General features: G+C 28.7%; 4 protein-coding genes across 4 annotated transcripts; all 4 read left to right on the forward strand.

Moving 5' to 3' along the window:
* The first annotated feature begins 4,841 nt into the window (after positions 1-4,841).
* On the forward strand, positions 4,842-5,958 carry LOC135131354 (microfibril-associated glycoprotein 4-like). Its single transcript, XM_064059030.1, has 3 exons — positions 4,842-4,951; positions 4,997-5,432; positions 5,483-5,958. Exons 1-3 carry the CDS (start codon positions 4,883-4,885, stop codon positions 5,899-5,901), a joined length of 924 nt encoding a protein of 307 aa, XP_063915100.1. The 5' UTR covers positions 4,842-4,882; the 3' UTR covers positions 5,902-5,958.
* Positions 5,959-19,148: 13,190 nt separating this feature from the next.
* LOC135131342 (ficolin-1-like) lies at positions 19,149-20,107 on the forward strand. The gene is made up of 2 exons (XM_064059019.1): positions 19,149-19,563; positions 19,611-20,107. The coding sequence occupies exons 1-2, from the start codon at positions 19,158-19,160 to the stop codon at positions 20,009-20,011; spliced, it is 807 nt and encodes a 268-aa protein (XP_063915089.1). The 5' UTR covers positions 19,149-19,157; the 3' UTR covers positions 20,012-20,107.
* A 12-nt stretch (positions 20,108-20,119) lies between these two features.
* On the forward strand, positions 20,120-21,039 carry LOC135131343 (angiopoietin-1-like). Its single transcript, XM_064059020.1, has 2 exons — positions 20,120-20,552; positions 20,602-21,039. The coding sequence occupies exons 1-2, from the start codon at positions 20,210-20,212 to the stop codon at positions 20,997-20,999; spliced, it is 741 nt and encodes a 246-aa protein (XP_063915090.1). The 5' UTR covers positions 20,120-20,209; the 3' UTR covers positions 21,000-21,039.
* Positions 21,040-28,501: 7,462 nt separating this feature from the next.
* On the forward strand, positions 28,502-29,622 carry LOC135131347 (microfibril-associated glycoprotein 4-like). Its single transcript, XM_064059023.1, has 3 exons — positions 28,502-28,622; positions 28,671-29,127; positions 29,174-29,622. The coding sequence occupies exons 1-3, from the start codon at positions 28,548-28,550 to the stop codon at positions 29,569-29,571; spliced, it is 930 nt and encodes a 309-aa protein (XP_063915093.1). The 5' UTR covers positions 28,502-28,547; the 3' UTR covers positions 29,572-29,622.
* The last annotated feature ends 42,467 nt before the right edge of the window (positions 29,623-72,089 follow it).

The raw sequence follows: 72,089 nt of genomic DNA on the forward strand, positions 1-72,089 counted from the left end.
TTTTCAGTTTTTCGATTTCTCGATTCATCCTTTTTTAATTTTAAATTTTTCAATTTTTTACTATTCTATTTTTCAATTTTGGTCGATTTCGAGCTCTCCATTATCCGATTTTTTGATGTTCGAATTTTTTTAATTATCTTTTTTTAAATTTTTAGATTTTTCGGCTTTTCTATTTTTCAGTTTTTCAATTTTCCTATTTTCAATTTTCCGTTTAGTCAATTTTTCGATATTTCAGTATTGGGATTTTTCGATTTTGCAATTCTTTAATTTTTCTCCTATTTTTCAATTTTTTGATTTTCAGTTTAGGGATTTTTCAACATCTCGAATTTTCAATTTTTCGATTTTTTGATTTTTGAATTCTTCGATTTTTGAATTTTGGATTTGTAACTTTTTCGATTTTTTGATGTCTCAGTTCCCCTATTTTTTAATTTTTCGATATTTCAATTCTTCAATTTTTATAATTTTTAGATTTTTCGATTATTCTGTTCTTCGATGTTTCTATTTTTCAATTTTTCGAATTTTTAAGTTTTTGGGTTTTTCAATTTTTCAGTTTTAAAATTTCTCAATTTTTCAATATTTCAATGTTTAGATTTTTTATTGCACAATTTTTGGATTTTTCGAGTTTTTAATTTTTCGATTTTTCAATTCTAGCCGATTCCGATTTCTTAATTTTTCAATTTCTCGACTTTCCATCACTCGATTTCTCAATCTTTTGATGTATCTATTTTTTTATTTCTCTTTTTTCTTCAGTATCTGAATTCTTCAAATTTTCGATTTCTAGAATTCTTCAGTTTTTTGAGTCAGTTTTTTGATTCCTCAATTTCTGAATTAATCGATTTTTTGATTTTGCTATTTCTCGATTTCTCGACTTTTCAATGTTCAGATTTTTCAGTTTTTCAATTCTTCCATCATTGGATTTTTCAATTTTTCGACTTTGTAAATTTTCAGTTTTTCTATTTTGGGTTTTCAATTTTTCGATTCTTCAAGTTCTCTATTAACCGATTTTTTGATTTTGCTATTTCTCGATTTCTCGACTTTTCAATATTTCGAGTTAAAACGTAAAGATTGAAGAATTGAAAAACCGGAAAATCGAAAAGTCGAAATATCGAAACTGAAAAAACCTTGAGAAATCGAAAAATTGAAAGCTCAAAAAATTGAAAAATTAAAACATCCAGAAATCGAAAGATGAAAAGATCGAGAAATCGAGAAATTGAAGAAAATGTGGAAAATAACAAAACCAAAAAAAATCGTTAAACGGAAAAATTGAAAAATTGGAAAATTGAATCATCAAATAATCGAAACGTCGAAATCTCGATGAACCGAGAAATCAAAAAATTGTAAAACTGAAGAACGAAGAATTTAAAAACCAAAAACATTGAAAAACCGAAAAGTCAAACTGAAAATTGAAATACCGAAAAATATAAAACCGAGAAATCGCAAAAACCAACACACCTGAAAATCAACACATTAAAAAATTGAAAAACCTAAAATTTAAAAATTCGAAAAATTGAAAAATAGAAAAATCGAAAAATAAAAATATTGCAAACGGAAAAATAGAAAAATCGAGAAATCGAAAAATCGAAAAACCGTTTAATCGAGAGATTGAAAATTCGAAAAACCGAAAATTTAGAAATGCCAAACATTAGAAAAGTAAAAAATCGAAATATTGAAGAATCTAAAATTTAAGAATCGAAAAATTGGTTTAGGATGATTTGAGGGATCCCTTGTGTCTGGTTTTTGAGTAGTTTGAAAGAAAATTCCAAAATTGAAACGTGGAAAAATTGAAAAATGGAAAAACTGAAAAACTGGGAAATCTAAAAGTCGATAAATCAAAACTTCAATAATGATGTTTTCAGTTCTTCAGTTTTTGACGTTTCTAAATTTTTGTCTTAATTTCTCGATTAATCGATTTTTAATTTTTCCATTTCTCGATTTCTCGAATTCTCAATGTTTCGATTTTTCAGTTTATAAAATTTTCAAATTTTCCCTTTTGGGATTTTTCGATTTTTCAGTTCTTCTTTTCAAGTTTTCTCCCGTTTTTAATTTTTCTATTTTTCGAGTTTTCAGTTTTTCGATTTTTCGATTTATCCTTTTTTTATTTTAAATTTTTCAATTTTTTACTATTGTATTTTTCAATTTTGGTCGATTTCGAGCTCTCCATTCTCCGATTTTTTTTTTTTCAATTTTTAGATTTTCGGCTTTTCTATTTTACACTTTTTCAATTTCCCTATTTTCAATTTTCCGTTTACTAAATTTTTCGATATTTCAGTAAAGGGATTTTTCGATTTTTTAATTCTTTAATTTTTCTCCTATTTTTCAATTTTTCGATTTTCAGTTTAGGGATTTTTCAATATCTCGAATCTACAATTTTTCGATTTTTTGATTTTTGAATTCTTCGATTTTTGAATTTTGGATTTGTAACTTTTTCGATTTTTTGATGTCTCAGTTCCCCTATTTTTTAATTTTTCGATATTTCAATTCTTCAATTTTTATAATTTTTAGATTTTTCGATTATTCTGTTCTTCGATGTTTCTATTTTTCAATTTTTCGAATTTTTAAGTTTTTGGGTTTTTCAATTTTTCAGTTTTAAAATTTCTCAATTTTTCAATATTTCAATGTTTAGATTTTTTATTGCACAATTTTTGGATTTTTCGAGTTTTTAATTTTTCGATTTTTCAATTCTAGCCGATTCCGATTTCTTAATTTTTCAATTTCTCGACTTTCCATCACTCGATTTCTCAATCTTTTGATGTATCTATTTTTTTATTTCTCTTTTTTCTTCAGTATCTGAATTCTTCAAATTTTCGATTTCTAGAATTTTTCAGTTTTTTGACTCAATTTTTTGATTCCTCAATTTCTGAGTTAATCAATTCTGAGCAATTGGAAAATTAAAGAACCGAATTATACAAAAATCCTAAAACTTAAATACAGAAAAATCGAAAAATTAAAAATTAGAAGAAAAATTGAAGAATCGAAAAATTGAAAAATCCCAAAACTGAAAAATCGGGAAATTCGAAAATCAATAACTTGAAAAATCTAAAAATTGAAGAATTCAAGAACTGAACAAATCGAAAAAAGGAAAAATCAAGAAACAGAAAAATCGAGAAATCGACAAATTAAAACATCCAACAATTGAAAAATTAAAACATCAAGATATCGAAAGATGAAAAGATCGAAAAATCGAGTCATTGAAGAAACGGTGGAAAATTACAAAATAAAAAAATTGAAAAACGGAAAATTGAAAAATTGGGAATTTGAACAATCAAATAATCGAAACGTCGAAATCTCGATAAACTGAGAGACCGAAAAATTGGAAAAATGAAAAACAAAGAACTTGAAAACAAAAAAAATTGAAAAATCGAAAAGTCAAATATTTTAAAAACGGAAAATTGAAATACCTAAAAATATAAAACCGAGAAATCAAGAATGGACGCATCTGAAAAGCAACACATTAAAAAATTGAAAAACCTAAAAATTAAAAATTCTAAAAATTGAAAAATAGAAAAATAGAGGCTGAAAAATCGACAAATCGAAAAATAAAAATATCAAAAAACGGAAGGATCGAAAAATTTATACACTTAAAATTGAAAAATAAAAAATTTTAAAAATGTAATAAAAACTGAAAAATCGAAAAATTCAGAAATCAAAAAATTGAAAAGTCGAGAAATCGGAAAATTAAAGAACCAAATTATTCAAAAATCCTAAAACTTAAATATAATAAAATCGAAAAATTAAAAAATCGAAGAAAAATTGAAGAATCGATTAATTGAAAAATCCCAAAACTGAAACCTCAAAATATTGAAAAATCGAAAAACTATAAAATCGGGAAATTGAAAAGTCAATAACTTAAAAAATCTAAAAAGTGGAGAATTGAAAACTGAACAGATAGAAAGTGGAGAAATCGAAAAAAGGAAAAATCAAGAAACAGAAAAATCGAAAAGTCAAAAAGTCGAAAAATCGATTAATCTAGAAATTGAAAATTCTAATAATAATCGAAAATTTGGAAATGCCAAAAATTAGAAAATTGCAAATCGAAATATTGAAGAATCGAAAATTGAAGAATCGAAAAATTTATTTGAGAATTCTAAAACTGAAAAACAAAGAATTTAAAAACCAAAAAAATTGAGAAATCGAAGTCAAAAATTTTAAAAACGGAAAATTGAAATACCTATGAACAAGGCATTAAAAAATTGGAAAACCTAAAATTTAAAAATACAAAACATTGAAAAATAGAAACTGAAAAATCTCGAGGACCGCTTGGGCTTTTTCTTGAAGTATGTATTTTGAAAGAATCTCGGGGACCATTTGTATCTAATTTTTGAAGTATCTAGTTTGCGAGAGTCTTAGCAACCACATTTTGTTTTCTTTTTGGCAGTAGTTTGAAAGAATCGTGGGGTACCTTCTCTTGTTTGTAAAATAATTCGAAAAAATTTCAAAGACCCCTTGGGTTCTTTTCTTGAACTATGTAATTTGAAAGAAACTTGAAGATCTTTTGTGTCCTTTTTTTGAAGTACCTAATTTGAGAAAATCTCAGACACACCTTCTGTTTGGTTTTAAAGTAGTTTGCAAGAATCTCGAAGACCTCTTTTGTTTTGCTTTTGAAGTAGTTTGAAAGAATTTGAAAGATTATATTTGTTTTATTTTTGAAGTAGATTGAAAGAAACTCTAGGACCTCTTGTATTTTGTTTGAATCTTTCATAAACAAATCTATGACATAATAAAACATGTTTGTGTGTTTTGAATGTTATTTATAACCTCACTATCTCGTTAAGAAGAATTCCCCAACATTTTTATCATCTTCGTTTACAAACAAACGATAACCAGTTGACTTAAAACTGCAACAAACAGAACTTAGTGGCAGTACGACTTATCAACAGAGAACATGCGTTTAGTACTATCGTTCGGACTTCTCGTCCTAACAAAATTTTCCCATGGAGACTACAACCAAGAGGTAAGTCAATCTTTTTCACCCCTTTCACGCAAACGTCACTTCTAGTTCGTCGTCGTTTCCACCACACCATCCACTTCAAACCACGTAGTACCCGAAATCGAAAAACTTCAAAACTACATCCGCGAAAACAACAAACGCTTAGAAAAACTAGAATCCCGTTTGGAAAAAATCTACAACACGTTGTCAAAAGGTAGCCTTGCCACACAACCAAAATCTCCTAAAACGTTTCCAAGCGACTGCAAAGACGTTCAAGAACGAGGTCACAAAGCCTCTAATTTTTACTACGTTAAACCTCCTCTAGCTCCTGGTAGCATTTTAGTTTTCTGCGACATGGACACAAAGGATGGTGGTTGGATTTCCATTTTATACAGATTTAACGGCTCCCAGAAATTCGACCTTAAATGGAACGACTATAAGCACGGGTTTGGAAACATAGCAGGCGAATTTTGGCTGGGTTTGGACAACATTCATCACCTGACAGGTAGTACTTGGAAACGCCGGTACTTTTTAGCGTGACTTATTGGTATTTAGGGCACGAAATGAACGAACTACTGGTGGAACTAACCGACTGGGAGTCGAAAAAGGTCTACGCTCACTACGATTCGTTTAGTGTTGGGGGTGAAGACGAAGGGTACCTTTTGAAGCTTGTGGCGGGGTACAGTGGTGACGCGGGAGACTCCTTGAGTTACCATGGTGGTATGAAATTTAGTACTGTGGACAAAGATCAGGATATTTGGAGTCGTGGGAGTTGCGCTGCGGCTAAAGGTGCTGGATGGTGGTACCGCGATTGTAGCGAATCGCTCCTTACTGGTAAATATTTGAAAAAGGATGACCCAGCGGTGAATAGTGCTGTCGGGATTTACTGGTTCACGTTTCACGGGCATGGATACAGCTTTAAAGAAGCGAAAATGATGGTTAGGCCACGGACTAGTACCAATGGGGTACCCTAGGCGTCTAAAAATGTTGTTTTAATTCATGTGTGTAAATAAATGTTGCACCAAGTGATACTTTTGGTTGTTTTTTAATTGACGAATTGAAAAAGGTCAAAAATCTAAAAATCGAGAAATGGGAAAATTAAAAAATTGAAAATTTCGAAACGGCTAAGGTTAAACACTTCAAAAATCGAAAAATTGATGAGAAAAACAATTGACAAACCGTAAAACTGAAACAATTTAGAAATTTAAAAAATGAAAAATCGAAAAGTAGAAAAATTGAGGAATCAAAAATTTGAAAAATCTTGTAGTTAAAACATTGAGAAATTGATAAATTGAAACATTTAGAAGCTGAGGAACCGAAAAATTGAGAAAACGAAAAATTTAAAAGTTAGTAAATTGAAAAATTGAAAAAAAGAGAAATCTAGAAGTCGAGAAACCGGGAAATTGAAAAATTTGGGAATTAAAAAATTGAAAAATCGTGTGGTCAAAGAATTGAGAAATCGAAAAATTGAAAACTCCAAGAGGCGAGAAACCGAAAAATTGAGAAAACAACAAATCTAAAGTTACTAAATTGAAACACTGAAAAATAGAAAAATCGAGAAGTTGAGATATCATTTATGTCCTATGTGGGCTATTTGCCCGTTGGATGACAAATAAACTATTTATTTTTTTATTTATTTATTTATTTATATCCAAAAAATTTTAAATCGAAAAGTCGAAAAATTGGGGAACCAAAAAATTGGAAAATCGGTTGGTCGAAAAATCGAGAAATCGAAAAATCAAAAAATTGAAATGTGGAAAATCTAAAAATCGAAAAATTGACGAATTGAAAAAGGTCAAAAATCTAAAAATCGAGAAATGGGAAAATTAAAAAAATTAAAATTTCGAAACCGCTAAGGTTAGACATTTCAAAAATCGAAAAATTGAAGAGAAAAACAATTGACAAACCGTAAAACTGAAACATCGGAAAATTTAGAAATTTAAAAAATGAAAAATCGAAAAGTAGAAAAATTGAGGAATCAAAAATTTGAAAAATCTTTTAGTTAAAACATTGAGAAATTGATAAATTGAAAAATTTAGAAGCTGAGGAACCGAAAAATTGAGAAAACGAAAAATTTAAAAGTTAGTAAATTGAAAAATTGAAAAAAAGAGAAATCTAGAAGTCGAGAAACCGGGAAATTGAAAAATTTGGGAATTAAAAAATTGAAAAATCGTGTGGTCAAAGAATTGAGAAATCGAAAAATTGAAAACTCCAAGAGGCGAGAAACCGAAAAATTGAGAAAACAAAAAATCTAAAGTTACTAAATTGAAACACTGAAAAATAGAAAAATCGAGAAGTTGAGATATCCATTATGTCCTATGTGGGCGATTTGCCCGTTGGATGATCAATAAACTATTTATTTATTTATTTATTTATTTATTTATTTATTTATTTATTTATTTATATCCAAAAAATTTAAAATCGAAAAGTCGAAAAATTGAGGAACCAAAAAATTGGAAAATCGGTTGGTCGAAAAATCGAGAAATCGAAAAATCAAAAAATTGAAATGTGGAAAATCTAAAAATCGAAAAATTGACGAATTGAAAAAGGTCAAAAATCTAAAAATCGAGAAATGGGAAAATTAAAAAATTGAAAATTTCGAAACGGCTAAGGTTAAACATTTCAAAAATCGAAAAATTTAAGAGAAAAACAATTGACAAACCGTAAAACTGAAACATCGGAAAATTTAGAAATTTAAAAAATGAAAAATCGAAAAGTAGAAAAATTGAGGAATAAAAAATTTGAAAAATCTTGTAGTTAAAACATTGAGAAATTGATAAATTGAAAAATTTAGAAGCTGAGGAACCGAAAAATTGAGAAAACGAAAAATTTAAAGTTAGTAAATTGAAAAATTGAAAAAAAGAGAAATCTAGAAGTCGAGAAACCGGGAAATTGAAAAATTTGGGAATTAAAAATTGAAAAATCGTGTGGTCAAAGAATTGAGAAATCGAAAAATTGAAAACTCCAAGAGGCGAGAAACCGAAAAATTGAGAAAACGACAAATCTAAAGTTACTAAATTGAAACACTGAAAAATAGAAAAATCGAGAAGTTGAGATATCCATTATGTCCTATGTGGGCGATTTGCCCGTTGGATGATCAATAAACTATTTATTTATTTATTTATTTATTTATATCCAAAAAATTTAAAATCGAAAAGTCGAAAAATTGAGGAACCAAAAAATTGGAAAATCGGTTGGTCGAAAAATCGAGAAATCGAAAAATCAAAAAATTGAAATGTGGAAAATCTAAAAATCGAAAAATTGACGAATTGAAAAAGGTCAAAAATCTAAAAATCGAGAAATGGGAAAATTAAAAAATTGAAAATTTCGAAACGGCTAAGGTTAAACATTTCAAAAATCGAAAAATTGATGAGAAAAACAATTGACAAACCGTAAAACTGAAACATAGGAAAATTTAGAAATTTAAAAAATGAAAAATCGAAAAGAAGAAAAATTGAGGAATCAAAAATTTGAAAAATCTTGTAGTTAAAACATTGAGAAATTGATAAATTGAAAAATTTAGAAGCTGAGGAACCGAAAAATTGAGAAAACGAAAAATTTAAAAGTTAGTAAATTGAAAAATTGAAAAAAAGAGAAATCTAGAAGTCGAGAAATCGGGAAATTGAAAAATTTGGGAATTACAAAATTGAAAAATCGTGTGGTCAAAGAATTGAGAAATCGAAAAATTGAAAACTCCAAGAGGCGAGAAACCGAAAAATTGAGAAAACAACAAATCTAAAGTTACTAAATTGAAACACTGAAAAATAGAAAAATCGAGAAGTTGAGATATCCATTATGTCCTACGTGGGCGATTTGCCCGTTGGATGATCAATAAACTATTTATTTATTTATTTATTTATTTATTTATGTCCAAAAAATTTAAAATCGAAAAGTCGAAAAATTGGGGAACCAAAAAATTGGAAAATCGGTTGGTCGAAAAATCGAGAAATCGAAAAATCAAAAAATTGAAATGTGGAAAATCTAAAAATCGAAAAATTGACGAATTGAAAAAGGTCAAAAATCTAAAAATCGAGAAATGGGAAAATTAAAAAATTGAAAATTTCGAAACGGCTAAGGTTAAGCATTTCAAAAATCGAAAAATTGATGAGAAAAACAATTGACAAACCGTAAAACTGAAACATCGGAAAATTTAGAAATTTAAAAAATGAAAAATCGAAAAGTAGAAAAATTTAGGAATCAAAAATTTGAAAAATCTTGTAGTTAAAACACTGAGAAATTGATAAATTGAAAAATTTAGAAGCTGAGGAACCGAAAAATTGAGAAAACGAAAAATTTAAAAGTTAGTAAATTGAAAAATTGAAAAAAAGAGAAATCTAGAAGTCGAGAGACCGGGAAATTGAAAAATTTGGGAATTCAAAAATTGAAAAATCGTGTGGTCAAAGAATTGAGAAATCGAAAAAATGAGAAAACAACAAATCTAAAGTTACTAAATTGAAACACTGAAAAATAGAAAAATCGATAAATTGAGATATCCATTATGTCCTATGTGGGCGATTTGCCCGTTGGATGATCAATAAACTATTTATTTATTTATTTATTTATTTATTTATTTATTTATTTATTTATATCCAAAAAATTTAAAATCGAAAAGTCGAAAAATTGGGGAACCAAAAAATTGGAAAATCGGTTGGTCGAAAAATCGAGAATTCGAAAAATCAAAAAATTGAAATGTGGAAAATCTAAAAATCGAAAAATTGACGAATTGAAAAAGGTCAAAAATGTAAAAATCGAGAAATGGGAAAATTAAAAAATTGAAAATTTCGAAACGGCTAAGGTTAAACATTTCAAAAATCGAAAAATTGAAGAGAAAAACAATTGACAAACCGTAAAATTGAAACATCGGAAAATTTAGAAATTTAAAAAATGAAAAATCGAAAAGTAGAAAAATTTAGGAACCAAAAATTTGAAAAATCTTGTAGCTAAAACATTGAAAAATTGATAAATTGAAAAATTTAGAAGCAGAGGAACCGAAAAATTGAGAAAACGAAAAATTTAAAAGTTAGTAAATTGAAAAATTGAAAAAAAGAGAAATCTAGAAGTCGAGAAACCGGAAAATTGAAAAATTTGGGAATTCAAAAATTGAAAAATCGTGTGGTCAAAGAATTGAGAAATCGAAAAATTGAAAACTCCAAGAGGCGAGAAACCGAAAAATTGAGAAAACAACAAATCTAAAGTTACTAAATTGAAACACTGAAAAATAGAAAAATCGAGAAGTTGAGATATCCATTATGTCCTATGTGGGCGATTTGCCGTTGGATGATCAATAAACTATTTATTTATTTATTTATTTATTTATTTATTTATTTATATCCAAAAAATTTAAAATCGAAAAGCCGAAAAATTGAGGAACCAAAAAATTGGAAAATCGGTTGGTCGAAAAATAGATAAATCGAAAAATCAAAAAATTGAAATGTGGAAAATCTAAAAATCGAAAAATTGACGAATTGAAAAAGGTCAAAAATCTAAAAATCGAGAAATGGGAAAATTAAAAAATTGAAAATTTCGAAACGGCTAAGGTTAAACATTTTAAAAATCGAAAAATTGAAGAGAAAAACAATTGACAAACCGTAAAACTGAAACATCGGAAAATTTAGAAATTTAAAACGAAAAATCGGAAGTCGAAAACTTGAAGGATCGAGAAACTGAAGAAGAATTGCAAAAATGAAAAATTCCAATACTGAAATATCGAAAAGTTGATTCGAAAAATTGAAACATCGTAATATCAGTAATAGATAATTTGAGAAATAAAAAAAAATTTCAAAATCGAAAAACTGAAAAACTAATTAAGAAAAAAAAATCGAAAATTTGAAAAATCGAAAAATGTAATAATCGGAATGTCGAAAAATATTTGAAATCGATAAACTGCGATGTCGCAGTCAGAAATCGTAAATTAAAAAACGTAAAATCGAAAAACGTGTTATTTAAAAAGTCGGATAAAACGGAAAAATCAAAAATTTTTAAATTCTGAATTTAAAAAATAGAAATATCGCAGAATTGAGATATTGAAAAATTAAAAAATCTAAAATCGATAAATCGAAAAATTGTAAAATCGAAAAATTGAAAAATGGGAAAAAAATCCAAAAGTGTAACACCGAAAAACTGAGAGTTTCAAAAATTGAAAAATCAAGAAATCGAAGTCAAAAAATCGAAAAATTGATAAATTAAAAAAATGAAAAATCTAAACATTGAAAAGAAATCGAGAAATAAAAAAACCGAGGATTTAGAAATGTCAGATATTATTAAAAAATTGAAAAATCGAAAAATTTAAAAAGCGAAAAATTGGAGGAAAAAAAATTGTAAAATCGTAAAACTTAAACATCAGAAAATTAATAAATCGATAATTAAAAAATCGGAAAATCGGAAATTTGAAGAATTGAGAAACTGAAGAAGAATTGTAAAACTGAAAAATTCTAACTCTGAAACATCGAAAAGTTGACTAACCGAAAAATAAAAAAAAAATCAAATATCGAGAAATTTATAAATCGAAAAATTAAAACTTTTAAAAATTGAACAAATTGAAAAATCCAGAAAATGAAATATTGAAAAATTAAGAAATCTAAAATTTGAAAAATCGGTAAATGTAAAAATAGTCGAAAAATAGAAAATCAATAAAACTGAAAAATCAAAAATTTACTAGTTCTAAACTTGAGAAATAGAAATATCGCAAAACTAAAGTATTGAAAAATTCAAAAACCAAAAATCGAATTTGAAATTGAGAAATATCAAAAATCGAAAACTTCGAGAAATCAAAACATCAAAAGTCGAAACATTGACTAATCCTGAGAAATATTGAAAATTCCGAAAACTGACATCGAAAAATTGAAACGAAACATTGAAAAATTGAAAAATCGAGAAACTTAAAAATTGAGAAATTGAAGTCGAAAAGTCGGAAAGTCGAAAAATTTTAAAAATCGAAAAACCGAGATGTCAAGAAACCAAAACATCAAAAAAATTGTGAAATCGAAAAATGTCAAATTTAAAAAGCCCAAAAATTGAAAACCTGAGAAATCGAGAAATCGAAAATTCGAAAAGTCGAAAAATCGTGTAATCGAGAAATCGGGAATTCGAAAAATCCAAATTTTTAAAAAATGGAAAAATTGAAGAATTGAAAAAAATTGAAAATAGCGATATTGAAAAATCTCAAAACCGAAATGAGAAAATAAAAAAAAATCGAAAAAATTGGGAAATATTGAGCAATCAAATAATCGTAAGTCGAAAACTCTATAAACTGAGATATCGAAAAATTGTAAAACTGAAAAACAAAGAATTTAAAAATCAAAAAGATTGAAAAATTGAAAAGTCAAAAATTTTAAAAACGGAAAATTGAAGTACCTAAAAATATAAAACCGAGAAATCGAAAATTCGACTCATCGGAAAGCAACACGACGAAAAATTGAAAAACCTAAAAATTAAAAATTTGAAAAATTGAAAAATAGAAAAATAGAGACTGAAAAATCGATAAATCGAAAAATAAAAATATTGAAAAACGGAAGGATAGAAAAATTACAAAATCGAGAATTCGATACATCAAAAAGTCGAAAAATGTATGCACTTAAAATTGAAAAATCAAAATTTTAAAAATGTAATAAAAACTGAGAAATCGAGAAATTCAGAATTCAAAAAATCGAAAAGTCGGGAAATCGGAAAATTAAAGAACCAAATTATTCAAAGTATTGAAAAATTCAAAAACCAAAAATCGAATTTGAAATTGAGAAATATCAAAAATCGAAAACTTCGAGAAATCAAAACATCAAAAGTCGAAACATTGACTAATCCTGAGAAATATTGAAAATTCCGAAAACTGACATCGAAAAATTGAAACGAAACATTGAAAAATTGAAAAATCGAGAAACTTAAAAATTGAGAAATTGAAGTCGAAAAGTCGGAAAGTCGAAAAATTTTAAAAATCGAAAAACCGAGATGTCAAGAAACCAAAACATCAAAAAAATTGTGAAATCGAAAAATGTCAAATTTAAAAAGCCCAAAAATTGAAAACCTGAGAAATCGAGAAATCGAAAATTCGAAAAGTCGAAAAATCGTGTAATCGAGAAATCGGGAATTCGAAAAATCCAAATTTTTAAAAAATGGAAAAATTGAAGAATTGAAAAAAATTGAAAATAGCGATATTGAAAAATCTCAAAACCGAAATGAGAAAATAAAAAAAAATCGAAAAAATTGGGAAATATTGAGCAATCAAATAATCGTAAGTCGAAAACTCTATAAACTGAGATATCGAAAAATTGTAAAACTGAAAAACAAAGAATTTAAAAATCAAAAAGATTGAAAAATTGAAAAGTCAAAAATTTTAAAAACGGAAAATTGAAGTACCTAAAAATATAAAACCGAGAAATCGAAAATTCGACTCATCGGAAAGCAACACGAAGAAAAATTGAAAAACCTAAAAATTAAAAATTTGAAAAATTGAAAAATAGAAAAATAGAGACTGAAAAATCGATAAATCGAAAAATAAAAATATTGAAAAACGGAAGGATAGAAAAATTACAAAATCGAGAATTCGATACATCAAAAAGTCGAAAAATGTATGCACTTAAAATTGAAAAATCAAAATTTTAAAAATGTAATAAAAACTGAGAAATCGAGAAATTCAGAATTCAAAAAATCGAAAAGTCGGGAAATCGGAAAATTAAAGAACCAAATTATTCAAAGTATTGAAAAATTCAAAAACCAAAAATCGAATTTGAAATTGAGAAATATCAAAAATCGAAAACTTCGAGAAATCAAAACATCAAAAGTCGAAACATTGACTAATCCTGCGAAATATTGAAAATTCCGAAAACTGACATCGAAAAATTGAAAGGAAACATTGAAAAATTGAAAAATCGAGAAACTAAAAAATTGAGAAATTGAAGTCGAAAAGTCGGAAAGTCGAAAAATTTTAAAAATCGAAAAACCGAGATGTCAAGAAACCAAAACATCAAAAAAATTGTGAAATCGAAAAATGTCAAATTTAAAAAGCCCAAAAATTGAAAACCTGAGAAATCGAGAAATCGAAAATTCGAGAAGTCGAAAAATCGTGTAATCGGGAAATCGGGAATTCGAAAAATCCAAATTTTTAAAAAATGGAAAAATTGAAGAATTGAAAAAAATTAAAAACAGCGATATTGAAAAATCTCAAAACCGAAATGACGAAAAATTGGGAAATTGAAAAACCGAAACAACGAAAAATTGGAATATCAAAAAATTGAGAAATAGAAATACGCGAAAATCGAAAAATCGGAAAATTAAAAACTCAACAATTAAAAAAAGATGGATCGAGAAATAAAAAAAATGGTAAATAGAAAAATTAAGAAATTGAAAAAATCCAAAAGTGATACATCGGAAAATCGGGAATTTCAAAAATTGAAAAATCGGAATATCAATAAATCCACAATTAGAGAAATTCAACAAATTGAAAAATGAAAAAATTGAAAAACTGATAAATAAAAAACAAACGAAAAATCGAGAAATTCATAAATCGAAAAATTAAAAATTTAAAAAATCGAACAAATTGAAAAATCCAGAAAATGAAAAGTTTCCAAAATTGAATGGTGACAAATTAAGAAACCGAAAATTTGAAAAGTCGGTAAATGTAAAAATAGTCGAAAAATAGAAAATCAATAAAACTAATAATCAAAAATTTGAAAATTCTAAAAGTAAAAAATAGAAATTTCGCAAAACTAAAATATTGAAAAATTCAAAAACCAAAACATAAAAATCGAAAAATTGAAAACGAGAAATATCAAAAACCGAAAAATTGAGAAATTCCAAAAATCAAAATATCAAAAAATCGAAAGGTTAATAAATCTAAAATTTCAAAATCGAAAAACTGAAAAATCCTGAGAAATATTGAAAAATCTGAACACTGACATCGAAAAATTGAAAAGCCGAAGAAAAATTGAAAAATGAAGAATCGAAAAAATCTGAAAATAGAGAAATTGAAAAATTCCTAAACTGAAATGACGAAAAATTGGGAAATTGAAAAACCGCGACAACGAAAAATTGGAAAATCAAAAAATTGGGAAATAGAAATAGACGAGAATCGAAAAATCGGAAAATTAAAAATTTAAAATTTAAATAAAAAAAATCGCTAGCTCGAAAAATCAAAAAATTGAAACATGGTAAAAAATGTAAAATTGAGAAATTGAAAAAATCCGAAACTGAAACATCGAAAAATTGAGAATTTTAAAAATTGAGAAATCGAAAAATTGAAAACTCCAAGAGGCGAGAAACCGAAAAATTGAGAAAACAACAAATCTAAAGTTACTAAATTGAAACACTGAAAAATAGAAAAATCGAGAAGTTGAGATATCCATTATGTCCTATGTGGGCGATTTGCCCGTTGGATGATCAATAAACTATTTATTTATTTATTTATTTATTTATTTATTTATATCCAAAAAATTTAAAATCGAAAAGTCGAAAAATTGGGGAACCAAAAAATTGGAAAATCGGTTGGTCGAAAAATCGAGAAATCGAAAAATCAAAAAATTGAAATGTGGAAAATCTCAAAATCGAAAAATTGACGAATTGAAAAAGGTCAAAAATCTAAAAATCGAGAAATGGGAAAATTAAAAAATTGAAAATTTCGAAACGGCTAAGGTTAAACATTTCAAAAATCGAAAAATTGAAGAGAAAAACAATTGACAAACCGTAAAACTGAAACATCGGAAAATTTAGAAATTTAAAAAATGAAAAATCGAAAAGTAGAAAAATTGAGGAATCAAAAATTTGAAAAATCTTTTAGTTAAAACATTGACAAATTGATAAATTGAAAAATTTAGATGCTGAGGAACCGAAAAATTGAGAAAACGAAAAATTTAAGAGTTAGTAAATTGAAAAATTGAAAAAAAGAGAAATCTAGAAGTCGAGAAACCGGGAAATTGAAAAATTTGGGAATTAAAAAATTGAAAAATCGTGTGGTCAAAGAATTGAGAAAAATCGAAAAATTGAAAACTCCAAGAGGCGAGAAACCGAAAAAATGAGAAAACAACAAATCTAAAGTTACTAAATTGAAACACTGAAAAATAGAAAAATCGAGAAGTTGAGATATCCATTATGTCCTATGTGGGCGATTTGCCCGTTGGATGATCAATAAACTATTTATTTATTTATTTATTTATTTATTTATATCCAAAAAATTTAAAATCGAAAAGTCGAAAAATTGAGGAACCAAAAAATTGGAAAATCGGTTGGTCGAAAAATCGAGAAATCGAAAAATCAAAAAATTGAAATGTGGAAAATCTAAAAATCGAAAAATTGACGAATTGAAAAAGGTCAAAAATCTAAAAATCGAGAAATGGGAAAATTAAAAAATTGAAAATTTCGAAACGGCTAAGGTTAAACATTTCAAAAATCGAAAAATTGAAGAGAAAAACAATTGACAAACCGTAAAACTGAGACATCGGAAAATTTAGAAATTTAAAACGAAAAATCGGAAGTCGAAAACTTGAAGGATCGAGAAACTGAAGAAGAATTGTAAAATTGAAAAATTCCTATACTGAAATATCGAAAAGTTGATTCGAAAAATTGAAACATCGGAATATCAGTAATAGATAATTTGAGAAATCAAAAAATTTTCAAAATCGAAAAACTGAAAAACTAGTAAATCAAAAAGAAAAAATTTTAAAACACCGAACAATTGAAAAATCCAGAAATGGAAAAGTTCCCAGAATTAAAATTTTGAAAAATTAAGAAATCGAAAATTTGAAAAATCGAAAAATGTAATAATCGGAATGTCGAAAAATTTTTGAAATCGATAAACTGCGATGTCGCAATCAGAAATCGTAAATTAAAAAACGTAAAATCGAAAAACGTGTTATTTAAAAAGTCGAAAAATAGAAAAGCAATAGAACGGAAAAATCAAAAATTTTTTAATTCTAAAATTAAAAAATAGAAATATCGCAGAATTGAGATATTGAAAAATTAAAAAATCTAAAATCGATAAATCGAAAAATTGTAAAATCGAAAAATTGAAAAATGGGAAAAAAATCCAAAAGTGTAACACCGAAAAACTGGGAGTTTCAAAAATTGAAAAAACAAGAAATCGAAGTCAAAAAATCGAAAAATTGATGAATTAAAAAAATGAAAAATCTAAACATTGAAAAGAAATCGAGAAATAAAAAAACCGAGGATTTAAAAATGTCAGATATTATTAAAAAATTGAAAAATCGAAAAAATTAAAAAACGAAAAATTGGAGGAAAAAAAATTGTAAAGTCGTAAAACTGAAACATCAGAAAATTAATAAATCGATAATTAAAAAATCAGATAATCGGAAATTTGAAGAATTGAGAAACTGAAGAAGAATTGTAAAACTGAAAAATTCTAACTCTGAAACGTCGAAAAGTTGACTAACCGAAAAATAAAAAAAAATCAAATATCGAGAAATTTATAAATCGAAAAATTAAAAATTTTAAAAATTGAACAAATTGAAAAATCCAGAAAATGAAAATTTTCCAAAATTGAAATATTGAAAAATTAAGAAATCTAAAATTTGAAAAATCGGTAAATGTAAAAATAGTCGAAAAATAGAAAATCAATAAAACTGAAAAATCAAAAAATTACTAGTTCTAAACTTGAGAAATAGAAATATCGCAGAACTAAAGTATTGAAAAATTCAAAAACCAAAAATCGAATTTGAAATTGAGAAATATCAAAAATCGAAAACTTCGAGAAATCAAAACATCAAAAGTCGAAACATTGACTAATCCTGAGAAATATTGAAAATTCCGAAAACTGACATCGAAAAATTGAAACGAAACATTGAAAAATTGAAAAATCGAGAAACTAAAAAATTGAGAAATTGAAGTCGAAAAGTCGGAAAGTCGAAAAATTTTAAAAATCGAAAAACCGAGACGTCAAGAAACCAAAACACCAAAAAAATTGTGAAATCGAAAAATGTCAAATTTAAAAAGCCCAAAAATTGAAAACCTGAGAATTCGAGAAATCGAAAATTCGAGAAGTCGAAAAATCGTGTAATCGAGAAATCGGGAATTCGAAAAATCCAAATTTTTAAAAAATTGAAAAATTGAAGAATTGAAAAAAATTGAAAATAGCGATATTGAAAAATCTCAAAACCGAAATGACGAAAAATTGGGAAATTGAAAAACCGAAACAACGAAAAATTGGAATATCAAAAAATTGAGAAATAGAAATACGCGAAAATCGAAAAATCGGAAAATTAAAAACTCAACAATTAAAAAAAAGATGGATCGAGAAATAAAAAAAATGGTAAATAGAAAAATTAAGAAATTGAAAAAATCCAAAAGCGAAACATCGGAAAATCGGGAATTTCAAAAATTGAAAAATCGGAATATCAATAAATCCACAATTAGAGAAATCCAACAAATTGAAAAATGAAAAAATTGAAAAACTGGTAAATAAAAAACAAATGAAAAATCGAGAAATTTATAAATCGAAAAATTAAAAATTTAAAAAATCGAACAAATTGAAAAATCCAGAAAATGAAAAGTTTCCAAAATTGAATGGTGACAAATTAAGAAATCGAAAATTTGAAAAGTCGGTAAATGTAAAAATAGTCGTAAAATAGAAAATCAATAAAACAAATAATCAAAAATTTGAAAATTCTAAAAGTAAAAAATAGAAATTTCGCAAAACTAAAATATTGAAAAATTCAAAAACCAAACTATAAAAATCGAAAAATTGAAAACGAGAAATATCAAAAGCCGAAAAATTGAGAAATTCCAAAAATCAAAATATCAAAAAATCGAAAGGTTAATAAATCTAAAATTTCAAAATCGAAAAACTGAAAAATCCTGAAACCGAAGCATCTAAAAATCGAGAAATCGAGAAATCGAGAAATAGAAAAATCCAAAATTTAAAAAATGGAAAAATGAAGAATCGAAAAAATCTGAAAATAGAGAAATTGAAAAACCGTGACAACGAAAAATTCGAAAATCAAAAAATTGGGAAATAGAAATAGACGAGAATCGAAAAATCGGAAAATTAAAAATTTAAAATTTAAATAAAAAAAATCGATAGCTCGAAAAATCAAAAAATTGAAACATGGTAAAAATGTAAAATTGTGAATTTCAAAAAGTAGAAATCGAAAAATCGAAAATTTATAAATTGAAAAATTGATGACTTGAAAAACTGACAAAAATAAAGAAGTCTTTCGTCGAAGAGTGATAACCCTTTGGCCAAGTGTTATCAAACGAGAGTGATATTTGCCAGTACTTTGTAACGAACCCAATGTCTTCACACGCTCTTTTCACTCTACTTCTTCTGATCGGATTCTCTCGATCCGAAAAAATTAACCCATCTCTTCTAGATTTTACCATTGTTTCCACCACCACTAGTCCCCAACCAGACAATAACCAACTGAAGACATTCGACGATAGCGTTCCCAAAAACTGTAAGGAAGTTCAAAAGACGGGCTACAACATCTCCGGTATCTACTTCGTTCAACCCAAATCAGCCCCTGAACCTTTTTTGGTACTATGCGACATGCACACCAGAGGAGGTGGATGGGCCACCATCCTCAACAGGTTTAATGGTACCCAAAACTTCTATTTACCTTTTTCGGACTACGAACGGGGATTTGGAGGGCTGCGCAACGAATTTTGGTTGGGTTTAGACAAGATTCACTACTTAACCGGTACTCACTTAAATTTTATCAATTGTGACTTAACTATCTTGTTTTAGGGCACCAAATTAACCAACTTCTTGTAGAGTTGGTCGACTGGGACTCACAAAAGGTGTTTGGGCTTTATGACTCCTTCGTGGTTGGGGGTAAGAGTGACGACTACGTTGTCAAAGTGTTGGAAGGGTACAGTGGTACCGCTGGGAACTCTCTGGTTAATGAAGTTGATATGAAGTTCAGTACCGGAGACAACGATAATGATTTGTGGAGCGGTGGGAATTGTGCTTCGTTTTTCCAGGCTGGCTGGTGGTACCGGAGTTGCAAGAACGCCCATCCCACTGGGAAATATTTGGGGAGGAATTTTTCGGAAGAGGACGCTTATCACGGGATGAACTGGAAGACCTTTCGTGGAGAAAAATATAGTCTGAAAGAAATAAGAATGATGGTTAGACCACGAACATAAAAGTGTTTTTTATATTAATAAATCACTATTGACAATAAGTTAATCAATCAATCAAATTTCTTGTATCTTGTCAGCACTGATAAATTTTATCTGTATTATTTATAAAATAGTTTCTCTTAAATTTTATCAGCTTCATTGTTTTTCCCAGATAACTATTCGTAGAACACCTCAAAAATTCTGCCTGAAATCTGTACCAAGATGTGTAATAGTTTATTAGTACTAAAATATCTAGTAATCGCGTTCGCTTATTTCCATCTTGCTTCACCAAAGGTAGTAAGTACCGAGTACCTAAAAAATTGCAACGAAGTTCTTAAGAATGGTACCACCGAGTCTGGCTTTTACTACATCCAACCACAAGACTACCCAGACCCTTTTCTGGTTTACTGCAACATGGACAGCTCCGGAGGCGGCTGGACAACCATACTTAACAGAGTTGATGGGTCTCAACCCTTCAACCAGGACTGGAAGACTTACAAGTTCGGTTTTGGCAACCTGGCTGGAGAGTTTTGGCTGGGTTTGGAGAAAATACATTATTTAACGAGTACGTTTTACCTAAATCCGTCACAACAAAACAATTTATTTTTTTCCAGAGTACGAAATACACGAACTTCTGTTTGAACTAGTTGATTGGGACGATGTAGAAGCAGATGCGCACTATGATTACTTCAGTATTGGAAATGAAGACGAAGGTTACGATTTGAAACTACTGGCGGGGTTTAGTGGGGCGGCTGGTGACTGTTTTAGCGATTTGGCAGGAATGAAGTTTAGTACGGAAGATGTAGATAATGATGCTGTTAGTACTAGCGATTGTGCTTATTATGCCAATGGGGGATGGTGGTTCAAGGATTGCAAGAGCGGAAATCCGACTGGGTCGTACTACCATGGTGGTAATAGTTCTGGGAGCGAGTCAGCTCTGTACTGGGATACGTTCCATCCGGATCACTACAGTCTTAAGGAACTTAGAATGATGATCAGACCAAAAGAGTAGAATATTGTTCATTGACTTAAATAAAATATTCAGAAAGTTTTGTTTTTCTTTAATTTGACTCATTGATAAAACGTGCCACTGTTTATTGGTTTTTCCAATATTTTCGATGTCAGTAAATCTGGTGTACAAGCTGCCACTACAGATATTTCCCTACTACAATGTTTGCCCATTGGAATTTGTAGTTTCACCTAGTGTTGTCCAAATATCGTAAAATTCAAACCCTAAAACCTCTAAAACTTATAAATAGAAAAACTGAAAAATCGACAACAAACATCTGAATTCGATAAATCGACAAATAAAAAAAAATGAAAAATTTTAAAAAAGGAAAATTAAAACATGGAAAAGTTGAAAAAAATTGAGAAATCGAAGTATAAAAATGTCGAAAATTTGAAAAATGTAAAGCTTAACGAAAAATTGAAAATCCAAAAAGTAAAAACTGCAAACTGAAAAATTTAAAAATTGGAAAATCGTCGAATTGAATTGAATTGAACTGAATAAATAAAAAATTAAAAATCAGGAAAATGAAAAATAAAAATCGGGGAGTTGCAAAATTTAGGGGACGAAAACTTGAAAAAGGGAAAAATTAAAAATTGAGAAACTGAAAAATCGAAAAATGAAAAACTGTAATATCGAAAAATTGCAAAATTAAAAAATTACAACTCGAAAAATTGAAAAATTTTGAAGTCAAGAAACTGTAAAATTGAAAAATTAAAAATAAAAAAACGAAAAAGTATATAATGAAAACTTGAAAATTGTCAAAAGTGAAAATCAAACATGAAAATTTGAAGAAACGAAAATTTGAAAAATCGAAAGATTAAAAATTGAAAAACTTAAAATTCGAAAAAGTGAAAAATAAAAAAAAGAAATATGTATTGTAAAATCAAAATATTGAAAATAAAAGAAATTGAAAAATTGGAAGACTGGAAATCCAAAAACTGCAAATTGAAACATTTTAAACGAGGAAAATCATGGGACTGAAAAATCAAAGCCAGAAAATTTGAAAAATCGGATAACTGAAAAATCAAAAAATCGAAAAATTGGAAAATTGAAAAACCGAGAAATCCAAAAATCGAAACATCCAGAAATAGAAAAAAATGAGAAATTGAACAATTAAAACATCCAAACATCTGAATTGGATAAATCGAGAAATAAAATAAAATTGAAAAATTTTATTATAGAAAAATTAAAACATCGAAAAGTTGAAAAAAAATTGAGAAATCGAAGTATAAAATTGTCGAAAATTTGAAATATCTAAAGTTTAATGAAACATTGAAAATCTAAAAAGTAAAAAGGGGTGGAAACCCAAAAACTGCAAACTGAAAATTTAAAAATTGGAAAATCGACGAATTGGAATCGATTGGTCCGAAAATTTGAAAAACTGAATAAATGAAAAATAAAAAATCAGGAAAATGCAAAATAAAAATCGGGGAGTTGAAAAATTTAGGGAACGAAAAATTGAAAAGGGAAACATTAAAAATCGAGAATGTGAAAAATGGAAAAATGAGAAATTGTAAAATTGTCGACAAACTGTAAAATTGAAAAATCATAAATAAAAAAACGAAAAAGTATATAATGAAAACTTGAAACATGTCAAAAGTGTATATTTAATAAAGGAAAAATTGTAAAATTGAAAGAAACAACAAAAAATAAAAGGAATCAAAAAATGGAAAATTGTGATATAAAATCGAAAAAGTGAAAATTAAAAAATCGGGAAAATGAAAAATAAAAATCGGAAACAAAAAATTGGAAAAGAGAAAAATGAAAAATTGAGAAACTGAAAAATCTGAAAATGAAAATCTGTAATTTTGAAAAATTGCCAAATTGAAAAACTGATGCAAACCGAAAAATTAAAGGAACGAAAAATTGAAAATTTTGGAAGTCGGGAAATTGTAAAATTGAAAAATCAAAAATAAAAAAAGAAAAATCACACATTGAAAAGTAAAAATCGGTAACATGAAAAAATGTGAAAACGAAAAATTGAGAAACTGAAAATTCGAAAAATTGAAGAAACGAAAAATTGAAAAATCGAAAGAAACAACAAGGAATTGAAGAAATGAAAATTTGTGACATAAAACCGAGAAAATAACGATTAAAAAAATCGGGAAAATGAAAAATAAAAATTGAGAACTCGGAAATCTGAGGAAACAAGAAATTGAAAATATCGAAAAATGAGAAACTGTAAAATCGAAAAATTGCAAAATTAAAAAATTACAACTCGAAAAATTGAAAAATTTTGAAGTCAAGAAACTGTAAAATTGAAAAATCAAAAATAAGAAAACCAAAAAGTGTAAGTATAATAAAAACTTGAAAAATGTAAAAAGTGAAAATCAAACTCTAAAATTTGCAGAAACATTTGAAAAAAACCTGAAAATTTGAAAAAATGAATAAACGAAAACTTGTAGAATCGAAAGAAACAACAAAAAATAAAGGAAATGAAAAAACGAAAAATTGTGATATAAAATCAAAAAGTAAAATCAAAAAATCGGGAAAATGAAAAATAAAAATCGGAAACAAATAATTGGAAAAGGGAAAAATGTATTAAAAACTGAGAATGTGAAAAAAATGTCATCAGAATTGAGATAGGGTGGGTGGGCGGGGCTTATATTTTATCATTTGTTCTTAATATGCATAGCCATCTTTTCACAACATGAAACTTAGAACATGATTAAACTGGTACATTTTTTCAAGGAAATATGAATAGCCCACCCACCCGCCCTATCGCAATTGTGATGATTATTTTTATTCACGTGAAGCAAGGAGGCGGAGCTTAACTGCAAAATACTTAAGTATTTCTTTACAATACGATACTCAATAACACGTTATTAAGTTCTCATAGGGAAATAAGGATTTTGCAGTTAAGCTCCGCCTTCTTGGCTCACGACAATCAAAAAGTCATCAGAATTGAGATAGGGCGGGTGGGTGGGGCTTATATTATGTCTTTTGTTCTTAATATCCATAGCCATCGTTTCACAACATGAAACTTAGAACATGATTAAACTGGTACATTTTTAGAAGGAAATATGTATAGCCCACCCACCCGCCCTATCGCACTTGTGATGATTATTTTTATTCACCGTTAACCAAGGGGGCGGAGCTTAACTGCAAAATACTTAAGTATTTCTTTACAATACGATACTCAAAAACACGTTATTAAGTTCTCATAGGGAAATAAGGATTTTGCAGTTAAGCTCCGCCTTCTTGGCTCACGACAATAAAATAGTCATCACAATTGCGATAGGGTGGGTGGGCAGGCAATTCATATTTCCTTGCAAAAATGTACCAGTTCAACCATGTTCTAAGTTTCCTGTTGTGAAAAGATGGCTATGGATATTAAAAACAAAAGACATAATATAAGCCCCGCCCACCCGCCCTATCTCAATTCTGATGATTTTTTTTCGTTGTAGGCCGAGCGGTGGAGCTTAATTTCAAACTCCATACTTCCTTGGAAAAATGTACCGTTTTGATCATGTTTTAAGTTTCTTGTTGTGAAAAGATGGCTATGTATATTAGGAAAACAAAAGGCACAATATATACCCCGCCCACCCACCCTATCTCAATTCTGACGATTTTTTTTATTCATCGTGAGCCAAGAAGGCGGAGCTTAACTGCAAAATCCTTATTTCTTTAAGAGAAATTAAAAACGTGTTTTTGAATTTCGTGTTGTAAAGAAATACTTAAGTATTTTGTAGTTAAGCTCCGCCCTCTTGGTTAACGGTGAATAAAAATAATTATCACAATTGCGAAAGGGTGGGTGGGCGGGCAATTCATATTTCGTTGCAAAAAATGTACCAGTTTAACATTGTTCTAAGTTTCTTGTTGTGAAAAAATGGCTACGGATATTAAGAACAAAAGAAAAAAATATAAGCCCCGCCCACCCACCCTGTCTCAATTGTCATGATTTTAAATCATAAGTGTTTTAATAAATGAAATAAAATATTAATGTGTAAAAAAAAGTAATTTTTCTTGCATATTTTAGCAATTTTTTGTATAAAAATATAGCATACGCATATAGGTATGCGTTTGCGCATATTTACAAGTTGTTTCTGAATATAATTTCGTGCGCTAGAATGCGCTCTTCAGTGATAACTTGGTGTTTACCACTTATCACAATACGTATTTTCCAGATCATAAGTTCATAGCGAATCAGAACTGCGTCTTAGATGTGCAGCCCAATGTTTTCAAGACTAGTTTTATCGTTTCTGTTTTGTATCCAGGCGATACTTTTTCAAGTACCTGGGAGCGAAAACGTAAGTAATAGTTTACCGTAGTTTCTACTCCCACACCTCCTGCGCCTTCCGACCACACCGAAAACCTAAAAAACAGATTAACATCTCTAGAATCAGGAATTTCTAAAACATCAAACGAGTATGAAAAAAGCCAGCAGACGCAATTTGCTTTGTCTCAAAAGATACTAGACGACATGAAGAAAATTCAACAAGCTCAAATTCGCTTAATTCAGGAAACACAAGCCATCATCAACACCGAGAAATTGCAAAGAAGTCCAAAATCGAGGCCACAACGTAACTAAAGTCTATTTCGTTCAACCAAAAACGTCGCCTGAAGCTTTAACAGTTTTGTGCGACATGGACACCAGGGGAGGGGGTTGGGCTTACATCCTTAACAGGTTCGACGCGTCTCTGGATTTCGGCCAAAAATGGCAGAGCTACAAACAGGGATTTGGTGTCCCGGATGAGGAAGTCTGGTTGGGTTTGGAGAACATTCACCACTTGACGGGATCTGGACTAAACGAGCTGCTTATCGAACTGGTTAACTGGGACTTAACCAAAGTGTATGCTTTGTATAGTAGTTTTAGCGTTGCGGGTGAGAAATACTGCTTTTTGTGAAAAATGTAAGCACTTCAAAACTTTTTTATATCTGTAACTATGATACAATTTGGAGTCATTTGACACATTTTTTTATGCTTATTTGCTTTTTTTTCAATTTTATGCATATTAAAACTTGTATGCTTATTTAATGCTTTTTTCGACGAATATGAGTTTTAATGCATATTTTGTTCAAATTCCGGCCTTGTCGGGATGACAAATACTTGTTCGTTAGCCGTATCGTATCGTATGCATTTTACCTGGACTTGACCATTGAAGTACACTTACTCAAGACCCTTTCTGTGAATAGGTTCCGGTCGTTTGGGTAATAAAATTTTATTATAGGATTGGAAAAATACTCCATAGATTTTATGACTTTAAATCCTTACTTCCGTTGATAATGAATTAAAGCTTTTAACCAGATGTTCTTTTTCGGCATTTTGCGGCAAGACCGTTGAAGATTTTCTAGAAAAAAGGATTATTCTACCCAACTACCTACCTTAAAATTTTTCTAATGGAAACTTTTAAGTAAATGAACCGTTTATTTCACAACCATCAGTCTATCGCATCTGTCGTAGTACACTGTTATACGTGGTTCTCCCTTGTTACATGTTGAGTTCTTTTTGGTAATATTACTAATATTTTAAAAGATTGCCGAAAGTAAAATCGACGCCGGATGAGTGGATAAGGGATTTTCCAGAATTAAAATTAGAAAACAACAAAATATTCTGCAGAGCTTGTGTGAAAACCGTAAGCCCACTAATTTTTTTTTATCTATTTTCCTTTGTTAGTCCTGTATATGTACGTTGTTTTAGATTCAAAGTGATAAAAAATATAACGTGACGCAATATGTCAGAACGACTCTTCATGTAGAAAGGAAGAAAATGTTTGAAGTTTCTAAAATTAAACAGCAGACCATACATGAATCTGTTGCATCTACTTCCACAAAAGATGAGCAGTTTCAGTTTAATTTCGATTTATGTAAAATGATGATCCAGTCCAATATACCTTTAAAAAAATTGGAGAAAGGCCCTCTTCAAGAATTCCTTGAAAAACACTGCAATCGACATATTCCGGTTGAAAGTCCTCTCCGAAAAAATTATGTAGGCCCAGTGTTTCAGCAAGTTTACAACGAAATTAAACATCGCATTGGAGATAATTATTTATGGTTCGCTGTCGATGAAACAACCGATAGTTGTGGAAGATACGTGGCAAGTTTAATTGTTGGAATCTTAAATGAAAATTTCCCTAGTCGAGGGTATGCAGTTAGTTTGAAAATGTTAGATAAAACAAATGGCAATACGATTACCGGATTTGTAAATGACAGTCTTACGTCACTATTTTTACCAATAAAATTTTATTGATGATCTCGGATGCAGCTCGTTGTATGTTGAAAGCAGGGAATAATCTAAAAATATTGTACCCCAATTTAATTCACTCTACTTGCATTGCCCACGGTTTAAACAGAGTGGCTGAAGGAATACGTTTGCAGTTTCCTACTGTTAATAAATTAGTGGCAAATGGTAAAAAGATTTTTGTTAAAGCCCCACTAAGAGTGCAACATTTTAAGGAAGAATTTCCAAACATACCATTGCCCCCAGAGTCGATTATAACGAGGTGGGGAACATGGTTACAGGCCACATTTTATTATGACAAATATATCAAAGAATTTGAGGAAGTAGTTACGGAGTTTAGCGAAGATTCTTCTCAATCGATTAAAGATTGCATAAATATTTTGGAAAACAAAGATTTGCGACAAGATCTAGCTTTTCTAAGAAGCAATTATCAGTTCGTATGTGAGGTAATAGAAAAGTTAGAAAAACCCAACATGTTGTTGGTAGATGCCATAAACTTAGTGAAAGAATTTAAACAACAAGCAAACGCGGTAAGGGGTGATATTGGTACTAGAGTATCTCAAAAACTTGACGAAGTGTTAAATAAAAATGCAGGTTTCGGTGTTCTTCCCGACGCTGCTCGTGTTTTACAAGGCCAGAAGGTGGAAAATTTGGAGTTAGATTCAACATTAGTTGCAAAATTCAAATTTGCGCCAACGAGTGTGGATGTTGAACGCACATTCTCCAATTTTAAACACATTTTAAATGATCAGCGAAAAAATTTTACAGTGGACAACTTGGAACATATTACAATCATAAATTGTTTTAAAGAAAACTCAAAAACGTGTGTAAAATATCAAGTCTAGGATTATTGTAATAATATTTTATCCAAAGTTCTAAGAAGTGTTCTTTGATTTGTAATATGATTATGTTTTTAATGCTTTTTTGCTTAAAATAAAACTTTTTTATTGAAAATGTTGTGCTTATTTAAGCGTTTATTCTTAATTTTTTTGTGCTTATAAATCCGCCCTCTAGTGATGAAAGTCAACTTACTGGAAGATATTTAGGGAAGAGTGGGAATAGTGACAACTACTACAAAGGTCTGTATTGCAACGCCTTCCTCGGAAACAAATACAGTCCTAAGGAAGCAAGAATGATGGTCAGACTGACAATTTAGTCAACCGTGTAAAATATTTCCTAATTAAAACCGTTTTCCGAAAAAAAAATTCTCATTTTCCTGTTTTAACTTTAACGCTTCTTAAATAACTACAATTATCAGTTATCACTAAACAATAATATTTAACACAGTCACCGATAACACGAACTAAAATAAACCGCGAGGGTCGCAAGTTCATAAAGTAATCAGAGTTTGTGTCTTCAAGAGCAGCTCAATGTTCCCAGAAGCAATATTTTTATTTTTGCTTTTAATACAAACTGCGCTTCTAAATGAAGCCACAAATGAAACCGTAAGTACAGTTTCAAAGTTTGAATTTTAATTTTGACAGTGTGTGTAGTTCGTGGTTGTTTCTACGACCGAGCGTCTTTCACCTCAAGACACCGGAGAACTCAACAATCGGGTGAAATCGTTAGAATCACAAGTCGCTCTAATTCAAAAAATACTAGACGCACACAACTTGGACTTGGCAAATTTAAAAAAACTCCCCCACAAACTAGAAAACAAGTTGCAGCAAACTGAAGCCCCAGCCACACAAAGTTTGCCCAGACATTGTAAGGAAGTCCAAAAAAGAGGCTACAATCAGTCCGATGTCTATTTTATTCAACCCAGAACAGCCCCCGAGCCTTTTCTGGTTCATTGCGACATGGAAACAAAAGGGGGAGGTTGGACGTACGTTCTGAACAGATTTGACGGATCTCAGACGTTTGGTCTAGATTGGGACAACTACAAGCGTGGGTTTGGTCTTCTAGACGGCGAATTTTGGTTGGGTTTGGACTACATACACTACCTTACAGGTATTTTGAGCGCTGTGGTAACGTTTTCCAACTTTGGTGTTTCCAGGGTCCGAAATTAACGAACTGCTTGTTGAATTAGTAGATTGGGACTCGAAAAAAGTGTACGCTTTGTATAGTTCTTTCAGTATTGGTAACGAGCAAGAGGGGTATTTGTTGAAATTGTTGAGAGGGTACAGTGGAAACGCTGGGGATAGTTTGAGTTACCATCTGGGTATGAAATTCAGCACAAAAGATAGAGACCATGATGTTTGGAGTGGTAATTGTGCCGCATATTCACCTGCAGCTTGGTGGTACAAGGATTGTGACAAAGGTCAACTTACTGGTAGATATTTGGGGAGTAAAGTGGGAACGGGTGATTCTTCAAAAGGTATTTACTGGGACACGTTCCATACAGGAAGTTATAGTTTAAAAGAAGCAAGAATGTTGGTCAGACCTGCAGTTTAAACAAAATAAAAGCATTTTCTACAAACATAAATATTATCAATACTCGTTTTACTTTGTTTGTTTTTATATGTTTTCACCCATTTCAACATCTCGGTCATAAGTTCATACCTAATCAGAGTTTGTGTCTTCATGTTTTCAAGATTATTTTTTGTATTTTTCCTGCTCCTTCCAGCAAAATCAGCGAACCTATCTTTTGAAAAACAAAGACAATGTAAAAGAAGAAATTGTAAAGTAGTCCAAAGTCCAGCTTTTCCATATGGTCACAACGAGGGAGAGTGGGGAGGGAGGTTTGGACTTACATCTTTAACAGGTTGACGGGTTTAACAGGGTTTAAACTATTTCAAAAATAAAACGTTGGAGACAGCTGATATTCCTTAAACTCTTTTGAAAAAAAAACGTCAGAGCCCTTGAAATTTTTTAAAATCTTTCGAAAATAAAACGTCGGGAGCCCCTGAGATTCTATAAAGTTTTTGGAAAATAAAACGTTGGACGCCCCTGAGATTCTTTAAAATCTTTTGAAAATAAAATGTCGGGAGCTTCTGAGATTATTTAAACTTTTTTGAAAATAAAACGTTGAGAGTCCCTTAGATTCTTAAACTATTTCAAATAAAACCTTGGGGGCCCTGAGATTTTTTTAAAGCCTTTTGAAAAAAAAGTTGAGAATCCCAGAGATTTTTTAAAATCTTTTGACAGTTAAATGTCCCTAGTCCCTGAAATTCTATGAAGTCTTTGGAAAATAAAACGTTGGGAGCCCCTGAGATTCTTTAAAATCTTTTGAAAATAAAATGTCGGGAGACCCTGAGATACTATAAACTTTTTTGAAAATAAAACATTGAGAGTCCCTGAGATTCTTTAAACTACTTCAAATAAAACCTTGGGGACTCTGAGATTTTTTAAAGCCTTTTGAAAAAAAAAGTTGAGAGTCCCTGAGATTCTTTAAAATCTTTTGACAGTAAAATGTCGGGAGCCCCTGAGATTCTATGAAGTCTTTGGAAAATAAAACGTTGGGAGCCCCTGAGATTCTTTAAAATCTTTTGAAAATAAAATGTCAGGGTACCCTGAGATTCTATAAACTTTTATGAAAATAAAACATTGAGAGTCCCTGAGATTCTTTAAACTATTTCAAATAAAACCTTGAGGGCCCTGAGATTTGTTGAGAGTCCCTGAGATTCTTTAAAATCTTTTGACAGTAAAATGTCGGGAGCCCCTGAGATTTTATGAAGTTTTTGGAAAATAAAACGTTGGGAGCCCCTGACATTCTTTAAAATCTTTTGAAAATAAAATGTCGGGAGACCCTGAGATTCTATAAACTTTTTTGAAAATAAAACATTGAGTGTCTCTGAGATTCCTTAAACTATTTCAAATAAAACCTTGGGGGCCCTGAGATTTTTTAAAGCCTTTTGAAAAAAAAGCTGAGAGTCCCTGAGATTCTTTAAAATCTTTTGACAGTAAAATGTCGGGAGCCCCTGAGATTCTATGAAGTCTTTGGAAAATAAAACGTTGGGAGTCCCCCCATTTTTTAAAATCTTTTAAAAATAAAATGTCGGGAGACCCTGAGATTCTATAAACTTTTTTGAAAATAAAACATTGAGTGTCTCTGAGATTCCTTAAACTATTTCAAATAAAACCTTGGGGGCCCCTGAGATTGTTTAAAGCCTTGTGAAAAAAAAGTTTATAGTCCCTGAGATCCTTCAAAATCTTTTAAAAATGAAATGTCGAGAGCCCCTGAAATTCTATAAATTCTTTGGAAAATAAAACGTTGAGAGCCCCTGAGATTCTTAAACGATTTTGAAAATAAAAGGTTCAGAGCCCCTGAGATTCTGTAGACCATTTCAACAACAAAACTTTGAGAGCCCTGGAGAATCTATAAACCCTTTCAAAAATTAACGTCAGCAACACCTGAGATTCCTTAAAGTCTTTTGAGCATAAAACGCTGAGAATCCCTGAGAGTCTATAAACCCTTTCAAAAATTAAATGTCGAGAGACCCTGAGATTTTTTAAACTATTTCAAATAAAACCTTGGGGACTCTGAGATTTTTTAAAGCCTTTTGAAGAAAAAAGTTGAGAGTCCCTGAGATTCTTTAAAATCTTTTGACAGTAAAATGTCTAGAGCCCGTGAGATTCTATGAAGTCTTTTGAAAATAAAACGTTAGGAGCCACTGAGGTTCTTTAAAATCTTTTGAAAATAAAATGTCGGGAGACCCTGAGAGTCTATAAACTTTTTTGAAAATAAAACATTGAGAGTGCCTGAGATTCTTAAACTATTTTGAAAATAAAAAGTTCTGAGCCCCTGAGATTCTGTAGACCATTTCAACAACAAAACTTTGAGAGCCCTGGAGAATCTATAAACCCTTTCAAAAATTAACGTCAACAACACCTGAGATTCCTTAAAGTCTTTTGAGCATAAAACGCTGAGAATCCCTGAGAATCTATAAACCCTTTCAGAAATTAAATGTCGAGAGACCCTGAGATTTTTTAAACTATTTCAAATAAAACCTTGGAAACTCTGAGATTTTTTAAAGCCTTTTGAAAAAAAAAGTTGAGAGTCCCTGAGATTCCTTAAAATTTTTGACAGTAAAATGTCGAGAGCCCGTGAGATTCTATCAAGTCTTTTGAAAATAATACGTTGGGAGCCCCTGAGATTCTTTAAAATCTTTTGAGAATAAAATGTCCGGAGACCCTGAGATTCTATAGACTTTTTTGAAAATAAAACATTGAGAGTCCCTGAGATTCTTTAAACTATTTCAAATAAAACCTTGAGGGCCTTGAGATTTTTTAAAGCCTTTTGAAAAAAAGTTGAGAGTCCCTGAGATTCTTTAAAATCTTTTGACAGTAAAATGTCGGGAGCACCTAAGATTCTATGAAGTCTTTGGAAAATAAAACGTTGGTGAGATTGTTTAAAATCTTTTGAAAATAAAATGTCGGGAGACCCTGAGATTCTATAAACTTTTTTGAAAATAAAACATTGAGAGTCCCTGAGATTCTTTAAACTATTTCAAATAAAACTTTGGGGGCTCTGAGATTTTTTAAACCCTTTTGAAAAAAAAAGTTGAAAGTCCCTGAGATTCTTTAAAATCTTTTGACAGTAAAATGTCGGGAACCCCTGAGATTCTATGATGTCTTTGGAAAATAAAACGTTGGGAGCCCCTGAGATTCTTTAAAATCTATTGAAAATAAAATCTCGGGAGACCCTGAGATTCTATAAACTTTTTTGAAAATAAAACACTGAGAGTCCCAGAGATCCTTTAAACTATTTCAAATAAAACCTTGGGGGCTGCTGAGATTGTTTAAAGTCTTGTGAAAAAAAAAAAGTTGAAAGTCCCTGAGATCCTTTAAAATCTTTTGAAAATGAAATGTCGGGACCCCCTGAAATTTTATAAATTCTTTGGAAAATAAAACGTTGAGAGCCCCTGAGATTCTTAAACTATTTTGAAAATAAAAGGTCCTGAGCCCCTGAGATTCTGTAGACCATTTCCACAACAAAACTTTGAGAACCCTGGAGAATCTATAAACCCTTTCAAAAATTGACGTCAGCAGCAGCTTAAACTCTTTCGAGAATAAAACGTTGAGAATCCCTGAGATTCTATAAACCCTTTCAAAAATTAAATGTCGGGAGACCCTGAGATTCTATAACTTTTTTGAAAATAAAACATTGAGAGTCCCTGAGATTCTTTAAACTATTACAAATAAAACCTTGGGGGCCCCTGAGATTGTTTAAAGCCTTGTGAAAAAAAAGTTGAAAGTCCCTGAGATCCTTTAAAATCTTTTGAAAATGAAATGTCGGGACCCCCTGAAATTTTATAAATCCTTTGGAAAATAAAACCTTGAGAGCCCCTCAGATTCAAACTATTTTGAAAATAAAAGGTCCTGAACCCCTGAGATTCTGTAGACCATTTCAACAACAAAACTTTGAGAACCCTGGAAAATCTATAAACCCTTTCGAAAATTAAACGTCAAGAGCACCTGACATTCCTTAAACTCTTTTGAGCATAAAACGTTGAGAGTCCCTGAGATTCTATAAACCCTTTCAAAAATTAAATGTCGGGAGCGCTTGAAATACTATAAACTTTTTTGAAAATAAAACATTGAGAGTCCCTGAGATTCTTTAAACTATTTCAAATAAAACCTTGGGGGTCCTGAGATTTTTTAAAGCATTTTGAAAAAAAAATGTGTCCCTGAGTTTCCTTAAAATCTTTTGACAGTAAAACGTCGGGAGCCCCTGAGATTCTATGAAGTCTTTGGAAAATAAAACGTTGGGAGCCCCTGAGATTCTATGAAGTCTTTGGAAAATAAAACGTTGGGAGCCCCTGAGATTCTTTCAAATCTTATGAAAATAAAATGTCGGGAGACCCTGAGATACTATAAACTTTTTTGAAAATAAAACATTGAGAGTCCCTGAGATTCTTTAAACTATTTCAAATAAAACCTTGGGGACCCCTGAGATTCTGTAGACCATTTCACAACAAAACTTTGAGAACTTTGGAGAATTTATAAACCCTTTCAAAAATTAAACGTTAGTTTTAGTTTCAAATAAACTTTGGGGGCCCTGAGATTTTTAAAGCCTTTTGAAAAAAAAAAGTTGAGTCCCTGAGATTCTTTAAAATCTTTTGAAAATAAAATGTCGGGAGACCCTGAGATACTATAAACTTTATTGAAAATAAAACATTGAGAGTCCCAGAGATCCTTTAAACTATTTCAAATAAAACCTTGGGGGCTCCTGAGATTGTTTAAAGTCTTGTGAAAAAAAAAAGTTGAAAGTCCCTGAGATCCTTTAAAATCTTTGGAAAATGAAATGTCGGGAGCTCCTGAAATTCTATAAATTCTTTGGAAAATAAAACGTTGAGAGCCCCTGAGATCTTAAACTATTTTGAAAATAAAAGGTTTTGAGTTAAAATTTTTCAATTTTGAATTTTCCCATTTTTCGATTTTTAGCCACTTTTATTTCTGAATTTTTCGTTTTTCGGATTCTCGATCTTTTGATATTTCGATTTCTCGGTTTTTCGATAATTCATCTTTTTTTATAAATTTTCGGATTTTTTGATTTCTCAATTTCTCGATTAATCGATTTTTTGATTTTCCGTCTTTCTGATTTCTCAATTTCTCAAATTGTCATTGTCTTAAGTTAATTTTCAATGTTTTAAGTTTTGGGATTTTTCTATATGTGTTCGATTTTAAAATTTTTAGATTTTGCGACTTTCTCTTTTTATGATTTTGTACTTTTCGATTTTTCAAAATTGTGTGACTTTAAATATCTTACATTTTTGGATTTTTCAATTTTTTATTTTTTCGATTCGTTGATGTTTTGATTTCGCGATGTAAATTCGCAATTTTTCGAATTTTTAAATTTTAGATTTTTTACTTTTTGTTGTTTCGATTTCTCAGTCTTTCGATTTTTTGCGTTCTCATTTTTGGTTTCTTCAATTTTTCAGTTTTTCGATTTTTCACTTTTCCGGTTAATCGGTTTTTTAAGCTGAAATTTTTCAATTTTGAATTTTCCCTTCTTCAATTTTTAGCCACTTCCATTTTCCAATTTTTCGATATTTCGACTTCTCGATCTTTTGATATTTCGATTTCGATTCTCAGTTTTTCGATAACCGACTTTTCGATTTTCCAATTTTTCAACGTTTCTGTTTTGGGGGTTTTAAATTTTTCGATTTTTCAATTTTGGGCGTTTCTAAATTTTTCGACTTCGATTTCTCAAATTTTCAGTGTTTAAGTTCTGGGATTTTTCAATATGTATTTCGATTTTTAGATTTTTAGAATTTCTGTTTTTTTTATTTTTTATTTATTCGATTTTTCAAAATATTGCGTCTTTTTAAATCTTACATTTTCCGATTTTTCAGTTTTTTGATTTTTCGATTTGTTGATGTTTTGATTGTTCGATTTTTTTAATTTTCAGTTTTTCGAATTTTTAAATTTTGAGGTTTTTCACTTTTTGTTGTTTTGATTTCTCAATCTTTCGATTTTTTGCCTTCTCGTTTTTAGATTTTTCGATTTTTCAATTTTTCGGAATTAACTTTTCAGTTTTTCGGTATTCCGATTTTTCAATTTTCGGTTTAACGGTTTTTTTTCAATTTTTCGTTTCACGTTCTTAGATTTTCCGGTTTTTAAATTTTTGGGAATTAATTTTTCAGTTTTTCGATGTTTTCAATTTTCCTATTTTTCGTTTTTTAGCCACTTCCATTGCTCATTTTTTCGATATTTCGCCATCTCGATCTTTTGATCTTTCGATTTCGATTTCTCGAGTTCTGTTTTCGATAATCGATTTTTCAATTTTTGGCGTTTCAAATTTTTGGATTTTTCGATTTCTTAATTTCCCGATTAATCGATTTAATTTTTCGACTTTTCGGTTTCTCAAATTTTCAATGTTCAAGTTCTGGGATTTTTCAATATGTATTTCGATTTTTAGATTTTTCGACTCTCTGTTTTTTTCTATTTTTCACTTATTCGATTTTTAAAAATTTTGCGACCTTTTAAATCTTACATTTTTCGATTTTTCAATTTTTCGAACTTTTAAATTTTAGATTTTTCACTTTTTGTTTCGATGTTTTTCTTCTCAATTTTAGATTTTTCGATTTATCAGGTTTTTTAAGTTTAAATTTTTCATTTTTGAATTTTCCTATTTTTTTAATGAACAAAAATTAAATTATACTCGTATAATTTTTCGAAAGATCTGTATTTCTGAACAAAAATTTTAACGTTAACTTTCTTACAATCGAGAATCAGTTGAAACCATAAGTTGGCAACCCTGTTTGCCAACACTCCCAGCCTACTCCACGCAAAGTGTTTGCACTAGCGTCGCCTCACGATTCCGTCTCGTCGAATAAACACCAACAAAAATCTAAATAATGCGAAAACTCGCATACATTACGCCTAACAGTAGCTCTAACGGCTTTCGGGTTGCTACTGTTGACAAAAACGTCTTCGGATGCACTTTCGAGAGGGCTAGTCGTCAAGGGTACGTCACGCAGCAACAGGTGTCTGTTATTTATATCTCCAGCTATTGTAGTACTTCACCGAATTTGCCATAATTGCCCAACGGATGTGAGCTAATCGTGTTAAGATCGATATCGGGCTAGTAGTGACAACTCGAGGCACCTGAAGATGTCCGCTCAACAGGTGATGGGTGCTTTATTTATGAGGCGGCGGAAGAAAACACAAGGAACACCGGACGATTACAGGAATTAAATAAAATTGGTCGAAGTAAAATTATAAAATTAGATTTTGCGAAATTTTACTTTTCTGTGTTAATCTCTATGGACTAAATTAAAAACAATACAGAAAGTACTAGTTACAGTTTAAGACAAAAAATAAAGTCTCATATTTAAAAAAAAAGACAGTTGGGGCCTCGAGTTTATTTTATCTTAAAAAAAGAGACAATTGGAGCCCTCGAGAAGGTTTCATATTCTTCAAAAAAAAAAAGACGAGAAGGTTCTAACTTCTTAAAAAAAACTGTGGAAACCCCGAGAAGGTTTTGCATTTTTAAAAATGACAGTTGGGTCCTCCGAGAAGGTTTTAACTTCTAAAAAATAAAAACTGTGGAACAAAAATTAAAATATGAAAAAAATGGAAATTCGAAAAAATAAAAATTGAGAAGCTAATAATAGAACAATGCAAAAATTAAAATAACTGTAAAAACAAAAATTATTTTTTTTTAATTACAAATTAAAATTCGAAAATCTGAAAAATCTAAAAATGAAAAAAATCGCCAAAAAGAACGAAAACCAAAATATCTACAAATTAAAAAATCGCAAAATTTAAAATTGAGAAAACAAAAATCAGAAAACCGTCCAAAAATCGGAAAAACATCGAAAATTTCAACAACTGAAATTCGGGAAATTGAAAATCGCAAATCTGAAAAATTTCAAAATCCCATAAATAATTGAAAAATTGCAAACTTGACAAATTAAAAAAAACTAAATAAAAATAAAACAATATTTAATAAAATATTTATCCAAAACTAAAGGAACGAAAAAGTGAAAAAGCGAAAATTAAAAATGAAGAAGCTAAAAATAAAAAATAAAAAATTAACAGACATTAAAATATGCAAAAAATGGAAATTCGAAAAATTAAAAATTGAGAAGCTACAAATGGAACATCAAAAAAAATACAAAAAATAAAATAAGTGTAAAAACAAAAAATTACAAATTAAAATTCGAAAAACTGAAAAATCGAAAAACGAAAAAATCGCCAAAAAGAAGGAAGACCAAAATATCTACAAATTAAAAAATCGCAAAATTTAAAATTGAGAAAACAAAAATCAAAAAACCGGCCAAAAATCGGAAAAACATCGAAAATTTCAACAACTGAAATTCGGTAAATTGAAAATCGCAAATCTGAAAAATTTCAAAATCCCTTAAATAATTGAAAAATTGTAAACTTGACAAATTAAAAAAAACTAAATAAAAATAAAACAATATTTAATAAAATATTTATTCAAAACTAAAGGAACGAAAAAGTGAAAAATCGAAAAACTAAAAATGAAGAAGCTAAAAATAAAAAATAAAAAATTAACAGACTTTAAAATATGCAAAAAATGGAAATTCGAAAAATTAAAAATTGAGAAGCTACAAATGGAACATCAAAAAAATACAAAAAATAAAATAACTGTAAAAACAAAAAATTACAAATTAAAATTCGAAAAACTGAAAAATCGAAAAATGAAAAAATCGCCAAAAAGAACGAAGACCAAAATATCTACAAATTAAAAAATCGTAAAATTTAAAATTGAGAAAACAAAAATCAAAAAACCGTCCAAAACATCGAAAAATTCAACAAATGAAATTCGGGAAACTGAAAATCGAAAATCTGAAAAATTTAAAAATCCCATAATTAATTGAAAAATTGCAAACTTGACAAATTAAAAAAAAATAAATGAAAATTAAAATATTTATCCAAAACTAAAGGAACGAAAAAGTGAAAAATCGAAAAATTAAAAATGAAGAAGCTAAAAATAAAAAATAAAAAATTAACAGACATTAAAATATGCAAAAAATGGAAATTCGAAAAATTAAAAATTGAGAAGCTACAAATGGAACATCAAAAAAATACAAAAAATAAAATAACTGTAAAAACAAAAAATTACAAATTAAAATTCGAAAAACTGAAAAATCGAAAAATGAAAAAATCGCCAAAAAGAACGAAGACCAAAATATCTACAAATTAAAAAGTCGTAAAATTTAAAATTGAGAAAACAAAAATCAAAAAAACCGTCCAAAAATCGGAATAATCGAAAATAGGAAAATGACTAATAATGAAACATCGAAAAATTCAACAAATGAAATTCGGGAAACTGAAAATCGAAAATCTGAAAAATGTAAAAATCCCATAATTAATTGAAAAATTGCAAACTTGACAAATTAAAAAAAAATAAATGAAAATTAAAATATTTATCCAAAACTAAAGGAACGAAAAAGTGAAAATCGAAAAATTAAAAATGAAGAAACTAAAAATAAAAAATCAAAAATTAACAAAAACTAAAATATGCAAAAATTGAAAAATCCAAAAATATTAAATCGCGAATTGAAAAATTGAAAAACCGAAAATTGCAACAATGATACATGGAAAGGTTCAAAAATTGTACATTCGAGAAATTGAATTACGAAAAGTTGAAAATCTAATTGTTAATTATTGAAAAACCGAAAATTTGGCGAAATTATTAAATTGAAGGAATGAAAATGGAAAAATTGAAAAATTCAAAATTCAGAAGGTAAAAATCGAGAAACTGGAGATTGAAATATTAAAAAATACCTACATACAAAAATTAAAATAATCGCATAAAGACTGTAAAAACGAAAAATTTAAAATTAAAATTCGAAAAACTAAAAAACACGAAACATGAAAAATTGAAAAGTTTAAAAGTCGTAAAATGAAAGAATTTTAAGTAGAGAAACGAAAAATCACCAAAAAAGAACGAAAAACCAAAATATCTACAAATTGGAATTGAAAAATCAAAAATCGAATAACCGTCCGAAAAATCGGAAAATCGAAAACCTGAAAAGCAAAAAATTTAAAAATCTAAGAACTTAAAAGTAGAAAAATTACAAACTTGACAAGCTGACTAAAAAAAATGAATGAAAACTAACATATGTATCCAAAATTAAAGGGACGAAAAATTGAAAAATCAAAAAATTAATAATAGAGAACCTAAAAATAAAAAAATTAAGAAGAAACAAAATTTAAATAATTTCCTAAAAATTGAAAATTAAAATTTCAAGAATTAAAGAGTCGAAAAGTAACAAATTCGAAAACTGAAAAACTGTCATGATAAAAAATCCAAAAATAGAAAAATTAAAACCTGAGAAACGAAAAATCCCTAAATTAACAGACACGAAAAATTAAAATACTCAAAGTTTGATACATAGAAAATAAAAAACTAAAAGTAGCTACCAAATCGAAAAACTCAATTATTCAAAAATCTAAAAATGTTGCAATGTAACATCGTAAATTTCAAGAATTGAAATTCGAGAAGTTGAAACAAAAAAACTGGAAGATACAAACACTTTTAAACTTAATTATAACATCAAAAAATGCAAAATAGTTGTTGAAGGAACGAAAAAGTGGAAAATCGAAAAATTAAAAATTGGGGAAACGGAAAATAACGAAAAATTAAAGACTCTAAGACCAGGTAAATCTAAAGATTTGAAATCGAGTAAAAATCGAAAAATAGTTCAAAAGTCGGATAAAATGAAAAACTAAAGAATCGAAAATCTAAAAATTAAAGACTGAATAATAAAAAAAGGTAAAACAGAAGTCGAAAAATAGTAAACAAATCGGTAAAATGAAAAAACCGTATAGTTGAAAATCGAAGAATTGATAAATTGAAAAATTAGATAGGACATAATACAAAAATTGACACACCAACAAGTTGAAAAATTAAATAGAAAAACTGTAATATTGAAACAACGGAAAACTGAAAAATAAAAAATCTAATAATTTAAAAATCGAAAATGTGGAATGATTAAAATTTGAGCATCTCAAAGTTGATTTAAATTGAATTAAATGTGTTTACATTGCCTTAATTAAAAATAAAAAAATTGAAAATTTAAATAAATTAATTGAAACTGAAAGTTGCAAAATTGTAAAATTGAAGAAATATGTTTTATTTTTTTACTTATTAATTTAAAAATGAAGAAGCTAAAAATAAAAATGAAAAATTTAACAGACATTAAAATGTGCAAAAAATGGAAATTCGAAAAATTAAAAATTGAGAAGCTACAAATGGAACATCAAAAAAATGCAAAAAATAAAATAACTGCAAAAACAAAAAATTACAAATTAAAATTCGAAAAACTGAAAAATCGAAAAACGAAAAAATTGCCAAAAAGAACGAAGACCAAAATATCTACAAATTAAAAAATCGTAAAATTTAAAATTGAGAAAACAAAAATCAAAAAACCGTCCAAAACATCGAAAAATTCAACAAATGAAATTCGGGAAACTGAAAATCGAAAATCTGAAAAATTTAAAAATCCCATAATTAATTGAAAAATTGCAAACTTGACAAATTAAACAAAAAATAAATGAAAATTAAAATATTTATCCAAAACTAAAGGAACGAAAAAGTGAAAAATCGAAAAATTAAAAATGAAGAAGCTAAATATAAAAAATAAAAAATTAACAGACTTTAAAATATGCAAAAAATGGAAATTCGAAAAATTAAAAATTGAGAAGCTACAAATGGAACATCAAAAAAATACAAAAAATAAAATAAGTGTAAAAACAAAAAATTACAAATTAAAATTCGAAAAACTGAAAAATCGAAAAATGAAAAAATCGCCAAAAAGAACGAAGACCAAAATATCTACAAATTAAAAAATCGTAAAATTTAAAATTGAGAAAACAAAAATCAAAAAACCGTCCAAAACATCGAAAAATTCAACAAATGAAATTCGGGAAACTGAAAATCGAAAATCTGAAAATTTTAAAAATTCCATAATTAATTGAAAAATTGCAAACTTGACAAATTAAAAAAAAAATAAATGAAAATTAAAATATTTATCCAAAACTAAAGGAACGAAAAAGTGAAAAATCGAAAAATTAAAAATGAAGAAGCTAAAAATAAAAATTAAAAAATTAACAGACATTAAAATATGCAAAAAATGGAAATTCGAAAAATTAAAAATTGAGAAGCTACAAATGGAACATCAAAAAAAATACAAAAAATAAAATAAGTGTAAAAACAAAAAATTACAAATTAAAATTCGAAAAACTGAAAAACCGAAAAATGAAAAAATCGCCAAAAAGAACGAAGACCAAAATATTTACAAATTAAAAAATCGCAAAATTTAAAATTGAGAAAACAAAAATCAAAAAACCGTCCAAAAATCGGAAAAACGTCGAAAATTTCAACAACTCAAATTCGGTAAATTGAAAATCGCAAATCTGAAAAATTTCAAAATCCCTTAAATAATTGAAAAATTGCAAACTTGACAAATTAAAAAAAACTAAATAAAAATAAAACAATATTTAATAAAATATTTATTCAAAACTAAAGGAACGAAAAAGTGAAAAATCGAAAAATTAAAAATGAAGAAGCTAAAAAAAAAAATAAAAAATTAACAGACTTTAAAATATGCAAAAAATAGAAATTCGAAAAATTAAAAATTGAGAAGCTACAAATGGAACATCAAAAAAATACAAAAAATAAAATAAGTGTAAAAACAAAAAATTACAAATTAAAATTCGAAAAACTGAAAAACCGAAAAATGAAAAAATCGCCAAAAAGAACGAAGACCAAAATATTTACAAATTAAAAAATCGCAAAATTTAAAATTGAGAAAACAAAAATCAAAAAACCGTCCAAAAATCGGAAAAACGTCGAAAATTTCAACAACTGAAATTCGGTAAATTGAAAATCGCAAATCTGAAAAATTTCAAAATCCCTTAAATAATTGAAAAATTGCAAACTTGACAAATTAAAAAAAACTAAATAAAAATAAAACAATATTTAATAAAATATTTATTCAAAACTAAAGGAACGAAAAAGTGAAAAATCGAAAAATTAAAAATGAAGAAGCTAAAAATAAAAAATAAAAAATTAACAGACTTTAAAATATGCAAAAAATGGAAATTCGAAAAATTAAAAATTGAGAAGCTACAAATGGAACATCAAAAAAAATACAAAAAATAAAATAAGTGTAAAAACAAAAAATTACAAATTAAAATTCGAAAAACTGAAAAACCGAAAAATGAAAAAATCGCCAAAAAGAACGAAGACCTAAATATCTACAAATTAAAAAATCGTAAAATTTAAAATTGAGAAAACAAAAATCAAAAAACCGTCCAAAACATCGAAAAATTCAACAAATGAAATTCGGGAAACTGAAAATCGAAAATCTGAAAATTTTAAAAATCCCATAATTAATTGAAAAATTGCAAACTTGACAAATTAAAAAAAAAATAAATGAAAATTAAAATATTTGTCCAAAACTAAAGGAACGAAAAAGTGAAAAATTGAAAAATTAAAAATGAAGAAACTAAAAATAAAAAATCAAAAATTAACAAAAATTAAAATACGCAAAAATTGAAAAATCCAAAAATATTAAATCGCGAATTGAAAAATTGAATAAACCGAAAATTGCAACAATGATACATGGAAAGGTTCAAAAATTGTACATTCGAGAAATTGAATTACGAAAAGTTGAAAATCTAATTGTTAATTATTGAAAAACCGAAAATTTGGCGAAATTATTAAATTGAAGGAATGAAAATGGAAAAATTGAAAAATTCAAAATTCAGAAGGTAAAAATCGAGAAACTGGAGATTGAAATATTAAAAAATACATACAAAAATTAAAGTAATCGCATAAAGACTGTAAAAACGAAAAATTTAAAATTAAAATTCGAAAAACTAAAAAACACGAAACATGAAAAATTGAAAAGTTTAAAAGTCGTAAAATGAAAGAATTTTAAGTAGAGAAACGAAAAATCACCAAAAAAGAACGAAAAACCAAAATATCTACAAATTGGAATTGAAAAATCAAAAATCGAATAACCGTCCGAAAAATCGGAAAATCGAAAACCTGAAAAGCAAAAAATTTAAAAATCTAAGAACTTAAAAGTAGAAAAATTGCAAACTTGACAAGCTGACTAAAAAAAATGAATGAAAACTAACATATGTATCCAAAATTAAAGGGACGAAAAATTGAAAAATCAAAAAATTAATAATAGAAATTATTTAAATAATTTCCTAAAAATTGAAAATTAAAATTTCAAGAATTAAAGAGTCGAAAAGTAACAAATTCGAAAATTGAAAAACTGTCATGATAAAATATCGAAAAATAGAAAAATTAAAACCTGAGAAACGAAAAATCCCTAAATTAACAGACACGAAAAATTAAAATACTCAAAGTTTGATACATAGAAAATAAAAAACTAAAAATAGCTACCAAATCGAAAAACTCAATTATTCAAAAATCGAAAAATGTTGCAATGTAATATCGTAAATTTCAAGAATTGAAATTCGAGAAGTTGAAATGAAAAAACCGGAAGATACAAACATTTTTAAATTTAATTATAACATCAAAAAATGAAAGACTCTAAAACCAGATAAATCTAAAGATTTGAAATCGAGTAAAAATCGAAAAATAGTTCAAAAGGCGGATAAAATGAAAAACTGAAGAATCGAAAATCTAAAAATTAAAGACTGAATAATAAAAAAAGGTAAAACAGAAGTCGAAAAATAGTAAACAAATCGGAAAATGAAAAAACCGCACAGTTGAAAATCGAAAAATTGATAAATTGAAAAATTAGATACATAATACAAAAATTGACACACCAACAAGTTGAAAAATTAAATAGAAAAACTTAAAAACTGTAATATTGAAACAACGGAAAACTGAAAAATAAAAAATCTAATAATTTAAAAATCGAAAATGTGCAATTATTAAAATTTGAGCATCTCAAAGTTGATTTAAATTTAATTAAATGTGTTTACATTGCCTTAATTAAAAATAAAAAAATTGAAAATTTAAATAAATTAATTGAAACTGAAAGTTGCAAAATTGTAAAACTGAAGAAATATGTTTTATTTTTTTACTTATTAATTTAAAAATGAAGAAGCTAAAAATAAAAATAAAAAAATTAACAGACATTAAAATATGCAAAAAATGGAAATTCGAAAAATTAAAAATTGAGAAGCTACAAATGGAACATAAAAAAAATACAAAAAATAAAATAACTGTAAAAACAAAAAATTACAAATTAAAATTCGAAAAACTGAAAAATCGAAAAATGAAAAAATCGCCAAAAAGAACGAAGACCAAAATATCTACAAATTAAAATATCGTAAAATTTAAAATTGAGAAAACAAAAATCAAAAAACCGTCCAAAAATCGGAATAATCGAAAATAGGAAAATGTCTAATAATGAAACATCGAAAAATTCAACAAATGAAATTCGGGAAACTGAAAATCGAAAATCTGAAAAATTTAAAAATTCCATAATTAATTGAAAAATTGCAAACTTGACAAATTAAAAAAAAAATAAATGAAAATTAAAATATTTATCCAAAACTAAATGAACGAAAAAGTGAAAAATCGAAAAATTAAAAATGAAGAAACTAAAAATAAAAAATTAAAAATTAACAAAAATTAAAGTATGCAAAAAATGGAAATTCGAAATATTAAAAATTGGCAAGCTAAAAATGCAACATTAAAAAATACAAAAATTAAAATAACTGTAAAAACAAAAGATTACAAATTAAAATTCGAAAAACTGAAAAATCGAAAAATGAAAAATATCGGCAAAAAAGAACTAAAACCAAAATATCTACAAATTAAAAAATCGCAAAATTTGAAATTGAGAAAACAAAAATCAAAAACCGTCCAAAAATCGGAAAAATCGAAAATAGGAAAATGTGTAATAATGAAACATCGAAAACTTCAACAACTGAAATTCGAGAAATTGAAAATGGAAAATCTGAAAAATTTAAAAGTTCCATAATTAATTGAAAAATTGCAAACTTGACAAATTAAACAAAAATAAATGAAAATCAAAATATTTATCCAAAACTAAAGGAACGAAAAAGTTAAAAATCGAAAAATTAAAAATGAAGAAACTAAAAATAAAAAATTAAAATATTCAAAAATTGAAAAATAGAGAAATTCTAAATCGAGAAGATAAAAATTGAAAAACTGCAAAAATCGGTAAAATCGCGAATTGAAAAATTAAAAAACCGAAAATTGCAACAATGATACATGGAAAAGTTCAAGAATTGAAATTCGAGAAATTGAATTACGAAAAGTTGAAAACTCTAACTGTTAATTATTGAAAAAGCGAAAATTTGGCAAAGTTATTAAATTGAAGGAATGAAAAATGGAAAAATTGAAAAATTCAAAATTCAGAAGGTAAAAATCGAGAAACTGGAGATTGAAAAATTAAGAAAATACAAAACTTGAAATAATTGTTTAAAAACTGTAAAAACCAAAAATTGCAAATTAAAATTCGAAAAACTAAAAAACACGAAACATGAAAAATTGAAAAGTTTAAAAGTTATAACATTGAAAAATCGAAAAATGAAAAAAATTAAAATCGAAAATCTGAAATCTTGTAATAATGAAACATCAAAAATTTCAAGAGCTGAATTTTAAGAAATTGAAAATCGAAAATCTAAAAAAATGAAAAATGTAAAAATCTAATAATTGAAAAATAAAAAAATTGCATCCTTAAGAAATTAAAAAATAAATTAAAATTAAAATATGTATCCAAAATTAAAGGAACGAAAAAGTGAAAAATCGAAAAATTAAAAATAAAATATGCAAAAATTGCAAAAAAAAATAAATCAAGAAAATAAAAATTGAAAAGTTAGTGAAAAAATCAGGAAAATCTCGAACTGAAAAATACCCAAAATTTGATGCACAGAAAACTGGAAATAGTTACCAAATCGAAAAACTCAATTATTGAAAAATCTAAAAATGTTGCCAATGTAACATCGAAAAGTTCAAGAAATGAAATTCGAGAAATTGAAAATAGAAAAACTGGAAGATACATAAATTTTAAAATTTAATTATAAAATTAAAAAAATGCGAAATAGTTGTTGAAGGAACGAAAAAGTGGAAAACCGAAAAATTAAAAATTGAGAAAACGGAAAATAACGAAAAATTAAAGATTCTAAAACCTGAAAAATCCAAAAATTTGAAATCGAGTAAAAATCGAAAAATAGTTCAAAAGTCGGATAAAATGAAAAATTGAAAACCGTAGAATCGAAAATCTAAAAATTAAAGACTGAATAATAAAAAAATTTAAGAAATTGTAAACTGAAAAAAGTGGGGAAGGTAAAAATCAATAAATTAAAATTTCAAAATTGAGGAATGAAATGGGTAAAAGAGTAGTCGAAAAATAGTAAACAAATCGGAAAAATGGAAAAACGGAAAAGTCGAAAATCGAAAAATTGACAAATTGAAAAATTAAGTACATCATGGAGGAATTGAAGCACCAACAAGTTGAAAAATTAAATAGAAAAACTTAAAAATTGTAATATTGAAACATCGGAAAACTGAAAAATAAAAAATCTAATAATTGAAAAATCGAAAATGTGCAATGTTTAAAATTTGAGCATCTCAAAGTTGAAATTAAAAAAAATCGAAAAGTTGATTTAAACTGAATTAAAATGTATTTACATTGACTTAATTAAAAATTAAAAAATTGAAAATTTAAACAAATTAATTGACACTGAAAGTTGTAAAATGGTAAAAATGAAGAAATATGTTTTATTTTTTCACTTATTAATTTAATACAAATAAATACAACTTAATATCGCTGTCGACCAATTTTCTATAATTCCTAGTCGATCACTTGGTATCTGAAATTCCCGGCAGGTGTTAAATCTCTGGATATATTTTTGTGTTAATCCTATGGCGGTGTTAAAATTTCCGGATTTCTCGGGACGAGGACCAGGCAGCCGCGTGCGGCCCGTCCCGGAGACTTCGACGCCGGGTGAGACGCGTCGATGTCGACACACTAATGGAATTCTAATCCCAATTAGACCAGAAACAGGCTTCTACCAGGCTCTAATTATGCCCAACACCCCACCGACAATTTATCGCCTTCCTCGCCGGAATAATTAAGTGTCCGGTTTGTTTCGCAATTAATGCACCAGTTTCCCCACTCCGGCTAGAAAAAAACGACCAATTAATCCACAATTTATATTTATAGGATAATCTCCCGATAAAGAGTCAAAAAGCAAGTGTCGTGACAAATTGGCGGCCGTGGACTTCCATTAAGATTTGCATATCGGGCTCGTCGGGACGTGCCTCGTGCTGCACCGAATACCCGAGACGCCAGGCCGAGGGCCGCTGCGCCTATTAAATCCGTAATCGCCGATAAGGAGCAATTTGTCGACTGTCGCTTGATTTATTCCCTTTTATCGAAACGAGAGCGATAACCGAAATTTGGTTAATTGGCCAATTAATTTCTCGGAATCTGTCCGCTCCGTGAGAGAGATTATTTTGCATTGTAACTCGAAATAATTTATTCCGTGAAGTACGGGCCGGCTCTAGCCTTGGTAAAAATTTGACGAACGCTCGAAAACCCAAATTGGATCATTCGGCACCTGACACCGCGGAATCGATCGATTTTCCACCTGTCGGACCTCATAGTCATAACAAACAGTAGGAGATGAGATAATGCGATAATTATGACGGGAGAGGCGCTCGACGAGATTGTATCTGGGAGCAGGTCGTTAACAGTTTCCGAAGGCAGCGCGCTGAAACGCGAAGCTGCCATTAAAACGATCTGAAAGTTTCAACTAGACGTCTTTCTTTAAGAACGTAAAACCTTCTCGAGGGCTCCAACTGTCTTTTTTTAAAAAGGTGAAACTATCTCTGGGCTCCAACTGTCTTCTTTTTAAAGGTGCCCAGTAGCAGACCGAAAAATGAGCTAAATATAAGTTCATTGCACGGGCGTAATTTTAACTTTGAAAAAAAGATCGACATTTCAATTGATAGATTATGTCTAAATCTCTGGGGAAGAAACAATATTTTTTAAAATAAGTGATTGTTTAGTGTTTGTTTAATTAATCGTTCATTCTTCGAAGGAAATTCAATTTTTAGACGAGGAGAGAGCATGTTTCGCTTCAACTTTTATATCAGTGCAAAGACAACATTGAGCTCTGTGGGGAAGAACCGGTCATTTTTGTTTAAAATTTATATTTATCAAAATATTTGCTTTTTAAAAAAATATTGAATAATGAAAATAACGTGAAACTAGGCAACCCTATTTACAAAGGATCCGTTTCAATCATTGTTGAAACTCTTTTACAAATCGACTTTTTTCATTGCTTATATTATAATAATTTAATTTAAAAGTATGCAAATTTTTATAATTTGATACAGTCTACTAAAATATTTTCTTTCAAAAAATTGTTTGAATATTTTTTGTAATCTGTCATTTTATATATGAATCAATACAAAAAACTGACAAGATTTAGATTCTCATGACTTCACTAACCAGTTATTTACCTGAAAAATCACATTTATTTAAATTTAATTTTTTGATACTCTTTTCCGCACCACCTATGAGGTAAAGTATCATAGGGGCGTTTTTTTACGTGGTATCTCCTGTAACCTTATTCCACTATTACTATTTATTCCTGCGAATGCAAATAAATTTTTTTAAATTTACATTTTTTTTTTAGAATTTGTCTGATGGGTTGACTTCTTTTATAACGAGAATCTGCTATCTATGGAAGTAAGACATATAAATAAAATCATCGAAAAATGGGAAAATCGAAACGTTAAAAAAAGATGGAAAATCGGAAATTAATTGAAATATAGAAGAACCGAAACTCGAGAAATCAAAAATCTAGAGTTTTAAAAATTGAAAAATTAAAATATCGAAAAACTGAAAATCGGGAAATCCAGAAGTCGAAAAATCGTAAGCTTATAAAATCGAAAAATTGAAAAATCAAAATCCTGAGAAATTGAAACATCAAAAACCTGGAAAATTGAAAAATTGAAGAATTGAAGAAGTGAAAAATCGAAACTTGGGGAAGAAATGGGAAAATAAAAAACTGATTACTTCAGAAATCGTAAAATTGAAGAGGATAAAAACTGAGAAATTGTAGCATTGAAACATCGGAAAATTGAAAAATCGAAAAATAAAAAAATGGAGAAACCGAAAATTTGAAGATTGGAAAAATTGAAAAAGCTCAAAATTGAAGTACTGAAAAATTGAAACGTCTAAAGTAGAAAAACCGAGAAATCTAAAAGCCGAATAATTTCAATAATGTAATTATAAACCACAAGTTCAGGACTATGCTGTAGACAAAACTGTTGAACTTCTCAAAACCTTCTCGGGGGCCCCAACTGTCTCTTTTTTTAAGAAGGTGAAACCTTCTCGGGGGTTCCCACAGTTTTTTTTAAGAAGTTAAAACCTTCTCGGGGGATCCTATTGTCTTCTTTTGAAAAAGGTGAAATAACCTTCTCAAGGGTTCCAACTGTCTTTTTTTTAATAAGGTGAAACCTTCTCGGGGGTTTCCACAGTTTTTTTAAGAAGTTAAAACCTTCTCGGGGGCCCCAACTGTCTTTTTTTTAAGAATATGAAACCTTCTCAAGGGCTCCAACAGTCTTTTTTTTAAGAAGGTGAAACCTTCTCGGGGGTTCCCACAGTTTTTTTTAAGAAGCTAAAACCTTCTCAATGGACCCAACTGTCTTCTCTTGAAAAAGGTAAAATAACCTTCTCAAGGGCTCCTACTGTCTTTTTTTTTAAGAAGTTGAAACCTTCTCGAGGGCTTCGACTGTCTTTTTTTTAAGAAGGTGAAACATTCGGGAGAGCACCGGGGACATAACAGTTTTTTTTTTAAGAAGTTAAAACCTTCTCGCATCTTTGAAAAAGGTGAAATAATCTTCTCTGAGCCTTAGCTGTCTTTCTGTTATTAAGGTAAAACCTTCTCGGGGGTTCCAACAGTTTTTTTTTTTTAAATTAAAACCTTCTCGGGGGCCTCAACTGTCTTTTTTTTAAGAATATGAAATCTTCTCAAGGGCTCCAACTGTCTTTTTTTTAAGAAGGTGAAACCTTCTCGGGGGCCTCAACTGTCTTTTTTTTTAATAAGGTGAAACCTTCTCGGGGGCCCCAACTGTCCTTTTTTTAATAAGGTGAAACCTTCTCGGGGGTTCCAACAGTGTTTTTTTAAGAAGTTAAAACCTTTCTTAAAATTCAGCTCTTGAAATTTTTGATGCTTCATTATTACAAGATTTCAGATTTTCGATTTTAATTTTTTTCATTTTTCGAGTTTTCAATGTTACGACTTTTAAACTTTTCAATTTTTCATGTTTCGTGTTTTTTAGTTTTTCGAATTTTAATTTGCAATTTTTGGTTTTTACAGTTTTTAAACAATTATTTCAAGTTTTGTATTTTCTTAATTTTTCAATCTCCAGTTTCTCGATTTTTACCTTCTGAATTTTGAATTTTTCAATTTTTCCATTTTTCATTCCTTCAATTTAATAACTTTGCCAAAATTTTCGCTTTTTCAATAATAATTAACAGTTAGAGTTTTCAACTTTTCGTAATTCAATTACTCGAATTTCAATTCTTGAACTTTTCCATGTAGCATTGTTGCAATTTTCGGTTTTTCAATTTTTCAATTCGCGATTTTACCGATTTTTGCAGTTTTTCAATTTTTATCTTCTCGATTTAGAATTTCTCTATTTTTCAATTTTTGAATATTTTAATTTTTTATTTTTAGTTTCTTCATTTTTAATTTTTCGATTTTTCACTTTTTCGTTCCTTTAGTTTTGGATAAATATTTTGATTTTCATTTATTTTTTTTAACTTGTCAAATTTGCAATTTTTCAATTAATTATGGGACTTTTAAATTTTTCAGATTTTCGAATTTCAGTTGTTGAAATTTTCGATGTTTCATTATTACACATTTTCCTATTTTCGATTTTTCCGATTTTTGGGCGGTTTTTGATTTTTGTTTTCTCAATTTTAAATTTTGCGATTTTTTAATTTGTAGATATTTTGGTTTTAGCTCTTTTTTGGCGATTTTTTTCATTTTTCAATTTTTCAGTTTTTCTAATTTTAATTTGTAATCTTTTATTTTTACAGTTATTTTAATTTTTGTATTTTTTAATGTTCCATTTTTAGCTTCTCAATTTCTAATTTTTCGAATTTCCATTTTTTGCAATTTTTAATTTTTGTAAATTTTTAATTTTTCGATTTTTCAGTTTTTCGTTCCTTTAGTTTTGGATAAATATTTTAATTTTCATTTTTTTTTTTAATTTGTCAAGTTTGCAATTTTGCAATTAATTATGGGATTTTTAAATTTTTCAGATTTTCCATTTTCAATTTCCCGAATTTCAGTTGTTGAAATTTTCAATGTTTCATTATTACACATTTTCCTGTTTTCGATTTTTCCGAATTTTGGACGGTTTTTAGATTTTTGTTTTCTCAATTTTAAATTTTGCGATTTTTTTAATTTGTAGATATTTTGGTTTTCGTTCTTTTTTGGCGATTTTTTTAATTTTTTGATTTTTCAATTTTTCGAATTTTAATTTGTAATTTTTTGTTTTTACAGTTATTTTAATTTTTGTAAATTTTTTGTTTTTTATTTTTAGCTTTTTTATTTTTAGCTGAAATATCGAAAAATTGAAAATGGAAGAAAAATTGATGCATTAAAAAACGAACAATTTAAAATTGAAAAATTGAAAACCGAAAAATTGAAAAATCGGGGAAGTAAAAAATCAAGAAAATCGAAACATCAAAAAATCGTAAACTTGATAAATTTAAAATTTTTAAAATCCAAAAATTGATATTCTTAAAAATCCCAAAACTGAAACGTCTAACATTTGAAAAATGGGAAAATATTGAAGACTAAAAAAAATAAAAAAAAAACCAAAACTGAAACATCGAAAAATGAGAAATGGAAAAACTGGAAAGTCTGGAAATCGAAGTCGAAGTTGTAAAATCGAAATTTTAAAAACTAAAAAATTGAAGAATCTAAATGAAAATCGAAAAATTGAAAAATAAAAAATGAAACATCGGAAAATTGAGAAATCGAAAATTTGAGGGGTTAAGAAATGAAAAAGAATCGAAACACTGAAATATCGAAAAATTGAAAATGGAAGAAAAATTGAGGCATTAAAAAACTAAAAAATTAAAACTGAAAAATTGAAAAATCGGGGAAGTAAAAAATTGAGAAAATCGAAACATCAAAAAATCGAAAACTCGATGAATTTAAAATTTAGAAATTCAAAAATTGAAAATTTGAAAAGTTGATATTCTCAAAAATCCTAAAACTGAGACGTCGAACATTTTAAAAAATGGGAAAAAATTGAAGATTAAAAAAATAAAAAAATTCCAAAACTGAAACATCGATAAATTGAGAAATGGAAAAACTGGAAAGTCTAGAAATCGAAGTCGAAGTCGTAAAATCGAAATTTTAAAGACTGAAAAATTGAAGAATCTAAATAAAAATCGAAAAATTAAAAAATAAAAAATGAAACATCGGAAAATTGAGAAATCGAAATTTTGAAGGGTCACGAAATGAAAAAGAATCGAAAAACTGAAAAATCCCAATACTGAAATATCGAAAAATTGAAAAATGGAAGAAAAATTGATGCATTAAAAAACTAAAAAAATAAAACTCAACAATTGAAAAATCGAAAAATCAAAAAAACGAAACATCGGAAAATTCTGAAATCAAAAATCTTGAAAAAAAAATCTCATAACTGAAAATTCGGAAAACTGAACTAGCGAAAGTTGAAAAATCGAGAAATAGTAGCCCACAAATCTAAAATTCAAAAAATTCCCATATCTACAATTTTATTTTTTTTTTCAAAAATTTCGATACTTACAATAAAAATTCAGTACGGAGTCATAAACCACAAGTTCAGGACTATGTTACATTTTAACATTAAATAATATTTATTCAAGAAAATTGTAAGATGACACTTTTAATTCGTGGGGGAAATCCCTTTTGTTGTAGAGTAAGCATTCATTTAGTTATTGTAGAGTAAGCGTTAAGTTACGAAATACTAATATACTTAGCATAAGTCAGCAACTAACATAGGATAGGAAGTGATAATTTATAAGCAGTCACGAATGTACCTCGGGAGTGAATAAATGGGTATAAAAGGTTAAGGGTGTCTTCTTCAAATGGTCCCAGCAAAATAAAGTTTTTTTAGTTAAGAATATGAAAGAATCTCTGGACCCTCTCGTGTTTTGTTTTTTAAGAATTTAAACGAAACTCAGGACTCTCTTGTGATTTTTTTTAAAGAATTTAAAATGATCCAAGGGCTCAATTATGACTTTTCTTTAAGAATTTAAAAGGATCTTGTGAGGGACTGTTTCATTTTTGAAAGAATTTGAAATCGTCGGAATCACTGGTATTCTGTTTTTTAAAAAATGTTTGAAGACTCTTGGAAGCCCTTTTTTATACTAAGGCATCTACAGAAATTCGATACAACACAATGAAAATTAAGAAAAAATTGTTGCTATTTGTCAAGAAAAAAATTAACTCTGAAATTACTGCATCAAAAAACTAGTGGATCAAGTTCTAGTACCACCGGTTACACATTTTCCGACGAAAAGTGTCCGAATATCCCAAAACCCGAACGCTCTCGCCATCTCCGTCTCTTTAAATACCTCCGACACGAACACTTGTACCAATCACGTTTAAATTGCCACTTCCGGCTACCACAACGTTTACAACAATCCGATGTGATCGTGCGAACATTAAATTACAGCTTCTACATCTTTCGCACAAATACGGACCCAATCTTTCCTGAAAATGATGTTTCGATGTCATTGCTACCTATTGCTTTCACCATAATTCTCCCATTTCCTCGCAACGCAGAGAGTGCGTCAAACCGGCATCTAATTAAGTAAAAGTGCAATCTCCGCACTACTCCGGTACCGTACCATGAAAGGCAAACTGGAAGCTCGTACCCGACAACTGTCGCCCAGATGGTACCAGGGAAGACGCCCCGGGACGCGCGACATGCACATAAATCGATCTGCAATAACCGATCTAGTTGCGGTACGACCGCCGAAAATCCCCGTCAGTACTGCTCGGTACCGCCTCTACATATTCATGAGCACGAGCGGCAATATTTGCACATGTCGCGCAACCGTTAGATCGCACGAAAGAAAAAACCTCTGTGTAACTATTTGCCTAAATGGTCGAAAATCACACGTAAATTCGGGCACGTACCGGTTGTTTGAGGACGAGTCGGACCATCTGTCATCGGCTACTGCTTGTTGACGTTGTTCGGGCAGACACCCCATGGATAGGGGTACTGAGGGTACTGAGGCGTGACAGGTCGTGGTGTCATGTGGCGGAGACGCGAGTCCGCCGCACTTGGCCGGTCATGCGGTACGACTCGTGCGCTGAAACGAGCTGAAAATTTTCAGGAAGAGCTCATCCACTTGAGTGACGACTAAATGACAGAGGTGGGATTTTTTACGAAATTGGCTAAGTCGGTTCGACGGCTGCAATTACTGCGATCGCAGATGGGATTGAGTCAGACAAGTGTGAAAATCGTCAGCAGGAATTATTATTGGAAAAGAAGATAAAATGTACCTGACAAAACAATTATGAAGATTAGATTGTTTGACACCAATCGTGGCTCTGACCTGTGATGAATTGCTCACGTCTTCCCTGAATTAAAAAAAAAATCTTATTTTTATTAGTGTTGTGGCGGCTCAATAACGCGTCGGTAAGCGAAAAAAGATAAGTCGCCTCGTTGTCTAGTGGTCTGGATGCCTGCCCGGAATGCGAGAGGCCTGGGTTCAATTCAACATTTTTCTTCGTTTACCACCACACCAATTTTTGAATTTTTTAAGATTTTTCAATTATTCCATTTTTCGATTTTTTCGCTTCTACATAGGTTTTTATTTTGTAATTTTTAGACTACATGTTTTTCAGATTTGAATTTTTAGATTTTTTTATTTTTCAATCCACAATCACCTAGTTTTTAATTTTTCAAAATTTCGGTTTGAGTAAATTTGTTCTTTCTGTTGAAAAAGTAAAACATTAAAAATTGAAAAAATGAAAAATTAAGCATCGAAAATTGAAAAAATTGGATTATCAAAAATTACTTTTACGTAATGGTAACATTAAAAAATCGAAAAACTGAAAAATGGAAAAATTGAAATAACTGAAAGTTCAAAAATCAAAAAATTAAAAAAGGTAAAAAATAGCAAAACTGAAACAGCGAATTTAAAATTGGAAAATAGAAACATTTTAAAGTGGGTACATGAATAAAAATCTAAAAATGCAGTAAGTGAAAAATGAAAAAAATCCAAAATTGTAAAAATCAAGAATTGAAAGATCAAAAAATTGAAAAATAATAAACTTGCAAAATCGAAAAATTAAAAATCCAAAAATTAAAATACATATATAAAAACTGTGAAAATATAAAATTGCAAAATAAAAATCGAAAAATCAAAAATACAAAAATTAAAAATTGAAAATTCGTAAAAATGGGAGACCGAATTATTACAAAATTCAGTAATTTACTGAAAAATTGCAAAACTAAAAAATCTAAAATTTTAAAAATTGAATAATTAAAAAATTGTATTTTTAATTAAAAGAAAAAAGAGATTCTTTTAATTTCTCAAAATTCTCAAAAAAGAAGAAACGAAGAGTCACCGACATTGTAAATTCTTGAAAAGAGACACAAGGGAGTCCCGAGATATATTAAAATTTTCAAAAAATAAGACATAAAGGGCCCTCAAGATTCTTTTAAATTCTTACAACAAAAAGACATATGGGCCCGGAGATTCTTTTATATTCTTAATTAAAAAGACAAAAGGGACTCCCGAGATTCCTTTAAATCCTTAAAAAAAGGCAGAGGAAGACCCGAGATTCTTTTATATTCTTAAAAGATACACAGAGGAACTCTGACATTTTTTCAAATTCTCGGAAAAGAGACACAAAAGAGTTCCGAGACCTTTTAAAATTCTTAAAAAAGGACAAAAAGGACTTCCGAGATTTTTTATTCTCAAAATATGAGTCACTGAAAGAGTCCCGAAGATTATTTTTTTTAATTTTTAAATAAAGACAAAAATGGTCCCGGAGTTTTTTTTAAATCTTTAATAAAAGGGACTCCCGAGATTTTTTAAAACTCTCAAAAAAAGACACAACGTTTCCCCGAGATTCTTTTTTAATTCTTAGAAAAAAGACACAAAAAGGTCCGGAGATTCTTTTAAATCCTTAAAAAAAAGGAGAAGGGGACCCGAGATTCTTGTATGCTCTTAAAAGAAAGGAACTCTGACATTCTTTTAAATTCTTGGAAACAGACACAAAGAAGTTCCGAGATCTTTTAAAATTCTTACAAAAACACAAGAGAGCTTAAAGAATCATTTACACTCTCAGAAAAAAAAAAGACAAAAACGATTCCCGGGATTTTTAAAATTCTCAAAAAATAAGTCACAAGGAACCCCCAAAATTCTTTTTAATTTTTAAAAGCAAATAAAAATTGTCTCGAAGTATTTTTCAGATCTTTAAAAAAGGTACAGTCTTTTTTCTTTTACATTCTTAATTAAAACACAAAAGGGACTCCCGAAATACCTTTAAATCCTTAAAAAAAAGGCAGAGGAAGACCCGAGATTCTTTTATATTCTTAAAAGATGCACAGAGGAACTCTGACATTCTTTCAAATTCTTGGAAAAGAGACACAAAAGGGTTCCGAGACCTTTTAAAATTCTTAAAAAAAGACAAAAGGGACTTCCGGGATTTTTTTATTCTCAAAATATGAGTCACTGAAAGAGTCCTGAAGATTTTTTTTTTATTTTTAAATTAAGACAAAAATGGCCCTGGAGTTTTTTTCAAATCTTTAATAAAAGGGACTCCCGAGATTTTTTTAAACTCTCAAAAAAAAAGACACAAAGTTTCCTCGAGATTCATTTTTAATTCTTAGAAAAAAGACACAAGAAGGTAAGGAGATTCTTTTAAATCCTTAAAAAAAGGGAGAAGGGCACCCGAGATTCTTGTATGTTCTTAAAAGAAAGGAACTCTGACATTCTTTTAAATTCTTGGAAACAGACACAAAGAGGTTCTGAGATCTTTTAAAACTGTTACAAAAACACAAGAGAGCCTAAAGCATCATTTACACACTCTCAAAAAAAAAAGACAAAAGAGATTCCCGGGATTTTTAAAATTCTCAAAAAATAAGTCACAAGGAACCCTCAAAATTCTTTTTAATTTTTAAAAGCAAATAAAAATTGTCTCGAAGTATTTTTCAGATGTTTAAAAAAGGTACAAAGTCTTTTTTCTTTTACATTCTTAATTAAAACACAAAAGGGACTCCCGAGATTCCTTTAAATCCTTAAAAAAAGGGCAGAGGAAGACCCGAGATTCTTTTATATTCTTAAAAGCTACACAGAGGATCTCTGACATTCTTTCAAATTCTTGGAAAAGAGACACAGAAGAGTTCCGAGACCTTTTAAAATTCTTAAAAAAAGACAAAAGGGACCTCCGAGATTTTTTTTATTCTCAAAATATGAGTCACTGAAAGAGTCCTGAAGATTTTTTTTTAATTTTTAAATAAAGACAGAAATGGTCCCGGAGTATTTTTTAAATATTTAATAAAAGGGACTCCCGAGATTTTTTTAAACTCTCAAAAAAAAAGACACAAAGTTTCCCCGAGATTATTTTTTAATTCTTAGAAAAAAAGACACAAAAAGTCCGGAGATCTTCTAAATCCTTAAAAAAAGGGAGAAGGGGACCCGAGATTCTTTTATGTTCTTAAAAGAAAGGAACTCTGACATTCTTTTAAATTCTTGGAAACAGACACAAAGAGGTTCTGAGATCTTTTAAAAATGTTACAAAAACACAAGAGAGCCTAAAGCATCATTTACACACTCTCAAAAAAAAAGACAAAAGAGATTCCCGGGATTTTTAAAATTCTCTAAAAATAAGTCACAAGGAACCCCCAAAATTCTTTTTAATTTTTAAAAGCAAATAAAAATTGTCTCGAAGTATTTTTCAAATCTTTAAAAAAGATACAAAGTTTTTTTCTTTTACATTCTTAATTAAAACACAAAAGGGACTCCCGAGATTCCTTTAAATCCTTAAAAAAAAGGGCAGAGGAAGATCCGAGATTCTTTTATATTCTTAAAAGATGCACAGAGGAACTCTGACATTCCTTCAAATTCTTGGAAAAGAGACACAAAAGGGTTCCGAGACCTTTTAAAATTCTTAAAAAAAGACAAAAGGGACTTCCGAGATTTTTTTATTCTCAAAATATGAGTCACTGAAAGAGTCCTGAAGATTTTTTTTTTTTATTTTTAAATTAAGACAAAAATGGTCCCGGAGTTTTTTTAAATCTTTAATAAAAAGGACTCCCGAGATTTTTTTAAACTCTCAAAAAAAAGACACAAAGTTTCCCCGAGATTCTTTTTTAATTCTTAGAAAAAAGACACAAAAAGGCCCGGAGATTCTTTTAAATCCTTAAAAAAAAAAGGAGAAGGGGACCCGAGATTCTTTTATGTTCTTAAAGGAAAGGAACTCTGACATTCTTTTAAATTCTTGGAATCAGACACAAAGAGGTTCCGAGATCTTTTAAAATTCTTACAAAAACACAAGAGATCCTAAAGAATGGTTTACACTCTCAAAAAAAAGACAAAAGAGATTCCCGGGAATTTTAAAATTCTCAAAAATAAGTCACAAGAAACCCCCAAAATTCTTTTTAATTTTTAAAAGAAGATAAAAATAGTCTCGAAGTATTTTTAAAATTTTTAAAAAAGACACAAAGAGCCAGCAGATTCTTTTACATTCTTAATTAAAACACAAAAGGGACTCCCGAGATTCTTTTAAATTCTAAAAAAAAGGAAAGGAGGACTCGAGATTCTTTTATATTCTTAAAAGATACAGATAGGAACTCTGACATTCTTTCAAATTCTTGAAAAAAAAGACACAAAGGGGTTCCGAGACCTTTTACAGTTAAAAAAAACAAAAGGGACTCCCGATATTTTTTTTAATTCTCAAAAAATAAGTCACTCAAGGAGTCCTGACGATTCTTTTAAATTTTCAAAAAAGAAGACACAAGATTCTCGTTAATTCTTGTAAAAACGACACAAGAGAGTCCTGAGATTTTTTAAAATTCTCAAAAAATAAGACATAAAGGGCCCTCAAGATTCGTTTTAATCGTTGAATGAAGACAAAAATGCTCTCCAAGATTCTTTTAAATTCTTACAACAAGGACCCGGAGATTCTTTTATATTCTTAATTAAAAAGGCAAAAGGGACTCTCGAGATTCTTTTCAATTTTCAAAAAAGAAGACACAAAGTTTCCCCGAGATTCTTTTTTAATTCTTAGAAAAATGACACAAGGAGGTCCTTAAAAAAAAGGGGAAAAGGACCCGACATTCTTTTAAATTCTCAAAAAATACACAAAGGGTTTTAAGATTTTTTTTAATTCTGAAAAAAGGGCGCAAGGAACCCTCGAGATTCTTTTGTATTCTTGGAAAAAAGACACAAGGAGCCTCGAGTTTCTTTTAAATTCTGAAAAAAGAAGATATAAGAGGCCCCCAAGATTCTTCTTTAATTCTTAAAAGAAGACACAAGGGACCCCGAGATTATTTTAAATTATTGGAAAAAAAGACCCAAGGGGACTCGAGATTCTTTTATCACAAGAGAGCCTCACGATTCTTTAAAAATAAAACTCAAAGGGGTCCAGAGACTCTTTTAAATTCTCAAAAAATAAGACACAAGAGACACCGAGATTCTTTCAAATTATTGAAAAAAAGACACAAAAGGGTTCCAGGATTCTCAAAAATTCTTAGAAAAAGACACAAGGGGAACTCGAAATTCTTTTAAAATTTTCAAAAAAAAACAAGAGAGCTCGGCGATTCTATTAACGTGTGAAAAAAAGACACAAATGCATTTTGAAATTCTTTTAAATTCTTAAAAAGAAGATATAAGGGACCCCCAAGATTTTTTCTTAATTCTGAAAAGAAGACACAAGGGACCCTGTGATTATTTTAAATTATTGGAAAACAAGACCCAGGGGGACTCGAGATTCTTTTAAATCTTTTAAAAAAGATCGCAAGAGAGCCTCACGATTCTTTAAAATAAAATTCTGAAAAATAAGACACAAAGGGGTCCCGCGATTCTTTTTAATTCTCAAAAAATAAGACACAAGGGCCCCTCGAGATTCTTTTTTAATTCTTCAAGGAACACACAAGGGACTCCGACATTCTTCTAAATTATTGGAAAAAAAGACACAAAGGGAATCCGCGATTTTTGAAAACTCTTAGAAAAAGAGATAAGAGAGACTCCAGATTCTTTTAAATTCTGTAAAACAAGACACAGGAGTCCTAAGATTTTTTTATATTTTTAATTAAAAAGCTAAAAGGGATCTCCGATAGTCTTTAAAAAGGACTGAAGGGATCACCGAGGTCCTTTCAAATTCTTGGAAGAAGACACAAAGGGATCTGAAATTCTTTCAAATTCTCAAAAAAAAACGACATAAAAGGTCCCCGAGATTCTTTTTTAATTCTTACAAGAAGATAGAAGGGGCCCCGCGATTCTTTTATATTATTGGGACAAAAACACGAAGTAGTTGCGGGATTCTTAAAAATTCTTAGAAAAAGACACAAAAGAGACTCGAAATTCTTTTAAATTCTGAAAAATAAGACACAAAGGGGTCCAGAGACTTTTTTAAATTCCCAAAATATAAGACACAAGAGGCCCCCGAGATTCCTTTTTAGTTCTCCAAAGAAGACATAAAAGACCCCAAGATTCTTTCAAATTATTGGAAAAAAAAAAACACAAAGGTGTTCCAGGATTCTCAAAAATTCTTACAAAAAACACAAGGGGGGCTCGAAATTCTTTTAAATTCTGAAATAAGGAAGACATAAGGGGCCCCTGAAATGATTTTTAATTCTTACAAGAAGACACGAGGGACAACAAGATTCTTTTAAATTATTGGAAAAAACGATCAAGGGAGTTGCGGGCTTTTTAAAAATTCTTAGAAAAAGGGGAATTCGAGATTCTTTTAAATTTTGAAAAAAGAAAAGACAAGAGTCCCAAAATTTTTTTGTACTTTTAATTAAAAAGATAAAAAGGACTCCTGGGATTCTCTAAAAAGACTGAAACGAACACCGAGATCTTTTTAAATTCTTGTAAAAAGACACAAAGGGGTTTGGAAATTCTTTTAAGTTCTCAAAAAATAAGACACAAGGAGCCCCCAAGATTCTTTTTTAATTCTTAAAAGAAAACACAAGGAACCCTGAGATTCTTTTGAATTATTGAAAAAAAAGACACAAAGGGTTCCGGGATTTTTAAAAATTCTCAGAAAGTAACAGATTCTTTCTAAATTCCGAAAAGAGAAGAAGAAGACACAGGGATCCAAGAATTTTTTGTGTCTTTAATTAGAAAAACAGAAGGCACTCCGGCGATTCTTTTAAATTCTTGAAAATAAAACACAAGAGGGCCCAAAATTCTTTATAATCTTCGAAAAGGACACAAGCCAGTCCCGAGATTCTTTTAAATTCTGAAAAAAGAAGGCACTTGGGGTCTGAGATTTTTTTGTATTCTTAATTAAAAAGACAAAAGGTCCGGGATTCTTAAAAATTCTTAAAAAAAAGACACAAGAGGGTTCTAAGATTTTTTTGTACTCTTAATTTAAAAGAGAAAAGGAACTCCCGAGATTCTTTTAAATTCTTGGAAATAAGACACATACGGGCCCGAGATTCTTTACATTCTTGGAAAAAAGATACAAAGAAGTCTCGAGATTCTTTTATATCCTGAAAAAATAAGACACAAGGATTCTGAGATTTTTTTATATTCTTAATTAAAAAGACAAAAGGTCCGGGATTCTTAAAAATTCTTAAAAAAAAAAGACACAAGAGGGTTCTAAGATTCTTTTGCATTCTTAATTTTAAAGACAAAAGGGACTCCCGAGATTCTTTTAAATTCTTGGAAATAAGACACATACGGGTCCGAAATTCTTTACATTCTTGGAAAAAAGATACAAGGGAGTCCCGAGATTCTTTTAAATCCTGAATAAACACAAGGGGTCTGAGATTTTTTTGTATTTTTAATTAAAAAGACAAAAGGTCCGGGATTCTTAAAAATTCTTAAAGCAAGACACAAGAGGGTTCTAAGATTCTTTTGTACTCTTATTTAAAAGACAAAAGGGACTCCCGAAATTCTTTTAAATTCTTGGAAATAAGACACATACGAGCCCGAGATTCTTTACATTCTTGGAAAAAAGATACAAGGGAGTCCCGAGATTCTTTTAAATCCTGAAAAAAGAAGACACAAAGGGTCTGAGATTTTTTTCTATTCTTAATTAAAAAGACGAAAAGTCCGGGATTCTTAAAAATTCTTAAAAACAGACACCAGAGGGTTCTAAGATTTTTTTGTACTCTTAATTTAAAAGTCAAAAGGGACTCCCGAGATTCTTTTAAATTCTTGGAAATGAGACACATACGGGCCCGAAATTCTTTACATTCTTGGAAAAAAGATACAAGGGAGTCCACAGATTCTTTTAAATCCTGAAAAAAGAAGACACAAAGGGTCTGAAATTTTATCTATTCTTAATTAAAAAGACGAAAGGTCCGGGATTCTTAAAAATTCTTAAAAAAAAAGACACAAGAGGGTTCTAAGAATCTTTTGTATCTTTAATTTAAAAGACAAAAGGGACTCCACAGATTCTTGGAAAAAAGGCACATGCAGACGCGAGAATCTTTACATTCTTGGGAAAAAGATACAAGGGAGTCCCGAGATTGTTTTAAATTCTGAATAAGAAAACACAGAGGCTCTGAGATTTTTTTGTATTCTTAATTAAAAAGACAAAAGGTCTGGATTCTTAAAAATTCTTAAAAAAAGACACCAAGGAGTTCTATGAATCTTTTGTATTCTTAATTAAAAAGACAAGCGGGACTCCCGAGATTATTTGTATTCTTAATTGAAAATACAAAAGGGACTCCCGAAATTCTTTTAAATTCTGAAGAAAAGGCATAAAGAAGTCTCGAGATTCTATAAAATTTTTAAAAACAAGACACAAGGGAGCTCTGAAATTATTTTATATTCTTCATTAAAAGGACAAAATGGAATTCCAAGTTTTTTTTAATCTCAAAAAAAAAGGACAGCAGGGAAACGAAATTCTTTTGAATTCTTGGAAAAAAGACACAAGGGACTCCTAGATTATTTTTTAATTCCTAAAATAAGACACCAGAGGTCTGAGATTTTTTGAATTCTTGATTAAAAAGATAAAATAAGAAAAAAATAGTGAAGGGGGCGCGATCGTCACAAGTGCGGACAAATGCTCTCTCAGTAATAATAATTTTAACTTTGAGTGTTTATGTTTATGCTCGACGATAAGCACGTTCAAATACTAATCCTCAGCGACCACATGCAATGATTAATTAATTAAGCAGCACTGTAGCAAAACCGTCCGAATATTTATTTGGATGAGGAGCTGTTGCTATGATAATTATACAAATTTGCTCCTATCACGTCATTCTTGCATATTTAAAACTACTCGCTCGACATAAATACACCACTCTCTAATTTTTTAATTTCTAAATATAGAACCGAAAAAATTAGTGAACGCTATAATAATAACGTTCGCTAATTTCGGCAAATTATTTAAAATAATGACCACATAACAATCCCGCCCGAGCCTAAATTGACTTATTATCCGCGCTTAATTAAATTAAATCTAAGTGGCCATTTACGGACGATTAATTTAATGAATTAGAAGAGCGCGTTATTAAAAGCTAGTGGCTTTCCGAGAAGTCCAAACGTCTAATTTAAAATTCAAATGGCCATAAACGCCACGTTATGACCGTGAAATATGACATTTTTAATAAACCCGATCGACTTCTGCTAATTTAAATTTATGTTAATCACTCCCAATCAGATAGCCATGCAATAAAACAGCCCAACTAAAATAAACCATAAAGATGCTTACATTATGTTAAGCTAATTTAAATGATCGAATTTGAAATTCTATTAATTAAAAAAGCGGATCTGAGTTAATGACACCTCAGGTGCGAAAGTCGACACCTATAAATGCTAAGCAGGCATAAAAATTAAAAAAAAAATTATTGTGGTTTGAAAAGCGCGCTCTGGGATTCCGAGACACTCATTCGAAAAATTTTGTACCGCGGCGCGGAAATGCTGAATAATTCAATTAATCCTGCGAACGAATTAAGCACGACGAATTTATTGGATTCCTCTTCGTGTTATAAATCAAACATGAATGAGCAACATAGTTAAAAGGTTTTTTTTCGGAACGGGTAAGGCTGCATAGAGCGACTCGGGATGAGGCAAGAGTGACAGCGGTTTTTTGCCGAGATGCAATTAATTTAATGGGGGTTTTGGTAATTGTTGGGCAAGAGGTTGCGAAAAGTTGGACGATTTGGTGGAATTGCGGCTCGAGAGTAACACCAGTGGAAAAGTTTTCTTAATTATGAGAGGTGTCGGTTTGGAAGGTTTATTATCACGGAGATTGTTTGGATTCTTTGGATTTAATTATTATGATTTACAACTAACTGTACTGTACCGTAATGGAGTGTAGTAGTTAATTTGCTGAAAATGAGGTACTTGCCATAAGTGATTATATTAAGGAAAACACTAGCAATTATTGTCTGTTTATGGAGATAAATTATTCTGGAGAGGTTGTGAATTACGATTATTACTGTTTAGGTTTAGGTCATTTTAATCTTCGTCGACTAGGAAAATGTCGCTCCTCGTTTCCGTCAGTCTGTCTGCATCACACCTAGAGTACGAAAAATAGGTCTCCCGTTTCCGTCCGTCCGTCTGTTTGTCTGTCGTCTGTCCGGATTTTTATTAGACAGGCAATCTCCGAAAAACTCAAAATTTGTTTCCTCACCCCACCAACAATAGAGTGACAACATCTTCAAATTTTGTAATAGTAAATGTTGTTGTAATTATGAATCCGTGTTGAGTTTTTACCTTAGGCACTCAGATTTTTGGAAAAAAAAATAAAATTGTATAACAACATTTTATAATTTAAAAATTACAAAATCGAATGCTTTGAACTTATGGTTTATGACTTCGTACTGAATTTTTGTCCAAGACATTGAGATTTTTGGAAAAACAATATCAAAATTGTAGATACAAGAATTTTCCGAATTATCGACTTTTCGACTATTTGATTTCTCGATATTTCACTTTTCCAATTTTTCAAATTTTCAATTTTAAAAATGTTTCTATTTCTTCAATTTTTCCATTTTGATGTTTCGATTTCTCGATTTTCAATTTTTTGATAGGTGTTTTAATTTTCCAATTATTTAAATTTTATATTTTTTAAATTTTAGATTTTTCAATTTCCCGATTTCTCGATTAATCGATTTTTTTATTTTCCCATTTCGCGATTTCTTTTCAGTCTTTATTTTTGTCACTTTTTCAATTCATCAATTTTTCAATTTTTAAATTTTCGATTTTTCGGCTTCTGCTTTTTGAAATTCTCAATTTTTCGATGTTTAATTTTACATTTTTTACCATATTTCAATTTTATGATTTTCGAATTATCGATTTTTTTTATTTAAATTTTTGATTTTGCAATTTTTTGTTGTCACGGTTTTTCAATTTCCCAATTTTTTGTCATTTCAGTTTTAGAATTTTTCAATTCCTCTATTTTCCGATTTTTTCGATTCTTCAATTATTCCATTTTTTAAATTTTGGATTTTTCTATTTCTCGATTTCTCGATTTTTCGATATTTCAGTTTCAGGATTTTTCAGTTTTTTGATGGTGCAATTTTTCTTCGGCTTTTCAATTTTTCGATGTCAGTTTTCAGATTTTTCAGTATTTATTAGGATCAGTCAATTTTTCGACTCTTCGATTTTTCAGTTTTTCGATTTTGAAATTTTAAATTTCTTAACTTTTTCACTCAGTTTTTTTATTTCTCGTTTTTCGATTAATCGATTTTTTTAATTTTCCCATTTCTTGGTTTCTTTTCAATGTTTAGATTTTTCATTTTTTTAATTCACCAATTTTTCGACTTTCTGATTTTTCAATTTTTGAAACTCCCAGTTTTTCGGTGTTTCACTTTTGGAATTTTTGTTCCCATTTTTCAATTTTTCGATTTTAAAATTTTGCGATTTATCGATTTTTTTTAATTTAAATTTTTCAGTTTTTAAGTTTCCGATTTTTCGATTTTGACCTGTTTTGATTTCTCAATTTTTTGTTTTTCCAATTTTTCGTTCTTTCTGTCCTTCAACTTCCCAATTTTGCGTCATTTCAGTTTTGGAATTTTTCAATTTCTTTATTTTCAGATTTTTTCGGTTCTTCAATTTTGAGATTTTTCAATATTTCTAAGTATTAGTCAATTTTTCGGCTCTTTGATTTTGAAATTTTAGATATATTAACTTTTTGATGTTTTGGGGTTTCGATTTACCTCAAATTTTTCGATTTTTTGGTTCTTTGATATTTCTATTTCTCAATACGAGAATTTTCTGAATTATCGACTTTTCGGCTATTTGATTTCTCGATGTTTCAACTTTCGATTACTCACTTTTGGAATTTTCCAGTTTTTTATTTTTCAATTTTTCAATTTTTCAATTTTTCAATTTTTCAATTTTCAATTTGTCAGTTTTTGAAGTTTTTAAAATTGCAAATTTTTTATTCCCCGATTTCTGGATTAATTGGCTTCTTGATTTTCAAATTTCTCGAGTTCTTTTCAATGTTTAGATTTTTCAGTTTTTCCATTTTCCGATTTTTAAAATTTCGATTTTTGTGCTTCAATTTTTTGACTTCTCAATTTTTCGATGTTTCACCTTTGAAATTTTTCAATTTTTAGATTGTTTAAATTTTCAAATTTTCGATTTCTTAATTTGTCACCATTCAATTTTGGAAACTTTTCATTTTCTGGATTTTTCAATTTGTTCGATTTTTTAAATTTTTAATTTTTCGATTTATAAATTTCTCGATTTTTCATTTGTTTTTTATTTACCAGTTTTTCAATTTTTTCATTTTTCAATTTGTTGGATTTCTCTAATTGTGGATTTATTGATATTCCGATTTTTCAATTTTTGAAATTCCCGATTTTACGATGTTTCACTTTTGGATTTTTTCAATTTCTTAATTTTTCTATTTACCATTTTTTTTATTTCTCAATCCATCTTTTTTTTAATTGTTGAGTTTTTAATTTTCCGATTTTTTGATTTTCGCGTATTTCTATTTCTCAATTTTTTGATTTTCCAATTTTTAGCTGATCCTAATTTTTCCTCATTTCGGTTTTGGAATTTTTCAATATCTCTATTTTCAATTTTTTTCAATTCTTCAATTTTCCCATTTTTTAAAAATTTGGATTTTTCGAATTCCCGATTTCTCGATTACTCGATTTTTCGACTTCTCGAATTTTCGATTTCTCGGTTTCTCAGGTTTTCAGTTTTTGGGCTTTTTAAATTTGACATTTTTCGATTTCACAATTTTTTTGATGTTTAGGTTTCTTGACATCTCGCGGTTTTTCGATTTTTAAAATTTTCAATGTTTCGTTTCAGGATTTTTCAGTTTTTTGACGCTGCAATTTTCCTTCCGCTTTTCAATTTTTCGATGTCAGTTTTCGGAATTTTCAATATTTCTCAGGATTAGTCAATTTTTCGACTTTTGATGTTTTGATTTCTCGAAGTTTTCGATTTTTGATATTTCTCTATTTCAAATTTTCGATTTTTGGTTTTTGAATTTTTCAATACTTTAGTTCTGCGATATTTCTATTTCTCAAGTTTAGAACTAGTAAATTTTTGATTTTTCAGTTTTATTGATTTTCTATTTTTCGACTATTTTTACATTTACCGATTTTTCAAATTTTAGATTTCTTAATTTTTCAATATTTCAATTTTGGAACATTTTCATTTTCTGGAATTTTCAATTTTTTGAATTGATTTCTCAATTTTTCGATTTTCCAATTTTTCGTTCTTTCTGTTTTTCAACTTCCCAATTTTTCGTCATGTCAGTTTTGGAATTTTTCAATTTCATTTTCATTTTCAGATTTTTTCGATCTTCAACTTTTCAATTTTTTAAATTTTCGAATTTTGAATTCTTCAATTTTTCTATTTTTTGATCGATTTCCCGATTTTCAATTTTTTTATTTTGAAATACTAAATATATTAACTTGTTGATTTTTTGGTGTTTCGATTTCTCGAATTTTTCGATTTTTTTTTTGGTTCTTTGATATTTCTATTTTTCAATTTTTCGATCCTTAAATTTTAGATTTTTTAATTTTTCAATATCTCAGTTCTACGATATTTCTAGTTTTTAATTTTAGAATTTAAAAATTTTTGAATTTTCAGTTTTATTCTTTTTCTATTATTCGATTTTAAGTTTTTTAATTTACGATTTCTATGCATCGTAGTTTATCGATTTCAAACATTTTTCGACATTCCGATTTTTACATTTTTCGATTTTTCAAATTTTCGATTTCTTAGTGTTTCAAAATTTCAATTTTGGGAACTTTTCCATTTCTGGATTTTTCAATTTTTCGGTATTTAATTTTTCAATTTTTCGAATTTTAAAATTTTTGGTTTTCTGATTTCTAAATTTCTCTAAATTTTTCATTTTCTTTTTATTTACCAGTTTTTCAGTTTTTCGATTTTGAAAATTTTTGGATTTCTCAAATTATCGATTCAATGATATTCCGATGTTTCAATTTTTCGAATCAATTTTTCGATATTTCAGTGTTGGAATTTTTTAGTTTTACAATTTTTCTTCAGTTTCTCAATCCTTCAAGTTTTCGATTTCCGATTTTTCCTTTTTCAATTTCTTAATTTTTCGATTTGTCAATTTTTTCTCTCTTAAATTTTTCAATTTTTAAAGTTTTTAACCTTTGACGTTTCGAAATTTTCATTTTTTATTTCTCGATTTCTTGATTAAACGATTTTTTAATTTTCACATTTCTCGATTTCGTTTCAATGTTTAGATTTGCAACCTTTTCAATTCATCAATTTTTCAATTTTTAAATTTTCGGTTTCTCGACTTTTCGATTTTTCGGTTTATGGATTTTTAATTTTTCAATTTTCGAGTTTTCAATTTTGTATTTTCCGGTTTACGATTTTTGATTTTCGATTTTTCAATCTTAGATTTTTCAACGTTTCGATTTTCAATTTATCGGATTCTCAATTTTTCAAGTTTACGATTTCTTAGTTTCTCTATTTGGACTATTCGATTTTTCAATTTTTTGATTCCTCAATTTTTCGACTTTTCGTCTTCCCAATTTTTCGGTTTCTCGAGTTAATTTTTTAGTTTCTCGTTTTTCGATTTCTCCATTTTTCGACTATTCGATTTTTCAATTTTTTGGCAGTTTAGTTTGAAATTTTTTAATTTTTGGTTTTTCAATACTGTTCGGTTTCTCGATTTATCAACTTTTCAGTTTTCCGATTTTCGAAATTTCAGTTTTGAGACTTTTCTATTTTTTGATTTTTAGATTTGTCGACTTTTCGACTACTCGAGTTTTCAATTTCTTGATTCAACAATTTTTCGACTTTCCGATTTCCCAATTTTTCGATTTTTCAATTTTTATATTTTCCAATTTTTCAATTTTTCGACTTTCCGATTTCCCAATTTTTCGATTTTTCAATTTTTATATTTTCCAATTTTTCAATTTATTAACTTTAGATTTGTTGTTTTCAATTTTTCGGTTTCTCGACTCCTGGAGTTCTCAATTTTTCGATTTCTCAATTCTTTGACCACACTAATTTTCAATTTTTTGGTTCCCCAATTTTTCTACTTTTCGATTTTTCAATTTTCCGTTTTCTCGATTTCTCGATTTAACAATTTATTAACTTTTAGATTTTTCGTTTTCTCGATTTTTCGGTTTCTCGACTTTTCGATTTTTCGGTTTATCGATTTTTAATTTTTCAGTTTTCGAGTTTTCAATTTTGTGTTTTTCGGTTTACGATTTTTGATTTTAGATTTTTCAACGTTTCGATTTTCAATTTATCGGATTCTCAATTTGTCAGTTTTCAATTAATTTCTCAGTTTCTCTATTTGGACTGACCGATTTTTCAATTTTTTGATTCCTCAATTTTTCGACTTTTCGATTTTTCAATTTTTCGATTTCTCGACTTCTCGGGTTTCTATTTTTCAATTTTTTAATTTGTTAACTTTTAGATTTTTCGTTTCCTCAATTTTTCGGATTCTCGACTTCTGCATTTTTCAATTTTTCGATTTGTCAGTTTCTTTTTACACCTTTCCACTATTCGTTTTTCCAGTTTCTTCTATTTCCCAATTTTTCGATTTCTCGACTTCTAGATTTCTCTATTTTTCAATTTATTAACTTTTAGATTTGTTGTTTTCTCAATTTTTCGGTTTCTCGACTTCTGGATTTTTCAATTTTTCGATTTCTTAATTTTTCTACTTTTCGATTTTTCAATTTTTGGATTTTTCGATTTGTCAGTTTCTATTTAGATCTTTCCACTATTCGTTTTTCAATTTTTTTATTTCCCAATTTTTTTATACGATTTTTCAATTTTTTGACATTTCAGTTTTTGGATTTTTCAATTTTTGGATTTTTCAATTTGTCAATTTTTCGATTTTTTGATTTTTCAATACTGTTCGATTTCTTGATTTGTCAAGTTCTCAATTTTTCGACATTTTAATTTTTTGATTTTTCGATTTCTGGATTTCTCGTTTTTTCGACGACTTGATTTTTCAATTTTTTGATTCCTCAATTTTTCCACTTTTCGATTTTTCAATTTTTCAATTTCTCGATTTTTCTATTTTTCAATTTTTCAATTTCTCAATTCTTTGACTACACGATTTTTCAATATTCCGATTTCTCGATTTATCGATTTTTCAATTTATTAACTTTTATATTTTTCGTTTTCTTGATTTTTCGGTTTATCGATGTTTAATTTTTCAATTTTGCGTTTTTCGATTTACGATTTTTGATTTATCGGATTCTCAATTTTTCAATTTCACGATTTCTCAGTTTCTCTATTTCGACTATTCGATTTTTCAATATTTTGATTCCTTAATTTTTCGATTTTTCGATTTTTTAATTTTTCGATTTCTCGATTTCTGGATTTTTCAATTTTTCGATTGTCAATTCTTGGATTTTTCGATTTGTCACTTTCTTTTTACATCTTCACACTATTCGTTTTTCCAATTTCTTTTATTTCCCAATTTTTGGATTTCTCGACTTCTCGATTTCTTTTTTTCAATTTTTCAATTATTAACTTTTAGATTTTTCGTTTTCTCAATTTTGCGGTTTCTCGACTCCTGGATTTGTGAATTTTTCGAATTCTTAGTTTTTCGACTTTCAAATTTTTGGATTTTTCGATTTGTCAATTTCTTTTTAGATCTTTCCACTATTCGTTTTTTCAATTTTTTCTGTTTCTTAATTTTTTGGTTTCACGACTTGATTTTTTAGTTTGTCGTCTTTTTTTGATTTCTCTATTTTTCGACTATTCGATTTTTCAATTTTTTGACATTTCAGTTTTGAAATTTTTCAATTTTTGGAATTTTCGATTTGTCGATTTCTCGATTTTTGATTTTTCAATACTGTTCGATGTCTTGATTTATCAACCTCTTAATTTTTCGATTTCTCAATTTTCCGATTTTTCGACATTTCAATTTTTTGATTTTCCGATTTCTCG

This window comes from Zophobas morio, unplaced genomic scaffold (assembly GCF_036711695.1).
Source record: "Zophobas morio isolate AGI-343-1 ecotype UQ-CSIRO unplaced genomic scaffold, CSIRO_AGI_Zmor_V1 ptg000020l, whole genome shotgun sequence".
Lineage (NCBI taxonomy): Eukaryota > Metazoa > Arthropoda > Insecta > Coleoptera > Tenebrionidae > Zophobas > Zophobas morio.

Coding starts and splice junctions, on each gene's coding strand:
- LOC135131354 (XM_064059030.1), top strand. CDS start 4,883: ATGCGTTTAGTACTATCGTTCGGACTTCTCGTCCTAACAAAATTTTCC. Junction 4,952..4,996: donor ATGGAGACTACAACCAAGAG/GTAAGTCAATCT, acceptor CGTCACTTCTAG/TTCGTCGTCGTTTCCACCAC. Junction 5,433..5,482: donor CAACATTCATCACCTGACAG/GTAGTACTTGGA, acceptor ATTGGTATTTAG/GGCACGAAATGAACGAACTA.
- LOC135131342 (XM_064059019.1), top strand. CDS start 19,158: ATGTCTTCACACGCTCTTTTCACTCTACTTCTTCTGATCGGATTCTCT. Junction 19,564..19,610: donor CAAGATTCACTACTTAACCG/GTACTCACTTAA, acceptor ATCTTGTTTTAG/GGCACCAAATTAACCAACTT.
- LOC135131343 (XM_064059020.1), top strand. CDS start 20,210: ATGTGTAATAGTTTATTAGTACTAAAATATCTAGTAATCGCGTTCGCT. Junction 20,553..20,601: donor GAAAATACATTATTTAACGA/GTACGTTTTACC, acceptor ATTTTTTTCCAG/AGTACGAAATACACGAACTT.
- LOC135131347 (XM_064059023.1), top strand. CDS start 28,548: ATGTTCCCAGAAGCAATATTTTTATTTTTGCTTTTAATACAAACTGCG. Junction 28,623..28,670: donor ATGAAGCCACAAATGAAACC/GTAAGTACAGTT, acceptor CAGTGTGTGTAG/TTCGTGGTTGTTTCTACGAC. Junction 29,128..29,173: donor CTACATACACTACCTTACAG/GTATTTTGAGCG, acceptor TGGTGTTTCCAG/GGTCCGAAATTAACGAACTG.